Below are 72,089 nucleotides of genomic sequence, written 5' to 3'. Positions count from 1 at the left end.
CAACATTCGCAGAAATGTTTTGATACACTTTGAATGTTGGCAGGAGACGAAGGTGCCCAGAGTTCAATTACTAGGGGAATTTGGCTTTTTTCATGTGTGACCAGATATAGTTTCAGTTTGACATCCAGAGCAAAATAGAAAAAGGCAAAGGTGGGGAGCGTATGTTTCAGGGAGGATGGAAAAGGCTCTGTGTCAAAAGTGACAAGAGTCACTCTTAGGAAATGGGAATAATTTTCAAGAGGATAAACGTTTCTCTTATTTTATTATCTGCTTTGTGTCGGTTGCCATTCCTTGTAAAATGTCTGGGCATTTCAACACTGAAAAGGATGAAATCATAAGACAAATGATAAAAGAAAACTGTTTGCTTCTGTAGATGAAACCAGCATTTGCCTTCAGAGGGTCTCTTTGCAACAGCACCCAAAATGTCTAGATGTTTAGATGTCATATCGCATAAAGTCATGGATATAACCCATTGACAGTGGAGACTGGTGCATTAAGGGAAATGGGGCACTGTCCCACCAAGCTTTGTCTGTCCTCAGCCAGTTCCCACCTGCCTGGCTCCTTACTTACTAGTCCAGTGGGTGATTTTGGCTGTGTCACCTGCCTCCCCCATAGTCTCAGTGTTGCCTTTGCAGAATTCAGCAGGAAGGAGGATGGGACAAAACCAGAACTAATTAGCTCCATCTATCATTGCTTGCCATTGGCTCTGCCACCACCTGTTGTGAGCCTCCCTACGCCGCTCTCAGTCTCAATGGCCTTCACTCTTCCTTTTAATGCTGCTTCAAGTCATTCCATGCTTGTGGTTATGTAGCAAAAGGGAGAGATCAGTAGGCTCAATAGTGCAGAATGGTGAGAGACACAGAGGGGGGAAATTGTCAGCAGTTGAGAGAGGTGAATGAAATGGGAGGGATGGGAAGAGACCACACAGAGATTAAAATAAATAAAGAGAACCATCTCATTGTCTGGAAATGTAATCTCCTGTTTCACTCTCAAAATGTCCCCAGGTGAGAGTGGCTTATAGAAATCAGTGGAGCAATCTGAGGCATTTATGTTGCAGGTTGGGTACAACTTTGCAATGTTACTCATTGCTCTTCTCCCCCATTGAATGTTGAATGTTGGCCTGAGAGAGCAGTATGCAACCATCTGCTGCGTAGTTCACTATTACAGTGGTACCTCTGGTTATGAACTTAATTCATTCTGGAGGTCCGTTCTTAACCTGAAACCGTTCTTAACATGAGGTACCACTTTAGCTAATGGGGCCTCCTGCTGATGCCGCGCCGCCACCGTGTGATTTCTGTTCTCATCCTGAGGTAAAGTTATTAACCCGAGGTACTACTTCTGGGTTAGCAGAGTCTGTAACCCAAAGTGTTTGTAACCTGAGGTGTTTGTAACCCGAGGTACCACTGTATAACTGTATTACAGCTTGGAGGACAGTGCTGGGGGAGGGAGTACAGCAGTCCTGCAATGTCATCTCTTTTCAATAACCTCTAGGTGGGCCTGAGGGGTTTGGTTTTTTATTATTATTATTCCCAGGCAAAAATCACCCATATTCTCAGCAGTAACAGACAGCATGGTGGGGTGGAAGCACACCAGCACCAGCATTGGATTGGCTCTGCCAGCACATTTGCACCTCACCAAACTCGTCGTTGCCTGAGCCCTCCACCACTCCATCCTGGTGTGGAGCAGGGACTCAGTCAGAGGGAGGTCAGGCGAGTGGTGCAGCCCCATCATACTGCCTGCTGCTGCCTCTCAGGTTGAAGCAAAAGTCAACCTACTTCATTTGCCTCCTGACTGTGTGCCTAATTTGACCTGGGAGGAGGTCTGAGCAAGCAGTAGAAGCTCCTTTGGGTAGGGGCAATTGGAAGCAGAGTGATAGTGTGGGGAGGTGGCAGCCCAACCCTGTCCCTACCGTTTCCTCACTCCAAATCACCTGCCCATCCGGCAGCTTTTCTCCCCATGGTCTTTCAAAGGCATTGCCTAGAGCAAAAACAACAGCGCTACCATATTCTTTTAACACAGGGCCACCTAGCAACCTTCAATCTGTGAGGTGTTTTTGCTTCTCCTTACATAGAAAGAGCAGAGAGAAAACTCTCTCGCTTTCTTTTCTCCCTCCTCTCCTTTTTTGTGCTGACAAATCCAAAGTGCACCAGCAATTGTAAAGGCTGAATAGCAATCCAATTAATATGCTGGTCAGGACTGCCATTTCGATACACATTATAGAGGGTGACTTAAGAGAAAGTTTGAAGAATGGACTAGGGTGGGATTTTTTGTGTGTGTGTGTCGTTGTTTTCATTCTGGGCTTTTAAAAGCAATCAAACTTCACTTGTGCAAATACACTTTTTCCTCAACCAAATCTTGCGTGGAGCTGTTGACAAATCGCCGGACGCCGCAGCAGCTCGCTCACTGTTTTCTGCCAATACAGCAACATATTGCAGATAAAACCTAATGAGCTGAATTTAACAACAACAACAGAAAAAAAAATGCCATGTGGCTTTCTTACAGTGATGCCCATCTGTTGGCTTCGGCAGCGTGTGCTGCAGCTGTACAGCTTTCTCTCCCTCTCTCTTGAGCCAATCGTAAACAAAGCCGTGCACCCAAGAGTCAGGTATGATGAACAGGCCAGCAAATTGCCTTACATGGGTATCATGCAGCTCCTTATCTATCTCACTTTGCAGAGCTACGTAACCAGATGGCTTTTTAACAGTGGGTGAAAATCGTTCCATTTCTGCCCTTTTTATTTATTTATTTATTTAGGCGCCGAGGTGGAGGGGGCGGGATTCAGGGAGCCGGCTAGCCCTAAACGAGAGCCATTTGAAAATTGAGCCCTGGCAGAGACCGCGGCCCCCAAATGGGACTTTGATAACATGGGAGAAGGAAATGACCATTGTTGACCAGGCTGTGGTGTAATGGAAAAGGTAGATATCCTCCGTGTCACCCCCTCCCACCATCCTCTCGAAAAAAAATAAAAAGGTTTTGTGAACGGCCTTTTTCCCCACACCCAAGAATACTCAGGCTGGCGCAGCGCCAACCCCCCTGCTGCTTAGCAAAGCACAACAGCTTCCCTTTCCCTCTCCACAACAGAGTTGTTATTGCTGGACACACAACAGTGGCTCTGAGGGGCTCAGACTCTTGGCTCTCTGCATATTCACCTTCAAATGCGAATGTATCCAATGACGGAAGGAAAACAATGCTGCACTTTGAAAGGGAGGCTGTTAAGATGGTCTGGCTATTCAGGTCAGCTTGAGTGGCACTCTGTGTGTGTGTGTGTGTTATGTGAGATGTTGCTACTAGGAAACCAAATGGAAGGCCTCAATTTCCTTGGGTAGCCTATTGTAAGCGTCAGTGCTTCTTTCTGATCTTTGTATTCCAGCCCAAGAACACTGCTTTATTTAGCGCTACTGAAGAATGCCATTTACTAAGAAATAAAATAAAAATGCATTAAGATGGTATGGGTGGTGGAGAAGAGGAGGGCCTACACTCAATGCAGAGTGGCACAGGGCTAGCCCAAGAGACATTTTGCTGCATGCAGCAGAGCAGCAAATCCTCTGCCTCAAGGTCAGCACCGGCCCACCCATGAGGCAAAAAAAGCGACTGCCTCAGGCAGCAGGATCCACAGGGGCAGCAGATCTAAGCTCCACATCACCCATGGCTGCTGCTCTGCCATAGTGGCAGGCATGGCCACAGCATACTCCTCGGCAGTCCCTCCCAATGCCACCTCTATAGCAGGCTCTTGGCAAATAGGAAGCACGGCTGTTCTTCTCCACCCCAGGGAGGAAATGGTGGGAGATGCCCTCTGGGTTCTCCTGGGGTCTGCACCTGTTTGGTGTGATTCAGAATGAGTCCCTTCCCCCCACACAATGGCCTCTGATTCCAACCACTGAGAAAGGTTGATTTGATGCCCTCCTCCCTTGTTGCCAATGTAGATCTTCACTCACCCCTTCTTCCTTGGCAGTGGTGGTGTGGGCACCATTTTGTGGTTTGCAAATGTCTTGGGCCAGCCCTGATGAAAGTGCACAGACCCCCTTTCCCCAAGGCTGGCCAATTTGTTTGGGCCCTGAGAAAACCATTCCTAGCAGTAAAGAAAGTAAAACCTCAATTTGCTACCCTTTCATGGCACCCAAAACCAGCTGCCTGAGGCCTGCCTAATGATAGGGTTGGCCTAAGGGTGGAGGGAGGGTGATGGTGGGGCAGTCGCCATATGGCTGCCTATTGCACTGGGCTTTGCAAGATTCCAGCCCTACCTGGAGCTGCCAAGTATTGAATTTGGGGCCTTCTGAATGCAAAACACATGCTCTACTGTTGAGCTACAGTAAGAGGAGGAAGTTCCAAATTTAGGTGCAGCCCCAGGCTATGAATCTGCTCCTTCAGGGGGAGTGTGACCAATTAGGTGGACTCGGGAATTGCTCGCCCTCAGTGCTTCCATCTTGCCAGGACACAGACAATATGATTAGCACGTGCCACTTCCTCAGCCAAGACCCTGCTGAAACTTTCAGTAAACTCCTGTGAAGACGATCCAAGAGATGAGGCAGCAAGTATAATCAACGTGTCGATTGAGTGTCGGTTGGCTGCTGTTTCCGCTGTGTAATTTCTTCAGATAACACAGATGCAATCATATGCCAGTCTGGTGAGATAAAGGCCCCCATAAGTAAAACGTAACACTTCTTGACAGCAGCATATGAGGTAAAACTCATCTCGGAAAGGCAAGGAAATGATTCTAACTGCAGAAATCATCTTTTGATAAGCCACTAATGCTTTTATGGTCACACGTTCTTATCAAAATCACTCTAGGTGTCAGCAAGGCCACAATATTTTGACAGGAATGTGTTGTAGTGATAAACCGTCCAATAGCACGTAGCTTCTGGCGTCCAAAGTGAGATAAACATTCCCCAGTTACAAGGGAAAAGATGTCTCTATGAAAGAGCTGACAAACATGCTGTCCTAATAAATATTTTCATTCACTTAAAGCCTTTTTGGTTTGGTGTATAAATGACAAGTTTGCTAATACAAGCTATCATTTAGATAGCCTTTGAACTGGCCTCTGGCATATACTATTTCAGCAACAGGGCAAAACCATTGCCTCATAAACAGTTTGGAACATTCAGCTGACAGTGGGAGGAAGGGAACGAAGGAATTGGGGATGGGTTTGACAATCCCAGGAAGAGAAGAAGTTCAGGGGGGAATCTCATTTGCTGCCAAGAGTATAATATCCCAAACCGTGATTCCAGGGACTGCCTACAAAACTGTAGCACCCTGCTTGTGGTTAACGCTTAGCTGGAATGAAATATTCAACGCAGCAATAGAGAAATTAAAATATTAATTTATTTGTCAGACAAATAAATGATTGGCACAGTGGTATATTTACCAAAAGCTCTGCACACCCCAGCCCTGGTGGCCAGCACTTATATTCCCTCAGCCCAGCCTCCTTACTCCTCCTTTGGCTGCCTCTGTCCAATCAGCCTGGTTGAAATTCCTATTGGCTGTTTGCTAGAACCAATCATAAAAGATACACCCATTTCCTATTACCTTTTATGGGAGACAAAGAGCTATATTTCCTTCTATCATATATCTTACATTTGCCTTGACAAGGCATCTTAATTATCAGATCACCCTATGCCCTTTGCTCTTCTGCTCTTGGCTCTTCTGCCCTTGGCAACAGGGACAGATGGCTAAAACAGATGGCTCATGGTTTTAAATTTTGTCATATAAACAGAGGTCTTGGGTTCACCTTCTCACACACCATCAATGAAATAAGAATCTAACATAAGAATCTAACATTTCTTACGTTCTAGATTTTGCATAATTACACTAAAATCAATACATTTCATATATATAACACATAGATTTTTAGAAGAAAAAGAACTTAATAAAAAAACAGTTTCTAAAGCAACCTCAGAGCAGTCTCTTTTTTCTCAACCAGCTGCTGTAGCTGTTGTTTTTAGCTCTTTGCCCTTTAACCTTCTCAGGATATCTTAAACCTTGAGAAGATATGGCTGAGTCTGAGTAATTACCAACTCTAATTAATGTTTTTGCAGCTTGGATTGTATTCTGTAATTTGTATGACCTTTGTTCCCAGCTTTTGCTCCTTTTTACAACTTTGAAGTACTGCAACAAATCAATGAGGGGCCCTGTTCAGAAAAATAAACATCTGCCAAGGCTAAACTTCTGAAGCAAGCATCTACAGATATATTTTTAAGCTTATTTTAAAATACAGATCTTTGATCAGATGCCTCAAAACAACAACTGAACCCCAATGGGGAAGAGGAAGCAGAGGAGGAGCTGGAGGTGCAGATGCGGCGCTTGTTGAGGGAGCTGCTATTGGTAACAAAGACAGGGAACTGGAGCGGGGAAGCCCCAGCTGGCTCCCACAGGAGCATGGCACCGCAAGATGCGTGTCCTGATTTTAATCAGTGGAATGTTGGAGGGTATGTTTAAGATGCAAAACTGCATCTTAAAACTACATAATATGCTAAAGCATAATTTGACCTTGTGTACTCAGCTGGGCACTCTGGGCTGTGGTGGTTGTAGGTATGCACAAATCTGCAGGCTTTGATTTACCTCACTTTCTCATTTTTTCCACCCTGAAGTTCAAATTCACTGCTGTTCAACATCAGCTTGAAACTTTTTTTAAGTCCACATGAAGATTTGTATGCATTTTAATGTGCATTTCTCCTAATATGCATATTTTGGAAACAATTTCCCCTAATATAATTGTATGCTGTTTTCAATCATATTCATATTTGTATGCTCCTTTTCTCTAATATACCATATTTTGCGCTCTATAACACGCACCCAACCATAACACGCACATAGTTTTTAGAGGAGGAAAACAAGATAAAAATATTCTAAACAAAACAGTGGATGTATGATTTTTGTGGTTCATGCTGTGGCCACAGACATGTGATCTGACAGTGAGTTTGGAGTAGTCCAATGCAAAAATCCTGAGGATCCATGTGGATCTGTGCTTTGTAACCACGTTTTTGCACCACTGCGGCCCCAGGCAACAGTGGGTGCGTGATTTTTTTGGTGCAAGATGTAGCCATGGACATGCTATGTGATCTGATGGTGAATTTGGGGTGACCCAGTGCAAAAATCCTGAGGATCCATGTGGATCCGTGCTTTGTAACCACGTTTTAAGTGGGGAGGGAAGGAAAAGCACTCAAGGGACAAGGAGCACGCCTGGGGTGTGTGGAGAAGGATGCTGCTAATAATGCAGAAGAGGGTTTTAAGGGGAGAAGGCTCCTCTCCTCTCCCACTTTGCTCCTTTAAAGCAAGCAGGCTCTGCTTTTCTCACTCCTCCCCGCTCCTCCCTGGCTTAGCGAGCTGAAAAACTTTGCTGCTATTTAGCGAGCTGAGTAGGGAGGAAAGAGGGACAGAGAGCCTGCTTGCTTTAAAGGAACCAACCAGACAGGAGCTGCTTACACTCGTGTAAGCGGCTCCTCTCCTCTCCCGCTTTGCTCCTTTAAAGAAGCAGGCTCGCTGTCCCTCTCTCCTCCCCACTCAGCGGCTCTTCTCCTGCTTTGCTGTTTCAAAGCGAGCCACGGAGGAGGGAAGGAAGGGGAACCATGGATCCTCTGCTCACAACTGCAGCAGATCCCCCCCGCCACCCGTAGGCATTCCCTCCATAACACACACAGACATTTCCCCTTACTTTCTAGGAGGAAAAAATGAGTGTTATGGTGCAAAAAATACGGTATGTTTTTTTGGTTGGAGAGCTGCACTGGAAATTTGTTTGGAGATGTGCACTTGAAGGACAGCTGCATTTCAGCTTATGTCTTGGTCTGGGAAGTGCAAATTAGGTAGGTTCACATTAAAATGCAAATGGAACTAATGTCTCCTCCATTCCTAGCTGGTGGCAGTGAAAGTGGATGGAGATATGTTGCAGCAAAGTTTGGCATTCACCTGCGTATGTATGCTGACAGTCTCAATTGAATTTTGTTCATGTCTGAATATATATTTCCCCACTTTCCAAACATGCAGCAGTGACTGTAGACAATTACATTTTGATTACTGTCAACATTCGCTGCAGTATATGTTTGAACTTTCAGACATTCGCAAAATTTGCTTGGCATTCTGTCAACATTTCACATGCGAACGTTGACATCCACCAAATTTGTGACATTTGTTTTAGCAGAAAAAATGTGTTGAGGAGAACAAACTTGTCTGGGTTGAAGAAAAAGAACTAGAGAATAACATAAAAGGAATGAGAACATTACATAATCCATCTAGCAGTTGTCTCCAATGATAAATTGACACTCCTCAAGTTCTAAACAACTATTATTATTATTATTATTATTATTATTATTATTATTATTATTATTATACCAGATTCCATTCTATTTAGCTTGTTTGCTTGAATCAGTTATCTGGAGCTGTTGCTTGTTGTGGCATGTCTCCTATCTGCTTGTGGAATCCTGAAACTGAGATTCCAGCAGCTGATGTGGAATTTGGAGTGATGGCCCAGTGCTGTGTTGGGAAGAGGAGAGTTAGACAACATACACTCACTGCATGAATCTACAGAATGGATGCCATGCAATGCAGCTGGCAACATGGCTGCATGTGAACTTAGACAAAAATATCCTCTTCTTCATATGGCTGTGCAGAACAAAGCTGTGCATGTCTACTCAGAAGTAAGTCCCATTCAGTTCAATGGGGTTTACTTCCAAATGAGTGGGTATTAGGAATGTAACCCTAACTAGAACAGAAGAGGGCTTTAGGGCATGATCTAAGGTCATATGGTGGAGTCACCTTCCTGAAGCTAAGCAGGTCTAGGTGTGGATGGGAGACCAGCTATGAGAAACGTCATGCATACTGGTGAAGTAAAGGCAGAATATAAATGTGCTAACCAGCACAGTTGTTGGGGGAAGGGCCACATTCTATGCTACATCCATAATGTTATGTTAATGTTTCATATTCCATTTCTGAAACTGTGCAGTGGCATGGAAACCCTTTTGAAATATTGAAGGACCTCTTGCAAATCAGGCTCTTTATGTATATAATTTGCTTAAAAGCTGGTTGAACAATTTGACTTCCCTTGTGGTATTTTATTCATGACTGCAATTCTGACCCACAGCCTCTTTTAGTCAGACCAGAGTTAGGAAAGTAGAAGACTGTGTTAAATATAGTACTTAGACTGAGCGATAATAGACTGGCCTGGGCTCATGTCATAAAAGCGACAAGAAATTGCTTCTGTGAGGATTAAGTGCTTTCTCAAAACAAGGAAGCTGTTTGAACAGCAGGGTGGTTTTTTGTGTGTGTTTTTAAGCACACACACATATCCTCACCATATAGAGCTGACCAAGTAAATTAATTTGGTGGCTCAGCATCTAGTCTTCAATATGAAGACAGATTCAGAATTACTGGGGAGTGAGAGACAGTTGTTTGAACAGTAAAAGGTTTTTGTACCAACATTTCTCTGTGGCTCCAGTTCCTTCCAAAAGTCACTGTGTGCATAAAGTCACCAACCCTGCTTGTGGCTGGAACATGGTCCAGATTCCATGACTGGCAGGGCAAAACATGTGGCTCCTACAACTTGCACATAGACATACTATGAATTACTTTGAGCAGAGTCTCCGGATTAATTGCTTTGGCAGTGGGGGTTGGCCTGTGGTGCAGACGTATTAGGGTTCATTCATGGGTCAAGAGTCAGTCCTTCATGAATAAGTTTGTCCACAGACAGCTTCTGGGTCATGTGGCCAGCATGACTAAGCTGCTTCTGGAGAATCAGAGCAGTGCACGGAAACACTGTTTACCTTCCTGCCGGAGCGGTACCTATATATCTACTTGCACTTTGCCGTGCTTTCGAACTGCTAGGTTGGCAGGAGCAGGGACCCAGCAACGGGAGCTCAACCCGTCGCGGGGATTTGAACCGCCGACCTTCTGATTGGCAAGTCCTAGACTCTGTGGTTTAACCCACAGCGCCACCTGCGTCCCTAAATTCCATTACCTAATTGATAGTCTATGCTCGCCATCCAGAGCTTATCACTTAAGAACACAAGAAGAGCTGAGGTGGATTAGGCCAGTGGCCCATTTAGTCCAGTATCCTGTTCTCGCAGTGGCCAACCAGATGCCCATGGGAAGCCTTTGAGCAGGATCTGAGTGTGGGAGCACTCTGTCCTCCTCTGTTTCCAGCAACTGGTATTCAGATGCATACTCTGACTGTGAGAGTAGAACATATCTATCCATGTCAGTAGTCATATCCTCCAAGTCCCCCCCCCCCAATCCTCTTTTAAAGCCATCCAAATTCACTGCCACCTGTAGGAGCGAGTTCCATGCTTTAGCTATGAGCTACGTGAAGAAGTACTTTATTTTATCTGTCTTGAATCTTTCAACATTCAGCTACATAGGATGTCCATTGAGTTCTGTTATTATGAGAGAGGGAGAAAAGCTTTTCCCTGTTCACTTTCATCAAATTCGTGGGTTTTGTTTTCTGTTTTCATTTCAAGGGCTGGGAGTGGAATCGGTGCTGCCAACCAGAAGTGGAAGTGTTTCGGAACTGCAACGCAAAACAGAAAAGAGAAAGTTGTGATTTGCAGGTGGTGTTGAAAGAGATGGATGAGACTGCCCACATTGGAAAACCTAGAGACTGATGTCCACGGGTGGTTTGAAAAGCCCTTTTAAAACCAGAACAGATTCCCTTTTAGATTTCCTCAGCATCAGCTCTACTGAGAAAAAAATGTGCGAAAGAAGGACACATGGAAAATGGGAGATTAAAGGACACACAAGAGGTAAGCAATCTACATTTCACTGAGGTGTGGACAGGCCCGAAGTTTAGCCACCCCAGCTTTAGAAGACTGTAAAGCTGTCTGTGGTGGCTTGTTTAACAACAAGAGTAGCAACAACAAAAAACTTCAGTGCCATGCAAGGAAAGTCTGAGAGAGGATGGAATGTCAGGACATGGATTATTCCTGGTCAGGGCATTGTAGAAAAGGCAGGACCAGAAGGTTAGGTGTGAGGGAATATTAAATGCACCTGTACTTCAGTACCTTTCTGAGAAAAATGACTTCCTTTAATTATTCCATCTTAGTTTTTATTTAGCTGTGCTCAAAGTATTCTCCTGTTTTAGAATACTTTATGCATAGACCTGGCTAAATGAACTATTAAAAATCATACAGATTACGTAAAACCTTTGTGAGGCTTGGGTCTCAAGCTAAGGGCCAAATTAGATGTAACTTTAATTGTGTGAATGCAACTGATGTGCACATTTTAAATACAAAATGTCAGTATTAGCCACAGGGGGTCTGATCAGTAGCATAAACGCAGGACAGTGGAGAGTTTAACCTTTCCCTCTCCGCCATGTTCTTGATGAAGTTTCCCCTCAAATTCATGCAATTATTACTTTTGCCCTGAGCTTCGCTCTCTCCAGCAACAGCGAAAGTACTCCTATAGACTTCTGCTGATCCATTCTTGCTCACTTTGAACCACATGCAAATATCATGACAAGATCTTCACAGAGAATGCCTAACACCCATTGCCTTTGATCTTTGGCTTACATAGTTAATAGTTTAATTCATCTGCTCTGATCCTTCCGGCAAATGCACCAAAAGCAAATGTGCCGCAGATTTGTGTTAGTAGATTAACACCAGCAAACAAAATCAGGCATATGGCAACATTCTAGTAAAATATTCTATGGCCCTAAAACTTCCCTTTGAATTATGAGCACAAAGAAATGCACGTTTCCAGTCTTTGCCACACAAGTATTTATGAGAAGGCGACTTGTCATGTACACTAGAACGTATTTTGAATGCCCACAATTAAATGTGTGAGTTTTGCTAGCAAAGGGTTCCTTCAGTCTGGTATGAACATGACCTATATAGTTATTACAATGAAGGAAATCCACTGGGCTTGTGGCTTTCTTTCTTTCTTTCTTTCTTTCTTTCTTTCTTTCTTGTGCTGTGAAGAAGAAAGGATGTCAGAGCCGTATTAAGAGAGAGAGCTCTATTACGGTGGAGGATTACAGTAGGCAAGATAGAGAAGGACAGGAGACAGAAAGAAGTGTTGTTTATTCATAGAATTTATATCACATCCCGAACTGCTCTCTGCCCCAGCCTCTTCCTGTTCACCAAACCCTGTTTCCTCTTCAGCTTCTGACACCTGCTCCTCCCAGTCTGCTCCCTTCTCTTCCTCTGACCACCCATCACTCCCCTAACTCTGACCCTTCTTCCCCTGGGGGTTTCCCAGCTGCTGCCTCCCATCACACCTCAGCACCCAGCCTGTCCCTGAAAGCTGACCATGTTCAGGTCAGAACTACAGTTTAGAGGGTTTGCTTTATCCACACTTCTGCTTTGCAAAGGGACCAGAATGTTAGTAGCTCAAGGGGTAAACTGCTAAAGACTAAAGATTGGCTGTTGGAATCCTTCCAGCATGCTGTCCGGGATCACTGACAGTCAAGTTGATGTCATAAGTGTTCCCTGAAGGGACAAAGTGTTAAAAAAATAATAACCCTGAATGAGCTCAATAAACTGCTTTGGCCACAATGACTTCCAGACATGTGGGCACTGGTTTGAGCACCATGAACATGGTGAAGCCAAGCCAGTGATGTGAAGTGATTTTAATGCTGCTTGATTCCCCCCCACCCCCCTTTTAAATCAATCTTGAAAAGAATTCCTTTTGTCCACAGGACAAAAGTATAATCCAAAAGGTTTGTTCTGACATTTCAGGTAGGCTTACTTTTGCCAACTATCAAATATTCATGTAACAATCTTGCTTCTCTTCCTGCTGGGATGGCAGTAGACACTGGCCACTGAGGACCTTTTGCCATAGCTGCTAATTGTCCTCACAGAACCTTGCTTTGCATTTCAATATCCTTTCCCCAGAGCAGCTTTTCACACCTAACTGGACCTGTATTTTACCCTCATTATACCTGTTTGGCAGCCTGCAGCTTTTGAACTCTTATCGGTCTTGCATTGTGTGAGTGTTTTGAAACACAGTGCATATTCCCAGCAGAGCGAGCCACTCACATGCTAACAATTTCCACAAGGGCACACATTAACACATTGTGTCATTTTCTGTAAGACTGATGAGTGTGGTTGTTTCTGGTGTGTGTGTGTGTTTGTATGTATGTGTATATGTACATATATTAAATAATGTGTCACATTAATGCACTTCTGCTATTTTGCTATCATTGTTTCTCTAACACAAGCTCTAAGAATGGGCTTGAACATCCCTCCTCAACTATAGTCATATTTTTATACATCTGTGGTGACTAAATTGATGACAGCCCTTGAATTTTGTTTGGTATCAATCAACTCCATATGCAAGAAGATTAATTGTAGCTGTCACTTTCTCAGTTACATAATGAATGGATACCAATCCACAATGGCAGATGCAAACACTTACATTGTTAAACAAAGCACTGGTCAGCTTCTGTTGCTTTGTCAGGACTGCAAAAGCTCTACATAAAAGGTGAATCACTCAGAAAATCAAAACTGATTTGGGGGTTTGGGCTGCTGAGTTTCTTTTGGCAGGGCCCTTGCATCTTTAAGACTTGCCCAGCAGACAAAAATCTAGCTCATGAACCTTTCCCTATATCGCCATGCCAGGAAAAGCATCAACTGTTGAATGCCTACCCAGCATGTGACTGTTGAAGACATTGGCTTCGATCCTAAGATAAGTTAAGAATCCACAGTGGGAATTTTTTTCACCCACTCTTTTTGCTTGCAGTCACCAGTGGACCCTGACAAGGTCCACTGGAAGACTGAGTGACCCTCTTGAACAATGTGGAGTGAAGCACAGGAGACATCTAGAGGAAGAGAATCTTCATCCATTTTTGGTGAACCTCCTTTTACAGTCTCTTCCTACATGGTTCTGGAGGACTCTTCAGCTCCCTGAATTTGGGGGGTGTGTGTGTGTGTGTGTGTGTGTGTATGTATGAGGGAGCTGAAGTGGGAAGGATGGACAAAAATATCACCTTCTGTGAACTTCCTCAAGTTAACTAATCTTAGGATCAAAACCATAGGATCCCTGTTAGTAGGCAACACTATTTGGGGTTTATGTTCCCAAGCTTACTTACATCTCTATGCATTTGAAGAGCTAAAAACATTAAATTTGGGTATTATTTCTCCTTTCCCATCTATGGAAATAAATTCTTCCAATCAAAAGAAACACGGGTGATAATTTATTAAATGATGGGATTGATTTACTGGGGGAAGTTCATAATAATTTCAGTAACACATCTGCATCCTTTTAAATTTGGAAACCAGACATTTGCCTGCAATTCATGGTCTTATTCATAAACTAACATTTTCATCTTTCAGCAACAGGAACTGTCAAAATAATCAAACCTTTTAGCACAGCTCACACTTCAAATATAGTGTTTTCATTTACAATAGATGTCAGGCTACTATACTGAGGAATATAAAATGTATTTGAAGCCACTTAGAAACCACATATAGCTGAAATTTGAAGGTATTTAAGCATGAGAACCGAGATTCAATTCCAGGTGCTCGTTGGTTACTTTGATGATACAGCCTCACATGAACTGGGAAAATAATTTGGAGAGATTTGATCATAGTAATTCTATCTAGAAATATTTGGAAAATGCGATTAAGCTCATCATATTATTCAAATAACTATGGATGAGCCCCAAACTCGGGTGCTTTTTGTGAACACATTCTCCCCTTGCATAAAGCATCCCTACTTTGGGTGATTGTTTGATTGTTCAGAGGGAAGACTAAGAACAGAGTGGAAAACATTTTACTATTTAAATTCTAAACTTCAGAGTGAAGGTTGGAAGCATTGGCTCCGTGATGTCATTGTAGGAGCGCTTTACCAGTCTTTTAAGTCAAGCCATATTAGGCCTGTGTCTCATGTTACCCAACCTTGCTGAATTCAATGAGTAAGAGGAAAAGGAGATGTATTTTGTTAGTTTGAATGTGGATGCAGACCATGGCAGAGTTAAAATTAGCAAGAAAACTGGAGTGAAGCTTTTGGTGGTAGGCTGCAGCCTAAGCTTCCTGGGAATCTGAAGCAGGATCAGTGGTTGTGCTGCCTGCTTGAGGAGTCTATTTGCTTCAGCTGTGCTCTGCCTGTCTATTTGTACACAAACCAATGCTACAAAAAAACATAAGCCTGCAATCCTTTTTCTTTCAGCCACATGAAACTAAACTGCTTAGAGCTGCCCATGAACACTGCTGCTCTTAGAGAAATGGGTAGCACATAACAATATTCATTTAATCCTTCAGGACCTGTTATTTAAGCTGCCAAACTGACATTTGTAGTGAAAGGAAAAGGTAGTAGAGGGAAGAGAAAGTAATCTTTCCAAACCACCTGACAAAAGAACACATTGACTGATAGTAGTCTCGAAAATGTTAGATCACATACATGCCTGTTCATCAGTCAGTGAAAGTAACTTTGAGGGATGTCTAGAATGAGCGAAACAGCCACCATAGGCAAACCTCCCAGAGAGACCATTCATATCACCTCAAAAATTCCATGTGACATAACTGGTATGGTAGGGGTATAATACTGTTTCTTAATAAATAAATCTCACAACAGCTTGAGATATACGCAGCTCATATTTTTACTGAATTGCAAGATTTTGTAAAGTGTACCTGAATGTATATGACAGACTTGGTCGACGTGGGAGGCTATGAACCAGTTCCCATTTGTACAGAAATTCCTGGCTGCCCAAATAGCTGTTGGCTCGCAGTTGCTACAGATTCCCAGAGATCTTTAGACTGTTCCTCTTACCAGCATAGTTGTTTTTGAAACATCAGCCCTAAATGCAGACACTTTGCTGCCTGAATCAGGTGTGTGGTACCTAAGGCTGGCCAAGTTGTTTTGGAACCTGAGGCAGAAAATTCCACAAGTGTAACCATGGCATGAAATTACTACTGCTACTACTACTAAAGATTGCTGGTCTGTCATGAACACCCCAGACCAGCTGTCTGAGGTGGCTGGCCCACTGTGACTCTGGAAGGTTGCCCACAAGGGAATGTGGCCCTTAGGCTGAGAAAAAGATTCCCTGCCTCTGCCTTTGCCTTGCTGTAGCTTCCTCCCTCTTCTTTTGTTCTGCCCAGAGAAGGTGAGCTTTAACAACTGCAGTGACATCAGTGGGGTGAGGATGAGTAGACAGGAATAGGGCTCTCTGGGTGAATGAGCCCAAAGAAAACGAGAGTGTGTTTTCACAATCCTTCGGGAATATGGCTTTCAGTGACCAAATGCCACCATCAGACCATGGTAGCACTGGTTATGTACATGCTGAAGTCAGTTCAGTCCAGCTTTTGGCACATTCATGTAAAAGTTCAAAGGCTACTCCTGCAACAAGGCACCCAAATCTGATCCATGTGACTTTAGCATGCCTGCTGACATCTCTGTAAGTACTTGAATCCATGAACACTAAGGCTGGGAGTCAGCACAGCTCCTGGATCCCATGAGGTTTGTGAGAATAGGTCCTGAGGGACCTTCCTTTCTTTATTTCAAAAGGAATAAGCCCCCTGAGTTTATTGGAAGCTGTCGGTTCTGCTGCACATATGCAACAAAATGAACGTTGTCAGTTGTGGGGAATGCGGGTATGTAAAGCAGAACAGGAATGAGAAATACATAAACCACAATCCATTCATAGCCCCCAAGGTATTCTTGTGCTCCCAGGGTTTATTGCTAAACAAAGTTTGTGTGTGTGTGTGCATGCGCATGCATAGTTTTCGATCTGATTCAACCGATTCAAATAAGCAACCATTTGAAAACAGTTTCAAAAATGCATTGGCCTTTATTTTGGATGTACAGAAACCAAATCATTCTGGGATGAATGCCGACAAAGAGAGAAGATAAAGTAGACGCCATTGTACTAGCTCTCCCTTTGACGTGGCGGCTTGCATGGTCTTTCAATGTCCTGGAGACTGTCCAAGCCTCATCTTCCTATGCCTGTGTAAGCAATCAATAGGGACAGTGCCATGCCAATTCTGTCCCCAGTCCTGGTCCATTGTTCTCCCCAGTGAGAGCAGGCCCTACCATTAGGCAGAGTAAGGCAGCTGCCTTTGAATTATGGTGATGGAGGAGACTCTTGAGAGTCCCATGGACTGCAAGAAGATCAAACACATCCATTTTTAAGGAAATCAGCCCTGAGTGCTCACTGGAAGGACAGATCCTGAAGCTGAGGCTCCAATACTTTGGCCACCTCATGAGAAGAGAAGACTCAATGGAAAAGACCCTGATGTTGGGAAAGATGGAGGGCACAAGGAGAAGGGGACGACAGAGGATGAGATGGTTGGACAGTGTTCTCGAAGCCACAAACATGAGTCTGACCAAACTGCGGGAGGCAGTGGAAGACAGGAGTGCCTGGCGTGCTCTGATCCATGAGATCACGAAGAGTCGGACACGACTAAACGACTAAACAACAAAAGGCAGCTGCCTCAGGCAGCTGATTTTGGATGTCATGAAAAAGCAGAAAATTGCTAGTTGTTTCTTATTATTGCGTCATCATTATTTTTACAGCCAGGGAGGAGGAGAGGAATTTGTGAGATTTTCTGTTACAATGGCAAATATATATTGGTCGGCTTTGGAATCTTGAAGCACCATTTATCTATTCTACCTCAGGCAGAAAAATGTCTGTTATCCCTGCAGCTCTATTATCTACAGTGGTACCTTGGTTCTCAAATGGCTTGGTACCCAAAAGCCTTGGTTCCCAAATGGCGAAAACCCGGAAATAAGTGTTCCGGTTTTCAGACATATTTTGGAAGCCAAATGTCCAATGTGGTTGTTGGCTATTGTTTCTGGGGCCCCTGCACCAATCAGAAGCTGTGCCTTGGTTTTCGAATATTTCGGAACTTCCAGAACAGATTAAGTTTGGTGCTTTTGTGTTTGAGGTTTTTCCGGTTAATTTGTTTTTGTGACTGTGTGGAACCAGTTCAGCTACTGACTGATTGACTGTGTGACTGCGGAAATGGATAAAAGCCCACCATCCAAACAACGACTGTCATCAGTGCAGGTAAGATTATTATTTTTTATCATCTACAATACTGTCTTATTTATTTTATAGTACAGTACATTGATTATTGCTTTCATTTTATGGATCAATGGTCTCATTAGGTAATAAAATTCATGTTAAATTGTTGTTTTAGGGGTTGTTTTTTAAAGTCTGGAACAGATTTATCCCTTTTGCATTACTTTCTACGAACACTTTGGTTTTGGAATGGACTTCCGGAACAGATTAAGTTTGAGAACCAAGGTACCGCTGTATATGCCTGGTCAGCTATCTCTGACCACTTTGAGTAAGGGATTACCAGCAAGTCCCATTGGCACAACCATGGGTTGTTCCTTTCTGCTTCTGGGTTGCCAATGGGTGAGGGTGAGAAAGGCAGCTCCCACTCAGGCTGGACTAGAATCATAGAATCATAGAGTTGGAATAGACCACAAGGGCCATCGAGTCCAACCCCCTGCCAAGCAGGAAACACCATCAGAGCACTCCTGACATATGGTTGTCAAGCCTCTGCTTAAAGACCTCCAAAGAAGGAGACTCCACCACACTCCTTGGCAGAAAATTCCACTGTCGAACAGCTCTTACTGTCAGGAAGTTCTTCCTAATGTTTAGGTGGAATCTTCTTTCTTGTAGTTTGGATCCATTGCTCCATGTCCGCTTCTCTGGAGCAGCAGAAAACAACCTTTCTCCCTCCTCTATGTGACATCCTTTTATATATTTGAAAATGGCTATCATATCACCCCTTAACCTCCTCTTCTCCAGGCTAAACATGCCCAGCTCCCTTAGCCGTTTCTCATAAGGCATCGTTTCCAGGCCTTTGACCATTTTGGTTGCCCTCCTCTGGACACGTTCCAGTTTGTCAGTGGAACTGTGGTGAACTGTTCTTGAACTGTGGTGCCCAGAACTGGACACAGTACTCCAGGTGATGTCTGACCAGAGCAGAATACAGTGGCACTATTACTTCCCTTGAACTAGTCCTGGGGTTTTTAGTTCCTGAACTGTGATCCAGAGCTTTGGTGCAGATGCCTGGGATCTAGTGACAATGATGGGACGAGCAAGGCTGCTTGTGCAAGTGAGGAACATTGCCCTTGTTTGATGTCATATTTTCCTATTGGAGGAGATAAAGTTAGAAGAGTGCTAGAGAACAACAGAGGATTTTTTTATGGTTAGTGATGTCAACAGGCTTTTCTTAAAACCAGAATGTCACTCTATGTAATTCCTAACAACAATTTGTGGGGTGAGTTACATAACTATTCTCCTGGGGTAGAGAAATAATTCTTTCCTCGTGTGTGCATTTTCAAGCTCTCTCATACTGGCATAGCTTTTAAAAAGTTCATTGTAGAATGGTTTATTCCCCATATATTTGAACATAGCATGATGTAGCCATTTTTAAAGCAGCTGGAATCAAAGCTAGTTCCCTTTTTTGTTTAATTTACTTTCAGTAAACCAGAGGTAACTATTTTTAGCTTCTGGCTTAGTTTCTGGAATATCCACTTTTCATCTCTTCCTTCCTTAGATCTAGCTAATGCTTTACCTAATTTAGATCAGTAGGGGAGAGGCGAAAAAAACACCACAGGTTCTTTTTAAATAAAACAAAAAAGAGAAATGGGTCACTTGTTTTTCTTGCTAGGCTGCTGGCCTCTGAAATGGGCTTTTTGATTTAACTCTCTCCTTTCTAAACTGCTCTGCTCTTTGAAGCTGTACACCAGCCTCCTCACAGCAGGATTTCTTTTTGCCAACTTTTCAAAATGAAGCTAATTGTAAGACAATTGTTAATTGAATTAGAGAAGGAGAAGCCAGAGCCACAAATATTAGTCTCCGCTCTCTGCCACTCACCTTCTTGGGGAAATAAAACCCAAACCCATATTTATCAATATTTATATTGATAATATTCATATTTATATATGCATTTTTTTGCAATGATTTAATGCTTATTGGAAGGGAAGCCCAACATAATGTTGTTGTTGTTGTTTTGTTTTTTGCTTCTTTTTGAGTGCTGTGAGCTGAAGCTTTCTCCAGTATAATGGGATCTGGAGAGAAGGACCAATTCCCACCGGCTGGAAGCATTGTGCTTGGACTGAACAAGTAAAACAGACCTGATCTCAAGCTTTGTGTGCATGTATCTTTCTACATGCATGAATGTCCTATGAGCAAAATATCCCTTATTCATTTTCACAGATCAAGAGTAGCTCCACATGCCAGCCAGATCCACACAGAACACATGGCATGTCCCTCCACTGTTGGAAGTGAATGGCAAATCACTTGGGTAGGCAGGCTCTCCATAATGTACACTGAAGCTTCCTCATGTGAGTTTCAGATTTCTTATCTTGTGGAAGATACCCTGTGGTATGTCATTTCTCTTCTAACTGGACACAGGGGAGGTGAACAAGGAGGGAAGGCAGAAGGCAGCAATTCTCGATTTTTGTAAGGCAAAATAGGTAGCGATTGTTCTATTGGTTGTGTCAAGGCTGATTATACAGTGTTTGGATGAACTGTGTGAAGCAAATTACGGTAAACTCATAATAGCAATTTATGCATGACAGTTATCTTATAAAGCAGCAGGTAGAAGCTCACTCACACTGTATGATACTTCACATTTCACCTCTGCAGAAAACAATTTAAGAAAAACATATTAGAGGTAATTAGATTTGATTTAGATTTCCCGCTGCAATGGTAGCTGACTGGTATACTTTATCTTTGTATCTGCTTCATCGGCTTCATAAGAGTTTGCACTGAATGCATCGCCATACATCTTGTCCAAATAGATTATTAAAGTCAGATTTTCAAACAAACAAATAAAAAATGGCAGATGGGTGCTAGTGTCCGTTAGTGTCTTTGTTTGTTAAACATTCCAAAATTAAATGCTTTAAGGTCGGCTAACAGCCATGTTTTCAAAATATGCATCAATTTAGCTAAATTTATCAGAATCACAGCACAACAGATGATGAATTGACTTTGACTTTCTGGAACAGGTACATCCTAGTCAATGACATTTATGAAGGGACCAATAGGGGGAGAGTGACTTACTTAATTCTTTTGGACAATTCAATGGAATATCCTTCAGGAACTTATTGTCAATGTGAGATAGAGGGAAACCATTCTGGAGTGGCTTCCTGGAGTGAATCTCTCAGAATATGGTACTAAAAGATTGATGCTTCACCTTGTGGTCATTGGCCTACAATGTGCTGTAAGATTATATATTTTCTGCCAGACTATTTAACATCTACATAGAACCTGGTCACCTGCAGATCTGGAGTATAGTATCAACATATGCATATGGAACACAGCTGTGTTTCTCTTTATGGTAAAATCCTAGGAAGGCAATTGAGATCCCTGAACTGGTGTCTGAGATCGTTGATTTGCTGCACATGGACCACAAAATGAATTTTAATTCAGACAAGATTAGGGAATTGGCTGATCTAGGGATATGTCCATGATCTGTATTGGTCTGGGGTCTTGCATTATTCAGAACATCAAAGATATAAAATTTCAAATAAATTTTAGTAGCAAATAAGATGTACTCCCTTTTGTTATTCAGCATTTACTCTATTCTGTTAATTTGCAAGCCAACTATTCTCAAAATTTAAGCATTCTAAAATACAGGAGGGGGTCCTCTTTTGTATGTTTCAGTGTTATACTGTCAGTCGGTGAGAGATTTAATGGGATAGCCTATTTTAATAGGGTATGCCCCTGTGATTCAGATGAAATTGAAACAGTAAGCCATATTTTTATTATTTTGTAACTTTTATCAAGCTCCCCAGAAAGAGGTGGTTAATCCACTAATCTCTTTGTATCCTAGAATACTGTCTGAGTATTGTTTTTCTTCTTTTCTCTGTTACAAATAAGATTATTACACAAACTGTAGCTAAATTCCTGTTGAGAGTGAAGATAAGAGTAAAATGTTGTCCAAACAAATGTAACTATATTTTTCTATCCATTAATAGATATATTAAATACTTTTTTGTGGGATAACTAGCCTTATATAACCAACATGCTTAAGTCTAATTAATGCATGAAGGGGTTAAAACCATAGAGTAAGCTGTCCTGCTAGGCTTAGCTCACATTGGAAGGGACTAGGTTCAGGGGTCAGCAAACTTTTTCAGCAGGGGGCCGGTCCACTATCCCCAGACCTTGTGGGGGGCTGGACTATATTTTGGAAGAAGAAAAAAAGAATGAATTCCTATGCCCCACAAATAACCCAGAGATGCACTTTAAATAAAAGCACACATTCTACTCATGTAAGAACACATTGATTCCCGGACCGCCCGCGGGCCGGATTTAGAAGGTGATTGGGCCGGATCCAGCCCCCGGGCCTTAGGTTGCCTACCCATGGACTAGGTAATCAAGCCTTTGTTCCCCCCTCCGTTTATCTGAGAAACTCAGCGTTTGAGGAGGTCTCAACTGGTTGTTCCAGTTCAGACTGCATGGCTCTCACAAGCCGCTCTTCAGTCCCTATATCAATAAACCACTGTGACATATATTTATGATGCAGCAGTATAATTTTTTTATATATCAATAAATAAAATGTAAAAAGAGGAAGAAGCTCTCCAGCCTAGCAGCCCATGATTCTGGAAAGTGTGTGGGAGGCAAGGTTTGGAGTAATATAAAAACAAGCAAACCTACAATTCGAAGAAAAAAGAACCTGAAACACACAAGATTCTAGTCACAAAAACATCCAGAACATGGTTAAAGCAAATTTTTGATATAATCACACCAAACAAGGCCACAGATTTAAATGGATGGCAGAGACTCAACCATTTGTTATAGGGAGAAGTCCATCTAATTAAAATCTAGTTGTCTGTGTTATGATTGATATGCAGCATTATTATTATTATTATTATTATTATTATATAGGATATTTTTGTGGGTTTTTCCAGGCAGGCTGTGCTTAGAATGCACTAAATTGCACTGTCAGTCATGGAAAGTGAGATGAAGTTATCTAATTTATGTAATTATCACAGATCATTTCTCTTGACACAGGAAATTAAATGGAAGAAAGAAGCTCATAATAGTCTGCCAGACTGGGTTTACTTACAAAAACAGTCACTGCCAACACCGAAATGTTTTTTACTATGGGCTCCAATACAATGAGAGTTACTTATGACTAAAGCTGCAATCCTATGTACCTTTACTTGCTGAGAGTAAGCCCCATTCAAGTTAATGGGACTTACTTTTGAGTGGACATGTACAGGACTGCACTGTTAACCCCGTTGAAAGTAATGGGAGTTAAGCCAACCATGATTAACTTGTTTCTTTTGTGTCTGGGTGACTAATAACTAACTTCGACTGAATTTGGGCCATGGTTATTATCTTTCCCCCCTCACACTCAAACAAGAATCCCCTATTCTTATGCATTGTTCCTTAAAGTACTTTCTTTTTAAATATAACAGCTTAGAGCCAAAGAAACATAAGCAAAAATGAAATAGCCCAAAATGGGCCTTGAACCCATGACCATGAGATTTAGAGTCTCTTGCTCTACTGACTGAACTGTCCATCATGAGCTGTCTTATATAACTAATTCATAGCTATGATCAGCGCTGAGCTGTTGAGGAAGAGGAAACTGCACACAGCTTGAAAAAGTGGATGTAATACAGCATTTATGCTATTTATTTACATTCAACATGGAAAATAAAACTGGATTAGTCAATTTCATTCCCTGTGGTTCAAGCTCCAGAACAATTGTGTTTTGCTCAATAGCAGGGAAGATGTCGAAATGGAGATCAATAAGAACAGTAATTCTTTTTGAAATAACAAAATGTGTTGAAATTGGTTTTCCCTGTTGCTGTTTCGAACACGTTTCCTCTTAAAAACAAACCAGACCAAACAAACAATTATTCTACTGTAAGTAATGGCTTATAACAGATGAGCGGACCCTCCCAATCTTATTGTTAAACCAAGAAAGGCACATGAACTACCTGGCTATCTTTTGAAATCTGAAAATTAGTATGGTTTCTTCCAGACCAATTATTTCATTCCAAAAGTAAAGCTCAGTGCCGTTTGATTCTGCATTGCTCTCCAGTGTATCCATTAGTAAATGGATAGATAACAGTCCTATCACAGGGAGTGGAACCCACAACATACTATACCATACCAAGATTGCAACCACCACTACTTTCTTCATTCCGCTGGGGTATGTGTGGGGCGGAATTGACGTGGATAAGCTAATCAATGCAGTGATTTTCAAATGTGCATTGTGAAAACTCATTGACACTTGTGGATGGCAGGATCTAGAATTGATCTAGGTTGAAAGCAGAATTGCTGAGGACCAGCACCCATGACCCTGTCTTGAGGAAAACATCTTTGCACTACAGATGAGTAGGTGTGCACACAGTCAGCAAGGCCAGTGTTCAGGGATGATGGGAGTTGTAGTCTAACAACAGTAACAAGCATAAGTTCCTCACAGCAGGCCTACAGCCCTTGGGATAGACTCAAAATAAATCCAGCTGTTTGCAGGACAGTATGGAATCTGAACATTCCGCCCAGTCTCCAAGACAAAATCTGGTATCTGGACCACCACTGTTCTGAAGTTTGGCGCCAACTCTAGCCCCTATAAACACATTTTAAATAAATAAAACCAAATTGAATTACAGAGGTTTATTCCCTTTTGTGGGCATAATTTCAGTTACTGTGCTGTTTCCAAAGAATGCAATTGTAGGTTTTGGTTCTTTTTTTTTAAAGCCCTGTTGGCAGATTGTTATAAGAAACACAAAATTTCATTGACATGTGATTAAAGATTATTTCTCCCGCACTGGAATTTTTTGGCTGGGATGGTTTTGTTCTCTCCCATCCTTTATTATATGAAATAAACCAAGAAAACAAGGAAGGATTCAAAGATTATAAAGGGAGGGGAGGACTACTTCCCTTCCCTGAGAAAGTTTCAGTTCCCTTTTATGCTTTTAATCAAGAAAGACTTGCATGAGATGGAGGAGGTTTTGAAAGTTTTCAATGGTCCGGCCACATAAATGCAGAGTTAGTGAGATGGTAAGAAAGATTGCCAGGAAATAAAGGAGCACAACCAAGCAGCAGGAATTGTGCATATTGTTGTGGTTGCCCTTCTTTCTCAGGCATAAAATAGCTGCCACTACCATCATGGCTTCCAAATCCTGCAATAGAATAAAAGCCTGGTGCTATTTTTTCACATGGTCATGATTCCACCCAGGACTGAGCCAACAATACTCACTATTCTTTGCAAATATTTCAAGCCATGCTAAAAATACAACCTGCGGTGTTAAGGGAATCCAGTGTGTGCTTTACATGTTTGAGTTCTCAAGCATCTTGAGCAATTCCAGTTCAGGATTGACACAAAGCTCAAGAGTTCTTGAGAAGAAGCCCTAAGACAGTTGAAGAGAGAGATTTATGGTGGGCTTTGCCCATGCCCAATGCTGGTTAGAGTTTGCTGTAAACAAAACAAGGTACACCTCTCTCTTACTTATTGCAATTTCCCCCACGTCTTTGTTTAATTTGCTTCCACCTGCCCTCACTCTCAGTTGCCCTCAGAGATGTCAACATGTATCCAAATCTGATTGGCTATGTAGCATTATGCCATCATTCCAATCATGGCATGGTACTGGTTGGGGGGGATCACATATGTCATGAGTCTAGAAAGGAACATCAGCAATAAGGGTAAAAAGCTTCAGGAGTAGGGTGCCTAGATAGTATTCCCTCCTCTACATAACTGTCACAGGTTAGAGGATCCACCCTGATCCAATGGGTTGAAGGGGGCTTTGATAGGGTTGAGATGTCCCTCCTTCCAACCTTGCCTGACTCTTCTGGTAGTGGGGAGATCCACTGGCAGTGGGGAAGTCTTGCAGGTGGGCAGAAGCTAGTGCAGGCTAAGATGGGATGCTGGCTCCTGTGCTGAGCATCCTGTTGTCATGCAATAGCAATGGCCCTGATCTGGTCCTCTTCACTGTACCAGCCTGGGATCTGAAACTGTGAAGGGGCATTTCCCCCCCTGCCCACATTCTGTTCTCGTTGGTGTGAGCATAGAGACAGTGGGTGCAGTGCTAGTTGCATTGCTCCATTAAGCTGCACTGCAGCTGGCCAGGGGTAAAGTTTGTGCCCTAAGACTTCTTTCAGATAGGAACTTTGAAATAGTTTGTTGAGCTATTCCAAGCTGCATTTTTAAAACTTATTTGATTTCCCCCTAAAAGGATAAATTTGGATTAAATGGGGAAAAACCATGGGCTGGCATTTTAATGCCAACAATGTTGGTGAGATGCTGCAAAAAAGAAAGGGTGGGGGGGAAACGTGAGAAGCATTGACCTAACAATAAAAGCATCCATCCAGTGGATTTTCAGGATAAATTTCTACTGCATTTCTGCATTAGTTCTGATACCCCTGCCCAATTTCTTTTTTTAAAAAATGGTGAATATTGAATGCATTCCTAGTGTCTACATCAGGAGACAACTCAGCTATTGCTCTAGTGATGGATGTTTGCCTAACATAATGGCGTAACTAAGAACTATTTGGGATTTTTGAATTTGCATTACCGCCGCAAACCTGCCAAGCTCTCATGAACTTGTGATGCAAGGGCTGAAATGACAGATAGATGTAGGTAAGCCTCAATGAAAACAAATGGATGCCAGTTCTTTCCTCCAGAACACAGGTGGTGTGCATTATGCAGGGAAAGCCAGCCAACTCATTTTGTTCAGGCAGGAGTGTGTCTAAGCCAAGCTTCTGACAGGCAGCTAGCTAGCCTTGTAGAGTGGAAATCTAAATGAGAAACTTACAGCAGGCTGGGTTTTAGAACCACTGATTAAAATTGAGTGTCAGTGCAAGCAGCATAATATAACCACTTTAATGTTGGATAAAAATGCTTGCAAAATAAAGGCCTAGTGTAAAGCAGCCAATGCAACGTATATCGTGAGTCTCTTTCTTATCTCCCAGTGTCTCTGAATTCGCTGATTTACAGAAATGTTTGATTTGCTCATTTTCAGCACGTTAAGCCATATTTAAACTGTCATGATAAAGGTCTGTCATGGGGTGACAGGCAGTAAGAGGTGACAGTTGCAACAGCTGGGCCACTCTCAAAAAGTTTTGCTTTACAAGGACAATAAGCAGCAGCACAATCCTACACATGTCTACTAAGAAATCAGTCCCATTGCGTTCAAAGGGGCTTACTGTCAGAAAAGCGGGCATAGAATTCTTTCTCTCATAGTAATCTTTTTTAGATATTAAAGCAGCAGGGTGGGAGTTATTTTTGTGTGGGTTCATCTCATTTGTTGATCTGGACTTGAGCTTCTGTGACCTTTAGATTGCATTGGCAATGCAGCCTTTCCCCAAACTTTGGAGCTAGAAATTGGATGGGATTTGCCATGTAATTTCAGGAGTGATTCCCACCCCTTCTGCAGCTCCAAGGCTGGGACTTGTTGCACTTACCAGAGGACAATAGCCCATTAACTGTGGCGAGTGACAATGTGGAACCTTGTTTATAGTGCAGGGGGACATATCTGACCTGCCTTCCTATATAGGGAGGTTTTTAATGTTTGATGTTTTATTATGTTTTTATATTTGTTGGAAGTCACCCAGTCAGATGGGCAGGGTACAAATAAAATCATCATCATCACCACCACCATCATCATATTTGTATCAAATGCTAACCATGTTAGCGCATGATACTGTGTGTGTGCTGACACAGCTACACAGATCTTTAATGAAATGCTGTGAATCCTTTGGAAGCAGATGTAGACCTATCTTTTCTTTTTTTTAAAAAAATGAAAATGTAATCTTATATCTAAGTAACTAATTTTGGATGTCTTAGTGTGACTGGATACTCGTCTTACCCATGGGTAGGCAAACTAAAGCCCGGGGGCCGGATCCAGCCCAATGCTGAAAAACTTTGCTGACTCCTCCTTACCCATTAAAACAAATCCTATTACAGTCACCTTGTTCTTAGTTGCTGAAGTCATTGCAAGACAGCTTCTTCAATAGTTCATCCTTTTTAGGTTAATCTCTGCATGTTTCCAAGGTGAGAAGAGCTGTCCATGGTTCTGATTCCTTTAGCAATGTAACCAAACACCTTCAAAACCAGGTATTGTATGTTGGAATTCAAGTGACTCCAAGCCCCTCTGATTGATGAGTAGCAGCAAACCTCACTACTCTTGATCAAGTCCTGTTGTCTTCTGTCCCCTCTCTGCTCTTTGTCTATATTGCATTGTGAACAGGACTTATCTACATCATGTAACACATGGACACCCAGTATATATGCAGCAATTCTTGTAACGTTCTGTGAATTTATTTAACAGGATTTATATACCTTTAGTGATGTGGGTGGTGCTGTGGTCTAAACCACAGAGCCTAGGGCTTGCCGATCAGAAGGTTGGCGGTTCGAATCTCCGCGATGGGGTGAGCTCCCGTTGCTCGGTCCCTCTCCTGCCAACCTAGCAGTTCGAAAGCACATCAAAGTGCAAGTAGGTAAATAGGTACTGCTCCGGCGGGAAGCTAAATGGCATTTCCGTGCACTGCTCTGGTTCACCAGAAACAGCTTAGTCATGCTGGCCACATGACCCGGAAGCTGTCTGCGGAGAAACACCGGCTCTCTCAGCCTGTAGAGTGAGATGAGCACCGCAACTCCAGAGTCGTCTGCGACTGGACCTAACAGTCAGGGGTACCTTTACCTTTACCTACCGTAATATACCTTTAATTGTCAAAGCCTCAAAGAGGTATCCATAAAATATATTATTAGTAAGCAGTAACCTTTTAACTGATAAAGTTTATCATCTTTAAAAAATAATAATAATGGATGGCTCTGTCTTGGAGCAATGTGATATGAACAGTAGTTCATGAAATGAGCATAATTTTAATAGGATGTGGATATGTATATGGTCCATATGGTGGAGTGCAGGGCTTCCTCAAGCTCCACTGGCAAGTGGAAGCAGATACCACATTTAGCTCCAATTATGTGCTTTAAAACCAAGTACTAAATGGCTGCTGTGCTTTTATGCCTTTTCTCTCCCCCCCCCCCTTTCCCCACTAACAGTGTCTGGAGAGACACTTTTGCTGATAGCAATTCTTGAGGCAGCCGCTCCCAGGACTGCTCCTATAATTCTTATTTGTTAAGTTTCCTTTTCTGACTACTTCTTATCGCCTTCTCTCTGCTGAATAGAAAGCTGACATTCTGATCATGGAAAGAAGCACTGAGCGGAAAAGCACATGAAAAGGAATATCAAATTGAAAGTACTCCCCCGAGTGGATGCATGTATAAATTGTAAGAAAAAAATAATCTCTAAATGCAGCCCTTGGGACTTGAATTATTTACACTCTTTTAATCCTCTTAACTTCAAATCAAGATCACTCATATTGCTTTACAGCCAGGCTTTCAATTGTATTATGCGTTCAGGAACAATTTCATTGTCAATCATCACATTTAACAAATTCATAATCCGCTCGTGTTTTCTGCATGTATTTTGGGGGCCTCACACTTCTCGTCTTCATCCTGGCTTACTTTTATCAAAATCATATTTTCAGGTTCTCCACACAGTGGGCAAAGTAACAGGAATACAGCTGTCAGCAGCAAACAGGAAAGAGAATACGTTTCCCCCTGTTATAAGCCTCTTTGGATGTGAATCAGCCAACCTTCAGGGAACCCGTGCATTTAGACTTGAAACTTTGTCTTCAATCAGACAAAAAGGTTAGACATTTGCACTCCTTAATTCCTGCTATCTGACAAAGCCCCTGAAGTAATATAACCTATTTGATGTATTTAAACTAAGGGTAGAGAACTGCCAGGCTGTGATTGGCTGCAGCCCATGTTGTTTTTGAACCTGGACCATGTTCTCTATTCCCTTGACCCTATCTATTCCCTTGATCCTGCACAGAATTGAAGTCTAGACCTTCCCCCCCCCCCCATCATTTGCTTGAATTAGAGCTTTCCCTCATAAGCCTAATTACCACATACGGGAGTGGATGTTTTTAAGGAGGTGCCAGCTGGGAAGAAAAGGCCAACTCTTCTGGGCATTCTGAACCCCTTTCCTTCCATGAAACAATCAATTTTAGGATTAAGGATCCGGCAGCATGTGTGTGTGTGTGTGGATAATTTTTGTGAGTGGCATAGAACGAACACCACATTCCAGGCAACTTGCAGCTCCGTCCTGCATAGCTACTCTTGTATAAGCAATGACTTCCCCACTACTTACCTGGAAGTAAGTCCCACTGAATTCAGGGAGCTTGTTGTTGTTTCGTCGTTCAGTCGTGTCTGACTCTTCGTGACCCCATGGACCAGAGCACTCATAGGGAGCTTACCTATGAGCAAATAAGAACAGGATCAGAAGGCATATCATATTTCTCTGCCCTTGTTAGAATCCAGCAAAATGCATTTTTCATTTTTAGCAAGCCTCCAGTTCAAGGGTAGTCAACCTAGTGTTCCCCAAATATTGCTGGACTCGAATGTTGGCTACCCCTGCTCTAGCTACTCCTGTTCTCGCAGTGAACAATGTCAGGATAGAGTACTATATATCCCTACCAGGGGAAATGTACAGAGATAATGTATTGTTTTTTCTAAACTACATTGTTTTCCAGGTCCTTTTTTCAAGAATCTCAGCGGTTCAGTGTGTATTTGAGGGCTGCAAATGAAACCATTTCCTAAAAAACAGGATGCGAGAGGGAGAAAAAAAATACCTCTGCGGTGCTCCTTATGTCTACCAATTCTAAATGCCTGACAATTGTATAACTGAGACTGACAGCCAGGTCTGCAGGACGGTGATCGTTTTTCCCTGCTGGTGAATAATATAAAATGCTTCTCAATAGCTATCGAGAATGATGTGCAGATTCACATATGGAGCTGTGCAGGGACCAGAAATTATGTTAGAAATGGCTTCTTGACCGAGGTTCCAGAGTTTTATATCCATCCTAATAGGCTCCAGTGATGCTAAAAACAGCAAACCACCTGGTGTACCAAGAGAGCAGCGATATGAAGCTAATACCAGACAAAGGCAATAAATTAACCCTCTGTTTCTTTTCCCCCATGTGCAAGCCAGGGATAGCAGGACATCAATAAAAACTAGCCATAGCAGAGACAGCAAATTATTGTGCCATGCTGAGGTAATCTTTTGTGTGAAAAGATGTAGCAGAATGTGATGTCCCTGCTTTTATTCATTCATACTTTGCAAGACTTTGTGGTCACATTGGTTAACTCTACCTCCCTCCAGACTTTCCAGTGCTGTGCACTAGTATGTGTGCCTCCACAGAAATGAGTGGCACATTATGGGTGATATGATTAGGAAGCAGTCGGAGTGGCTTTTATCGCTTGGCTTGCATCTGGAGGTATGATATCAAGGGACCACACTATAACTATATAATGACTTGAATATGCTTAGCATAATTTGCCTATCTTTTTCTTTTTCATAAAAACGAATAGAGCAGATTCCAAATTATAGTTGGTAGAAATAAACAGCCTATATTTTAAGTGTATTCTTAACCTACTTTTGCAATTTGTAAGTAAACTTGAACTTTGAATGTACTTAGAAATTCTGAAAATTGAAGAACTGTCCCCAGTAACTTTACAAGTTGAGAGGCAGGTTACAACTGTTACAGACTGCTTGAAACGAATTGCTATGATTCTAAATTGATGAGGACCATTTGATACTTCATGTGACTCATCAGAATCTTGCACCACTAGATGTTCCCCCAAAAGGTTACTTTCTTTGTTTCTTTCAAATGACTGGAGATATATTAATTGTCTTGAGGAAAAACATGACTTGGGGACAGGCTTCCCCTACACTTATGAGTATACAAGTGCACTGAATCTGGACTTTTATTTGTAAGCAGGGAAAGCCAGACTTTGTCAAGCTGCAGCAGAGAAGGGAAGCAGGGCTATTCCATCTCTGCTGAGAGACAAGATCCCTTGGGCTCTCCCTAACTATCTCCAAACACCAGCCCTTCCAGCAGGCTACAGATCAAAGGGAGGTAAAGGAAATTGGCTATTCTGTCACTGTAGTGGGAGACTAGTTGCTTTTGGCTTTTCCCCAATTTTCACCGAGAAGCACCCATTCCATCAGGCTACCACCCCAAACTATTTCCATCCAAATTATAACAACCATATTATGAGAAATGTAACATTAAGAGCTGGTGCCTTTTCTCTCTTGTCTTTTATAGTGGAAATCCAAGGGCAGGGATTATCTTGTTTTTTAAAAATTGAACTGTAAGCTGCTCTGAACCTTTTTGTTTCAAGACTGTGATAAAACAATGCTTTACACAAATACATGCATACATATTTAGGTATAGAAGTTTGTATGCTTGCAAATTAAAAGGAAATGGTATTATAAATAAATCCCCATTGGCCTAATAGGGACCTTTTAGCTGTATATGTGAAAGCTCTCTCGCTATCAGATTTTGACAGAATACCTGAATGGTTTGCCTAAATAGGGCTTGTGTGATCTATCAGCTAAGCCTATGGTAGAGACTGCGAGTTTTGATCCATGGCCCCATGACAGGGCATTCTCTACGGCAGCCCTTAAATCACAGAACTCCTTTTGTACAGAGGTGCATCTGACACCTTCACTGTATAGCTTCTCATGAATGTAGAAGATACATCTCTGTGCTCTGGCCTTTGAAACCTGAGAGGCGTGTTTGCAGGCCTCCCCCCCTCCCTGAAACTGTGACTGTAATTTGTTTTAACTGTTTTTAATATGAGTTTCTAAATTGCTATAACCTGCCCTGGGACCTGCTGTTGGAGAATGGGCAATAAATTTAACAACTGAACACAGCCACCAGGGCTGCTTAGCATACTTAGGCAGTGCCAACAGGGCCCACAGCTGATGTCAACCCTGAGACCCCCTTTATTTTTAATTTTTTTTAAGACTAACACACTGAGCAATGAAAGGCAGCTGCACCTAATCACCCTTTGATTGTCCACAGACTGATCTAGTGCCACTGTGGGAAATGTGTAAGTAGGAAGATGTCCAACATGGCTTGGAGATAAGCCTGCTAGCGGGGGATGGTATTTGGTTTTTTTTTTGCCCCAGGTGAAGCCTCCAGAGGGGCGCCATTGAGGCTCCCAGTCTGTGTACACAAATGTGTGTGGGGTGCGTGTGCCAAACTGGGTCTTTGACCCAGGAGAAATAAAGCCTAGTTTTGCCCCTGTCTGCTAGGAAAGGAAGCCCACCACCTGCCCAGGGTGCCCTCAAATATGGACAGCAACCAAGGAAAGTAAAATGGAGGAGGGGAGCCGACCCACTGGAGTCTGTAGCAGGTAGTGAGCATCTAGGGCAAGCATAGGCAAACTCGGCCCTCCAGATGTTTTTGGACTCCAACTCCCATTATCCCTGACCACTGGTCCTGTTAGCTAGGATGATGGGAGTTGTATTCCCAAAACATCTGGAGGGCCGAGTTTGTCTGTGCTTGATGTAGGGGTAACGAGAGACCACCTGCTTTGTGTGTGTTTTTTAAAGAACTCTGCTCCCTGCACTGTAAAGGGATGAGTTAGACAGAGACTGCTTTCCTCACTCTTCAGAATTGCTCTCCTCCAACAAAACATTCAGTTCGGGGCTTGGAAACATCTAGCACCCCATAACATAGCAGGAAAGCAGGAGGCGGGGAAAGAAGACGAATGCTTCTTCTACCACTTCCGCCCCTGCCTCGCCCCCAGCACTACAGCAGCTTCGAGGTTTCCTGGAATCCTTTGCCTCTCGTGCCATGGCGGGGAGGCCGATCATTAAACGACATTTCCCAGCATGCCCCGCGACAGCAAACTGGGCCGGCCTGTGCCGCAAACTACTGCTTAGGCGTGGGGAGAGCCGTCGGAAAGAGCGGTGCGCGTGCGACGGTCGCTTTACGACTGCCAGGGTCGGATCCGCTTCCGGAGTGAGCCACCCCGAAGGCAGCCGTTGCCGCCGCTCGCCGTTCCGCGTAACCTGGAGACGCGACAGCGCCGTTCGGCGATGGGCGGGAGGCGATTGTGACAGGCGGCGCTCTCCGTGCCCGCCCCCTCCTCCCTGCCCGGGCAGAGCGGGCCCCTCCAGGCCTGTCGGGATGGAGGAGGAGAGCATGGAGGAGGAGGGGGGCGGCGGAGGAGCGGGAGGAGGCGGCGGCGGAGGAGGAGGAGGCGGAAGCGTCAGTAGCAGCAGCAGCAGCTACGAGGCCTTAATGGACGACCAGAACCACAACAACTGGGAAGCTGCGGCCGAAGCCGCGGCAGCAGCAGCAGGAGGAGGAGGGAGCTACGGGCAGACGCGGCGCCGGCCGGGCTCTCCGTCCCCCGGGGAGCCCCACAAGGCCTCCCTGTCGCCCCACGAGGAGCTGGAGATCCACATGATGTCCGAGGCCGCCAACGGGCCAGGGAAGGGCTGCGAAGCCACGCCGGTCAAGGGGGGCTCCAGCATCAACCTCAACATCAACCCCTCGGCCTCCAAGTTCTGTGAGTGAGAGAGAGGCCGAAAAGGGCCGCCCTCCTGGCCAAGGGAGGCCGTGGCCCAAGCGGCCGTGTTTTGCGCCACCTCCATCCCGCCCCCACTCCGGTCGATCTGTTGGGGAGCTGGGCTGAGCAGAGGAGGCCAGATTGGTTCGTGCTCCCCCTTGCACGGAGCAACCCGGCCCATTGGCCCTTTTTTCAGGTCGTCAGAAAAGCCCTGCTGCATCTGGCCAGGGGCCCAGCTAGTCCAACATCCTGTTCACACCGTGGCCACCCAAAGATGTCCCAGGGTGCCCACATGCAGGGACCTCCGCAAATAGCGGCTCGCAGAAACCGACATTCAGTTTACAGCCTGTAAATCCTGTGGCATTGCTCTGTCCTTGCATCTTAGTGAAAGGATGGGGTTTTTTTTGTTTTTTTTTGCGGGGATGGGTGGGTAATAACCACAGTTGCTCCCTGGGGTACTACTACTACTACTACTACTAATAATAATAAATTTTATTTATACCCCACCCTCCCCAGCCAAGGCTGGGCTCAGGGCAGCTAACAACCAATTATGAAACAAATTGAATGAATACAACTTAAAAGCAAGATTAAAATACATTAAAATGCAGCCTCATCACAGGAGGAGAAAGGAAAAAAGAAAGAGGGGGAGGGAATCAAATTGCCTCCAAGCCAAAGGCCAGGTGGAACACCTCTGTCTTACAGGCCCTGTGGAAAGAAATCAGCTCCTGCATGGCCCTTGTCTTATGAGACAGAGCGTTCCACCAGGCCGGAGCCAGTGTTGAAAAATCCCTGGCTCTGGTTGAGGCTAATCTAACTTCCTTAGGGCCCGGGACCTCTAGGGTGTTGCTATTTATGGACCTTAAGGTCCTCCGTGGGGCATACTGGGAGAGGCGGTCCCGTAAGTATCAGGGTCCTAGGATGATGGGATTCTGGTTGTACCTTCCTTAACAGATAAGGGGCTGGTGCTCTCTTCAGTTGTGGGTTTATGATTATTGTCCAAGTTGCTCCACAGTTAAAAAGTGCTACACATGGAAATGTTGAGAGATAACTAACTATGGGACATCTGTCTGATCTCTGGTGACATGAATTTGCGTGCTTATACACGCTAGAGACTGCTCTCATATGCCTGTCACCATATGTTCTCCAGCTGAGGATGGCGCCTCTTACTGCTTAAACTGTTTCCTTGACATCATCACAGTGTGTGCATGAATTGCTGCCCTCCGTAGTTTGGCTACATATGTGGGTATCGTTTTGGCTGTACAGTTCTTCTGAACACCAACAGTCAGATTTATGAAGAATAAGATAGTCCTTCAAATAACCTGATCCCCAAACCATTTTGTTATGTTTAGCACTGCATATGGCTTATTTTACAGGGTAGTTGGAAGGATTGTTTTAATCAAGTGTGCAAGGCACTTCGAGCACTTGGAAAACTGGGTTATATAAAATGATAGCTTGCTCTTGTACCAGTAGGTTTCCAGAGAAGCGTACGATAAAACATAATCAACAAAAACAATTCAACAACATAAAAGTACAAAAAGTTACCCAATGTGCATTTACTTTTGCATGCGTGCACACACATGCTTATGGAAGTGCATGTTGTTTGCCCTATTGTTTTACTAAGAAAAGTATAAATATTTGAGTTGGGAAAATTGCTATGTAAACATCTGTGTGTTTCAGGAGGCAATTGAATGCAAACATCTATCAGCTTCTTTGCCCGTGTCCTCATGTGCCACACTGTTCAGAGCCATGCCATAGATTCCCTTACTGTTACATCTGAATTTTCCCCACTGCACAAACAATGAGCAGTAAGCCAAGAACAAACCTTGGTTATAGCTCATGATTTGTCTGGAGCAAAAAGGACCATAAACGTGGGTTAAGATGTAATGCTAAGCCAAACCATGGCTCTGTTCCAGGTAGCAGCAGGGCCAGAGTAGGGCAAAATGACTGCAAATGTTTCTTTTGAGTACCCACATGCTTGTTCACATTTCACCATGGTTTGGCTTGGGGTTAGGTGTAAATGTATAATGTCTTGTCTTTAAACATGCTTTGTGTTGAAATAAACATATTGATGTCTCTAGCACACTGATGAGAACAAATTCTTGTTCTTGTATCACAGTGAAAAATGCGTTTTTTGCATCTCAAAAAATACGTTTTTTGCATCTCAAAAAATACGTTTTTTGCATTATAGAGATGATTTACATTTAAGACAGCTTTACAGATGTTGCTAAGAATGTTGGTGCAATTATTTTATCATTCTTCTCATTGTGTTCCATAAGTGCATTAAGATGATTTATTTTCTCTTATAGTAATGAATGTTATAACAATAGAAGACTATAAGAGCACATACTGGCCAAAGTTGGATAGTGCCATAGATCAGCTTTTAACTCAGTGTCCTGGTGACTACATCCCCATCTCCTATGAACAAATATACAGGTAAGAAAATTTTACAAGCTTTGTATGGTTCTGGAATAAATTATTTTGCATTTAAGGTTTGCTGTATATCAATTGTGTGCATAGAAGCTACTTTTAATGCACTAGTATTGCATTCTTGGGTAACAATTTTCATTTTAATATTAGATTTTAAGACTTAAGGTTGAAAGACAGGGTAAAAGTATGATAAAAAAATGAACCAGGTAACACATTTTTGAAGTTTTCATTTATTGGAAAGTAAGGTGAATAATTTCAATTAATCTTGGGTTATGCATACAAAAGGAGGAAAAAGCTTCTAGCTGCTTTTTCCAGAATATGCATATGCTATAACCTCTACCTTGTTCTCCCTTATTCACCTTTTCTCTAAACAAAAAACCCCAACTATTGTTACCTTTCTTTATAAGGGATTTGCACCACCCCCTTAATGATTTTGGTTGCCTTTTTTTTTTTTTTGGCATCTTTTCCAGCTCTACAATAAACTGCATGCAGAATTACAAGGATTTGTATAACAGTGTTATGATATTGGCAGGTTTATTTTAAGTCCTTTTTCCTAATGATCCTTAGCACAGAATTCTCCTTTTTTTACAGCTGCTTGCTTTACACTAGGTCAGCATTTTCATTGAGCTATCCACATTGACCCCAAAATTTCTTTCCTGGCCAGTCACCACTAATTCCTGAAATGCTATATACATTCTAGCTGAGCTAGATAACTCCCAAGCATTTTGAAGAGTTTTTACTTTCTTGACTTTCCCTTTCAACTTCCCTTTTTACACTTCTGTTGAATTTTGAGAAGGTTCCTCTTTTGAAGTATATGTGTGACTGCTTTCAGTTTCCTTGACAATTCCCCACTTCCATATATGTTGAACTTGATAGCCGTGTCATACGGCATTTGGTTCAACAGCACTTTACATCCCCTCTTTACCACTTAAATTTAAGTCTTGAGTCTCTTCCCATCTGATCAGTTCCATTAGGGCAAACGTTTTAGGGCACCCTGAAATCTTACATCCCTAACTGCAATCACCCAGTTAATGTGTGGGTAATTTGTCTCCTATTACTACCGCACTTCCTCCTTAGAATGCCTCCTTGATTTGGATTCACAATCGCAAGTTCACCATTTTAGTTAGGGTGGTGGGAGATGACAGTATGTCCCTAACAATTAAGTTACTAGTGTCAGCCACAGTGGTTCTATAAAGGAGCCTGTCTCTTTAGGGAATTCTAGCTTTTTTGACTGTGTCCTCTTTGACTTACAGTCATCCCTAGTATGCACTTCCTGTACTTTCTGTAGGCTTTGAATCTAGTGATGACTGTGCTGCTGGTTCTCTTTGTTCCACCAGGTTTCCATTATGCCCGGTATATCTATGCTGTTCTTTAAAACCAAACACTTCAGCTCTCCCATCTTGTCTTGAAATCTTCTAGTATTGGCATATAAACACTTATAAATGGTGTCTCTCTCCAAATGTCTCTGGCATAATGTTTTCCACTATGGTGCTTTCAGCTCTTAGAATAGCTATCATGTACCCCTACACCTCTGTTACCTAGTTCTTCCCTCTCCCATTGGGACAGATCTATAGATATGTTCAACCCATCACTTAGGGATGATTTGTCCCAGGGGTTCTTTGTTTGTATTGCTGGGTGGTTTTTAATGTTCCAAGGACTGCATTAAGGTTATTTAGAATTCTGTTTCGGTGAAACTCTTGCCGGTTTATTTCCTTGGCTCAGAATCTCTGAGTGTGTTGATGTCTTAGGTATAGTTCCTGGATCATCTATGATTGTGAAAATTTATGGAATATTCAAGGGCCAGCCAAATACAGTATGGATTACAATAATTCCTCAAGAGATATGAAGTAGCCTTTTTTAGTTAAAAGGAGCTCGGTGATTTTGGGCAGGGATTGGGTTGTTGGTACCTTCAACTCTGATTCAAATAGCAAATACAGGTTTAATGGCAACACTAGCTTGGCACTGGGGGTGTTGAGAACCCTCAATAAAATGGGCTGAGAATCATGGGTTTCTTGAGGACCCCATGGAAATGAACAGAAGCTGTAATGCTGGCAGAATACCACTGGCGCTTAAACTTCAATTCTTTGTTATCCTCTGCTTTCCTCATCTGCAATCACTTGCTATGTGTACACACATTGCTTTGCAGTGCTTATCTCATAGAGCTTTGCAATGACTCCATGAAATAGGTGAGGCCGAGAGATGTTTGGGTCTTGTCCATGACCAACCAATTTTCTTTATTGCTCACCTAAATATTTGTCTAAAAGCAGCCCAGTGTCTAAAAGCAGCATTCTGTTTGCTGTAAGCTGACACCATCTGACTTGTGCTTTATCTGCCCCACTGTAAAATTATCTTTCTGAGAAGGACAGCGGAGGTGACCACTCACTTTTTGAAAATATGAACCAGGGTACTGTCATGTACCAAATGTCAAAGAAATTGAATGCATGTGCTTCCATTTCCTTTGTTGTCCTGGGAATTCTAACATGGGGCTGAAGAGAGGGAGATATACAGAGTTATACACAGTCAATATAAAGTTAGTTGTGGTGTACAGTAGTCCCATTTATTTTGGTGAAGCTGTTTCATTCTGTTGCTTTATCCTGTTAAGATAGGCTCACTAATTAAAATGTTGCCATCCATTCCAATGCAAGTTGCTGTTTTTGTTTTTTTCCTGTTAAAGACAGGCACACTCACGTAGACTTAATTCCTAAATGCTTTGGTTTCATTCACAAGAAACTTGTTAGCATTTTTTTATCTGAAAGTAAAAAAAATGCATTTTTTTCTTAGTGATTCAGAAACGTCATATTGCATACAGTGGCCAAAACAGCACCATTGACCATATTACACACATGGGAAACAAAAGAGCTTTGACCATATCATTGCAGAAGTGTTTTGCACAATAAAATGAACAAGGGTTCCAAGACGTATGGTGTTTTTTTATTAATTAATAAAACTTAATTTTAAAATATTTTATTACCACCAAATAAACACCCTTCTGATTTTTAAAACATAACAAGTTCATGGTTAGCCCATTCTACAAAAAACGTATGGTACATGTGTTAGTTGTGGTTTATGTGCTGTGGCTTATTGAACCTACCAAGGTACAAAATGACTAAAATTCACTTTGAATGGTCAGTGAACCTTTTCTGTGGCACGTAGTACCATTTTTATACCTTCTTTTGAAAGAGACAAAAATTAGCTTTATTTTGATACCAAAATAAGCCCAATTGGTTGAAAAATAAGCAAAACAGCAGGTTTTTTCTAAACTGATGCAGAAATTGCATTAGTTTATATCGTATGAAAATCAAAATTTAAAAAAAAATTCTCCTGTGCCTAATTTTGGACCAAATTTTTTTACAAAAATTAATTTGAGATTATCTCATAATTTATTAAAAAAGAAAATCTGAGTCATGAGAGCACATTCGAGTATTAAAATCAGGTGATATGGCGTGGAAGGACTAGTAGAAAAATGGTTATGGCCTTGTATCTGAGAATTGTGGTAGTTGTGTTTCTGAAATTAATACAGTGGTACCTTGGTTTTCGAACATCTCTGTTGATGAATGTTTTGGAACTCGGAACGCCGAAAACCCAGAAGTAAATGCTTCCGTTTTCGAACGTGCATCGGAAGTCTTCTGCTGAGGTACCACTGTATTTTTTTCAATTTTCTCTGTAAATTTGCAGACTGCCCTTTGTGCCTTGGTTTTCGAATGTTTCGAAAGTTGACCAGTCTTCCGGAACAGATTATGTTCGAAAACGGAGGTTCCACTGTACTTAAAAGTTCAAATGAAGCATTTTGGAGTCCCACATGTTATAATTGTTATTTAAATATAATTTTCTTTTCATTTTACTATTTTACTTTTGATCTGAGAACACTGCATGCATTGTCAGATATACTCCCTGTGTATAGTTTTGCTGCTGTTGCAATCTTGGAAAGTTCTTAAACGCAGTAGTATTTGGCAATAAAGGCTTTAGATGTTAAGACTTACGTAGATAATAACTTTTAATGGATTTCTCTTTTGAGCCCGATTAAATTGATGCGATATGTAGTAGAGATCTGGAGACACACACAAATTGCTTCAGAAGCAACTTCTGTACTTTGGGTTCACCTTGTACTCAGGATACAGCCTTGATTTTGATTTTCTGAGTAATTTGATGTCCACCTGCTGTCTACATGACAGCCACTGTCAATGTGAGCAGGAGTTTCTCTGCTGGTGCACATTGGGGCAGAAAATAAATATTGCATCCCCCCAAAAAGCTGGTAACAGTGAAGAAGTCCACACCCAGCATGGATCCTCTTGTCTCCATTGACTTGCATATGAATAATCATGGTAGCTGTCAGAGCCCCAATGCATGCCTTCAGAGCAGTTCCTGCCGTCAATGACAGTGTGAGCAGGGATTGTGATGAAGGTGCTATCCTATATAGCTCCAAAGTGGATACAAAGGATCATAGACAGCCTTGTTTTTGTTTCAGGCCACATTGGTGAAGGTCTGAATACTTCTAAAACAACATTCTTTGGTTTGTTACTTGGGCTTGATCTGAAGTGGCTTCATGCCCCTTGATCTGTGGCATTTTCTAGGTCAAGATGAAGGAACAGCTTTATGCTGCTTAAGGTTTTGTGGCTTTGATGGAATTTCAGCCATACTTTAGATAGGTGCTCAGAACAGAACCACTTCCAATGTTGGCAGTCTTAGGTGGGATCTATACCAGTAGCTTTTGGTGCAAGTTATTCTGAGTTCAGTGGGACTTGCTTATATTTTCACACCATTTGTTTTGTTGTGCAAAATTTGTTTCATCAAGAGGCAGAGGAAGCTTGGAAATAGGCAGGAAAGCAGGGCGGATAAAATCAATGATTATTTTTTAAAAATTGATTTAAATCAGATTTCTTTAAAATTTAAATTGGATTTTTAAAATAAAATGCTTTTGGAGGAAAAAATCTTTCTAAAGATAGTTTTCTATTTAAGTTACATTATAGTCCAAAGGCTATTCAGGAAAAAGGATTTGTTTAAACATGGATACATATGCTATAATGTTATTGTTTTAGTTAAATAAATTGTTTAAATTGTTATTAAGGAAATGATTATTTTTCTCCTTCCAATAAAGTACAGCAGAAAAGTTATCCAAAAATAAACAGTTCACTTACTAAACCTCACAATAATTTCATAATTACCAGTCTATGTACTTCTAATAGTATAACCAAATCAGTAATTTTTGATATAACTGAGAGAACTACTCTGAAAATTTATTATTCCAAAAATGAAACCTTCGTCTGGTTGTAAATATTAAGATTAAACCAGCAGGAATAAGTCTTTCGGGGGGGGGGGGAATGATTTAAATCAAGTCTTTCTGACTAGTGTTTTAAAATTGAGATTTAAATTGATTTGATTTAAATCAAATCCACCCTGCAGAAAAGTAGAGAAAAGCACTAGTCTGGACACCCCTTCATTGTCTTTCACTTTAAGCAAGTCGTGGAACACTGATCACAGATGATTGCTGAAATGTGGCTACTACTAATTGCAGAACTGTCAGTTTCCATTCAGAAATAGCATCTTAAAATCCTTGTAATGGGCAGGTATTTCTGTGCTACTTATTTTGTTTGTGGTTTGTAGCTTGCATTGCTGGGAAAGCCAACAGATATTAGCTTAGCTGAATCTAAGCCTCATTTATTTTGATTTTTAGAATCTCCGTCTATGGAACAGTTCAAGGTGATGTCGAAATGTCAAAATATACATTATAAACAATATCACATACAAAACCAACAGTTTAAACACTGTAAAAGAACTCACTACAACAATGATTGCTCTTTAAGCAATCAAGCAATGAAACCTCTTCATCCCAACGAACGTTTGGGAAAATTCAATTCTTTAAAATTCAATCAGCCCCCAAGAAGTAGCAGTAAAATATCTGCACTTAAGTGCCTAGGAGTAAAGTAAAGGAGTAAAGATTACTTACTTAAAGTGAAAGACACTGAAGGGGTGTCCAGACTAGTACTTTTCTCTACTTTCCTGCCTATTTTCAAGCTTCCTCTGCCTCTTGATGACACACACTTTTGCCTGGCACCAAAATAATATCAAAGTCTATGCAAAGTAAGCCTCCTTAGGGAGAGCATCCATTGGCATGGGGGCCAGCACTGAAAAGCCCTTCTTCTTTTGTAACTATTCTCCAGACTTCTGCTGGTGGGGCACAGAGAGGAAGGCCTGTAATGACCTTGGGGGCTGGGTAGGTTCATATGAGAGAACTGGGTATAGGGGTCCTGCGCTGTGTGGGGCTTTGTAGGTTTAAACCAGCATTCTGTGCCTAACAGGGAAAGTGTAAATTAGTTGACAGGAATACCTTTATGTTCAGAAGTAAAGACTCTGAAGGAATTAGATGAAGCTGTGGTTAAAGTGCATAAAGCTTGAGAAAGTGGCCCATGTTAATACAGACTCCAGTCATGTGAATAATTATTTGATGGCTTTCCATAACAATTTGATACAATCAAGCTATTCTATTAAAATCCCAAACATTATATATGAGGCAGCCTTAACTTTTCAATGTTTGCAAGGATGTCTGTAGGGAGCACAGGTTGTAGGCTGCTACAAAACTTGTTGGATAAATAGGGTCTTTGTTTAGGATGCGTATTGCTGAAGTTTCCTTTTAATTTTAAGCAGAATTTCTACTGGCTTGACATTTCTTGTTTTTCCCCCCCTGTGCTGCAAACTGTTGTCAATTCATCACTGTTCCTGTATTTATTTCTGCAGTTGTGTGTATAAATGTGTGTGCCAGCAGCATTCGGAACAGATGTATAGTGACCTAATAAAAAAGATAACTAACCACTTAGAGAGAGTCTCAAAGGAGCTGCAGGTAAGAAGCTGCACAATTTTGTTTTCCTGGGATTTGACATTTTACTGGGAGTAGTGTGCCACCGATCATTTGAAATGATTGTTATCACAGCTGTTACCTTTGTAGAACTCAACTAAACCTTATGTGTAATGTGTGAGTGTAGAGCACTAACCTTTGAATGATTCCTCTAGGAAAATGAGGTTTCACTGTGTTTACTTAGGTCCTGTATTTTATAAAAGTGTCATGAACCAAAAGTTGAAATAGATGCAATGGAATATTCTTCACTCTTAGACCTCTAGACTTCTCTGGGATAACATAAAAGTGAGCCAAAACCAGAGGAATTATTAATGTATATTTAAATTTTCTAAAAACATTTCCTTAGTGGTTCATTATGGCACATCGTAACCTACCCCGGGTCAGCACAAAAGTGCATTGTTTCCTCCCAAAGGAGCAGGCATTACTATATTTTTGCCTGGGTAAATTCCTTTGTGTTTTAGGATTGACCACAAATCCATCGCAGAACTTCAGCTTTCATTGAGTCTTGCTTAAACTGCTGATACACATTTGTTTTTACCTAGCCAATGTCACTTGTGGGTGACATTGACATCTTAAGAGGAGCTCCCCTTTCTCTTAGAGTATAAAAGTTTCTTTTTGTTCATTCTTGCTTGCCGTCGATGATGGGGGCAAGCATTTAGTTCTACCCTCAGTACTGAGCTACAAATATCCTAATACCTCTATGCTATACATTAAAACATGTAGAGCTGTTTACACTTGTGGTTCAAAGTTGGGCAACAAGGTGCAAAGGAAAGGAGAAGTACATTAAGAGAACAAGTATAAAAGTGAGTGGTAATAAGAAAAATTGTTAAGTCAATTTCTCACTCAGGGCTTGTAGAAAGATGAGAGAAGTGGTTAGAAGTTCCTATCCCCATGCATGTTTACTGGTTCTTTACTGGAATGTAGGGCTTTAATGGAGGAGGACTCCTGAGAGCAGCTGCTGCAACTACTGTTCCCTTTAATCCACCACTATCTTTTGTTTGCTTGTACTGGCTGAGCGGGGAAAGGCATATGCTTACAGACCCCACCATAACGGAAGTCTAACCTGGTTCAGGGTAGACATGGCCCACTATACCCCTCTGCTTCTACAGTCACCTCTTCTTGGTCTCTGCCTGCTCTTCCTCCTAGCTTTGAATGTCCTTTGTATAAATGGCTTTGTTTTTCAAAAAAATCTCCAAAAAATCAAATCCCTTTAAAAAATCTGTGTTGCTTTGTTTTTACTTTTGCCTTTGTTGTTGTTGCTGCTGCTGCCGCCAGTTATCTTCTGCGAATCTGCATTTTCTGCTGTGAACATCATCCAAGGAGCCAGTGGTGGTGTAGTGGTTAAGAGTCTCGTAATCTGGGGAACCGGGTTCGCTTCCCCGCTCCTCCACATGCAGCTGCTGGGTGACCTTGGGCCAGTCACACTTCTTTGAAGTCTCTCAGCCCCACTCACCTCACAGAGTGTTTGTTGTGGGGGAGGAAGGGAAAGGAGAATTTTAGCTGCTTTGAGACTCCTTAAAGGGAGTGAAAGGCGGGATATCAAATCCAAACTCTTCTTCTTCTTCAAATACTACTCTGTTATTGCAGATAGATGCTTGGATTAATCTTTGAATTTAACTGTTATTAGATTTCATTAAACTATTCAGTCCTTAGTGATGCAATGCAGTGCAAGAGTTCTGCATCAGCATTGAATTTAGGCTTCCTTCCTGTTGGGAACAGGGTTTTTAGGTCTTTGTTTTCTTTTCTGCGAGCCTGTCAAGGCAGAGGTTGATATGAATAAATTTCAGAGGTGGATGCTGGGATTGATAGGCATATAAAGTTTGTATTATGTTAAATGCACAAGCCTTGATACATTTAATCACCGTACCTACAGTAGGTCTTTATGTAGTTTTTGTGTAGAATTTTTGGGGTCAGGTGTAGTGCCTCTTACAGTCATCCTGATGTCTGGCTTGTGGTATCCAGCATGCAGTTGCAGTTACCTGGCCTCTCCCAGGCTTTTGCTTTGTGACTGGCTTTACTGTTACACCTTAACATTCTGGCTAAATAAATGAATAAAAACTTTACACTTGGATCCCACCTTTGTACCCTCGTGTTCAAGGTGATGAATATGTGATTCTCAGGCAGGTACCAGCCAAACCAATACCTGCTTTATTTCAGCAAGGTAGTGGTCTTAAGTGCCTTCAGATGATGGATCTTGCAGCCCTGAAGCCTGCTCACCCCCAAAATATGTTGATCCACACATCAGATTTTATTGTATCTCAATTTGTCAATCTTTGGAATGAATATTCTCATAATGAGAGGAACAGAAAAGTGTGCGGCAAGCCGCTTTAAGAAAATGCAGGCATTTACTAGGGGAAAGGCTAGCTTTTCTCTGGCCTCTTCCAGTCTTCTCCCTGCTCCTCTGTCCTGATAGAGATGGGAAAGTAAACATGATTCACTCCCAACTTCTAAGCTTCTTTAAGAAGATGCCATAATGTACATGTAATCTGATGCTTTTTCATGAATTATTTAGACACTCTCTCTATAATCTGTAAATCTTATTTTTAGCATCACACAATTTTATTGGCAATGATTCCACTGGTGTGAAGTGTCAATGTATAAAGGTTGTTTGCTAAAAAGAAAACTTGCCGCTGGATAGCACATTGTGCCTCTGAAGCATTATTCCCTAGTAAATTCAAATGTTCTGATACTTGCGTGTTGCTTTCCTATGGAATAAGGCTGAACATCGTGATTAGTTATTAAAAGTAGTGCTTCCTTATACTTGTTAAAGACTTCATTGCAAAATGTCAACATTGGTAGCTGAATGTTTTGAGGCAGCCGCAGCAAGTGTCCGCTTGTAAGTATTTATAAGTTAAATAATCATCCATTTCTAAACAAGATGTTTCTTGGATCTACAATGAGATACACTTGGTAACCAGAAAAACCTGCGTGTATGTATGGTTTCCCAACTGTACTTATTTTTACTTAAGAGATTTATACCCTTTCCTTCAGCAGATATCCGATGCAGGTTGGCAGGAACATGAGACAGCACCTGTTTCATTGTGGTGCCCAGAAAGCACAACTCCTTCTGTCATGTGATTTGCTTAATAATATTAATAGCAGAGAGTGGCTAACATATCTCTGCTATTCTGATTCTGATTCTTATTATTAATTATTAGCCTGCCCTTCACCTTAAGGTCCCAGAATACATTTTTTATTCGTAAAACTTTTGACCTTCCCTTTTGTTTAACTATTTTTTGTTTTTATGGCACAAATTGGGATCCTGTGAGACTCCTCATTGGAACTGGAGTTCAGTTTCCATCAGTGCCAGTTAGCAAAGTCAGTGGTCAGACAATGGGAGTTGCAGTCCAACCTGTGGAATAGGGCCACAGGTTCTCATTCACTGCCCTTCTTGTCATCCTGTTTTTATTTCTCTTGACTAGATAGAAGCTGCCTTGATTGCTCTGTTCTAGACTGGAAAAGTGAGCTAAAGATCTCACCACATAACTAACTGCATATTGCCCAGGCCTGAGCAAACGGGAGAACGTTTGTGTGTAAAATGTTCACAATGCTAGGATTTCTGTAGCTCATTCCTTTCCTCTGTTTGTGTTAGGATTTTGGTGATTCCTCTTCCTAGTTCCCAGCGCTGGTGAAGGTGCTTGAATTCTGAAGGGTCTGCTCAATCATAGGAGGAGCTGATCAGTATCCAAGATGAGGCCAGAGTTGTTGCTGGTGCAATCTTGCACTGGTGAAACTGTAGCAAGGTTTGGCTTGAAAGGGAGGGTAGGGATAAGATAAGCAGGTTAAAGCTGAATGTGTTTGCCTTTCATAGGTTGGCACAAGCTTATGCTTGGTCTGTGACAGCCACAGAGGAATGTTCTGTCTTTCTGCAGGATGTAACATATCCTTCAGAGAGTCCTTGCCTATCTCTCATCTAACATTAAATATTGTCATTATTTTAGCACTCGATGGATTTCTTTGTAATATTCAGCTCTTATCCCATTCCTCTATATAGTGCAGTGAAGTACTAATTTTGCTTTTTGTGTGACTAGTGACAAGTGAGCTTAACTTGCAGTGAGCAACCTGAATAGATGATGTCTTCTGTGGACTCTTCACCAGCTAAGGGGGCGGGGGGAAAGGGTTTTCCATTTTGTAAATTGTACTGTAGGTGGCAGCAGAATGCTTTCACTGTCTGAATACTGTTTAAACTGCAGAAAAGACAAGATAGATTTTCTCTTTTGAAAACCTCGTAGCTTTCCTGTGCATTAGATTGTCTCATAGATTTACAGAACCTGAAGCTTTGTTCCATACTGACTGTTCCCTGTATCACTTACAACCTCCCTATTATCCTCCACATGCACTACACTAAATACAGCTTATGCCTGATATATTACCTCCCCCCTTTATGTCACATAGTAACTGCTAGGTTTGGTCTAGCATAGTAACAATTCTGTAATTAGCCTTCCTTCATTATGCATCTGTAAGCATTCAACAAGTCTTGGAGATAGATGCGGATGACAATCAGTTGTCTAAATATCATAGAGAGGTTGCATAAGTCTACTTGGCATATTGTATTGTAATGGATGTTAATGGAACTTGAAGCACAGCCTGAGAAAAACGCTTCAGGGGTTTGTATGTACAGTACATCCAAGACCCAGTGCAGTTCTGCCAAAACTGATCTTATGTACTCGGACCATCTTGTCCTAGTGAGCAACCTGGCTTCCAAATTCTGCACCTGCTGCAGTTCCTGAACTGTCTTCAAAGGCAGCCCCAATGCATTGCAGTTGTCTAGCCCAGAGGTTACCAGAGTTTAGACCAGAGCTTTCCAAACTTTCCATGTTGGTGACCCGCTTTATAGACGTCCTTCAGTTTTACTAGAAAACCGAAACTAACCCCTTTCCAGCCCCGGGAGGAGCGCGAGTAGTGTTTGTGCGACACACCTACACACTGCTGCGACAGACGTGTCGTGACACACAGTTTGGAAAGCTCTGGTTTAGACAACAGCAGTTAGGTTGTCTATGAGTCACTTGCTAAGAACTGGAAATAATTAAAAATACATGAATTGCTATTTTACAGAAACTTTAAACACTGAAAGTGTTGAACACACACTGCAGAATTTATACTTAGGCTTATCTGTTGTTGTTTTTTTTACATTAAATTTAGGAATAGTGGAACTACTGTGAGTGATTTTTTTCCCTTTTTTGGTCTTCCATTGAGCTATGTCAGAATACTGTGGCTTTAGTTTGAGCCCTGGGTGGCTATATATGAACATTCATGATAAACTCATATTACTGATTAGTTGGTAACTAACTTTAACTCTTTGCATATATCCACGTGGCATGTAGTTTGGTTTTACTGTATTACCAAGAGGTAGGGGGAATCTTGCAATTTCTCTTTTTTCTTGATTTTTTTTTATCAGGCAAAGAAGTATCATGTCCTTCAGGCACAATGTGGTGACATTCAATAATGGCTAACCAAATGGTTATATATGCATATGATAAGATACTCCTTGGTAAATGGCTGTCTACACTGCTCACTTTTTTTAATCAGAAAGGTAGTGCAGTGAACAAAACTATATATTGGCTTTTCTGTCAAAGAGAACATGCTAGGTTTTCGTTTTGCTGCTGCTTCAGATAGAAGGACTGCTTTATTCAGCATTTTATAAAGAATGGAAATGAGGGTGGTTTCTTGAATTTACTTTGCATATATGTCTGCAGTATAAATAAATTTCCCTTTTGGGATCCTTTCTCTAAGGGAAAAAGAAAATGAAACAAACATTTTGTCAAAATATATACATAAGCAGCTGCAGGGCTCAATCTTGGTTTCCATAGTGACTGCCTAGCCATCTTCAGGCAAGTGTAACAAAATCTGAGAGTCCTCCAAATCATGGAACTGCAGGGGCAGAGATTATTCTTTTCCCCTTTTCCCAGCCCCAGAGATGAGCAGATTTGCTTTGGCTCCACCCTTGCTGGATGTAAGTAGAGGGCCAAAATAAGGCACAACTCTGCCGTTCCTGCCTAACTCTAAATTGTGGAGGGGAAGATGGAGATAGGTTGTCTTTGTCTTTCTGCTTTTCAGGGGCAGGGGGTCCTTGGCAAGCCCCTCTCTGTCAGGAGCTCATCCTACTCTCGAGTAGGACCCTGGTAGAAACACATGCCTGACTGGCATGTTCTCTCCCTCCTGGTCGATCGTTCGGGAGCTTCAAAAGCTTTCTTCAGCCCGAACATCACAGCGACCGATGCCAACAGACACCGGCACACTTAGGGATCTGCAGAGTGTTTGCGGTTTGCGTAACAGACCTCAGCAACTCAGCATTTTGGTTAATCTACTTTATTTACATATAAACAAACACGGAGCGCTGCAACATGGCTCCCTTTCTCTCTAGTATCAGACAGCAAAGAGAAAGAGCAAAGGACAATAGTCCCACTTCACGGAACACAGTAACACAAATATCCTGTCTCCGTCACTTCCCACTCTGTGGAATGAAAACATACACCATCATGTGATAGACAACAATCCCATGACTGTAATCATGGAGCAGGAATTTTAACACACTCTATCCACTCACCAGCTCTGCATGCAGTGGCTTGGAAGGAAGAGGAGCACATACTTTTACTAGAGGTGTGCAGCACCTTTGCTACGGCTGAATAGCAAGTGATTTGGGATGTCTTTACCCCTCACTATGGTGAAACAAAATGTCAGCCGAGTGCCCTAAGTTGGCCAAATGGTATTCTCTCTCTGTACTTTTCTGCAAACTGTATCTCTGGTTTCTTAATGTTTCTTTAGGTTCGTGGAATTTGAAATGCTGCCTGTGCAACACTGGAAATCAACGGATGGTTATTCTTATTGTTGTTAGATCAGAACAGTGGATGGGTTGGAAGGGTGGGTTGGAAACTTCCTTTAACTTTTCCAAAAATTCTCTGCTGCTCTGCTTGAAAATAATTTGTCCAAAACTTCTCCAGCACTCTGCAGACAGCCTTGCACACAGCCATCATCACCTCGTAAGGCTTGCTGGAAGGCAGTCCCCTCCCTCCCAAGCACAAGCAGACACTCAAAAGTCAAGGCATTCAATATGAAGCTTCTAGCATGTTAAATAATGTACAAGCAAAAATACCCACCATCGCCACCTCTTAAATTATTTTATGGTAAGAAGCAGCATAAGGCAAACCTTCATTCTCCCCTGAAAATATGAAAGTAATCACAGAATTGTAGAGTTGAAGGGACCTGAAGGGTCATCTAGTCCAACCGCCTGCAATCCAGGAATCTCAGCTAAACCATCCAGGACAGATAGCCATCCAACCTCTGTATAAAAACCTCCAAGGAAGGAGAGTCCACAAGCTCCTGAGGAAGTCTGCTCTTGTGCCTTGCAAAACTCTTAATATTACCTGCTGAATTGAACCTCGGTTAAGCAAAATCTTAAAAGACACAGGTGGTGCTGTGGGTTAAACCACAGAGCCTAGGACTTGCCAATCAGAAGGTCTGCAGTTCGAATCCCCGCAACAGGGTGATCTCCCATTGCTCGGTCCCAGCTCCTGCCAACCTAGCAGTTCGAAAGCATACCAAAGTGCAAGTAGATAAATAGGTACTGCTCTGGCGGGAAGGTAAATGGCATTTCCGTGCGCTGCTCTGGTTCGCCAGAAGCGGCTTAGTCATGCTGGCCACATGACCTGGAAGCTGTATGCCGGCTCCCTCGGCCAGTAAATTGAGATGAGCACCGCAACCCCAGAGTCGGTCAAGACTGGACCTAATGGTCAGGGGTCCCTTTACCTTTACCTTTAAGCAAAATCTTAAGCAAAAATGTTTATTGGAGCAAGATGTTCTTAGCAGCAGTGTTAGTAGAGGTTTGCAGGTTTTTAGATACAGTCATATTTCAGGTTACGAATGCTGTGGGTTGTGCGTTTCCAGGTTATGGACCGCACTGAACCCAGAAGTACTAGAACGGGTTACTTCCAGGTTTCGGTGCTCATGCATGTGCAGAAACGCTAAATTGTGCTTTGTGCATGCGCAGAAGTGCTGGATCGCATCATGCGCGTGCGCAGACGCGGCGCTGTGGGTTGCGAACGCTGCGAGTTGCAAATGTGCCTCCCGCACACATCACGTTCGCAACCCGAGGTCCCACTGTATTTCTGTAGTCCTTCATATGGAAAAAATGTGCCTCCCCCGTCCTCAATTTCTTTCTTTTCTGAGTGGTACTAATCTTTTTTTTATATAAATGAAATGTTAGCTAATCATCACTTTTTCTGGTTGACCTTATGTTGCGGTGTTTTTCTCCATTTCCAACCATTCAAATGGTTGAATGCATTTCAGTATTTCATTTTGAGTTTAGCATGGAGCAATTTCATCCTGAAGGGGTAATTTTAACTTGTTAAGACTTGAAACTGAAAGGTAGGACTTAGGTTTGGTTTCCAGCATCAGTGCAAAACCATCCTTTGTACCCTAATCATAGTGCTGGAAATAATCCTCCCGTATAGTAGCTTGTAGAAGTGAAGCATAACTTTTTAAAAAGAATAATGATAATTCATACAGAGAAATTTCAAGCAAACAGATTGGCAATTCTTAAATACTGTTGCTGGAAAAGAAAAGGAATATAATGAAGAAAAAGGAACATGCTTCAATAAGAAAGTATCAGCTGAAAAAGTTTGTGCTTAAAAATAAGTATAATGCTGGAAGACCTGTTGCCCTTGCAAGTCTGTTTGAAAGTTGTTACAGTATGCACTTGATCTAATAATGAATTTAATTATGCATACAAGAACTCCCTAGGTATCTTTTGAACTTCTTCACAGTTTATATGAATTTTTAATTTAGCAGTCTCGGAAAATCACTTTTCATTCTATACTAAGGAAAACTGACAGAAATACTGTGAGAATCACATTTTCTTTATGCCAAAAGATTGTCTCTATTATACATTAGGTTTTGGAAATCTTTTCTACAACATGGGATAAACATTTTTGCGGGCAGAGGGTATGTGTGAAGCAAAGGGTTCTGGTTTTTGCAGATGTGATTCAAAATTAAACTAAATTGAAAAAAAAAATTAAACTAACTCTCAGTTGTATTTTCAGAGGGGTAACATAGCTGTGTTAACCTGTTGCAACATTTTGCACCAATTCATTGTGCAGCTTGTTTAAAAAACTTTAAGTGTCAGCAATTAACTTATTAGGGAGTTCTTCAGATAGTTGTATAGGTTTGTATTTAGCATAGCACTGCATCAGGGTTGCGTCTGCACAAGAATTTCTGCTTGCAAAGTGGGACTTCCCCCCTCTTCTTCCCCTATACACTCTCGGCATTATTTAGGGGTTCTCCCAACCCTCTGGAACAGATTTGAGGAGAGCGCACACAGGGGCAGGACTGGAGGGATGGAAGTCCTGTTGCACAAGGGGAAATCAGTTTGTGCTAGACAAGCTTCCCTCCATGAATTGCATATGCAACTTGGGATTTGTTTTAAAGAGAATTACGGTTGAATTTTGATGTCTATTCAGCATATTCAGTTACAAGTGGAAGAGCAAATGCTCCTCTTCAGAACATAAATAATTACATTAAATTGATGCCGATTTCTTGGAATATTCTGAAGTGTCCCTTTCAAGAAGAGATACTTCAACCCATAGCAACAAAGGAAGATTTTCTTTCTTTCTTTCTTTCTTTCTTTCTTTCTTTCTTTCTTTCCGGCCATCACTTGAATTTGTTCTTAAACCTTCCCACACTTGACGTCATCAAGACCCAATTATGATTGCTAAAAGCATTTTTTGGTCCGTAAGTGTTGCAGTAATTGTAATGTTAGTGCAGAATAGAGTACAGATATAATGATTCCTTCAACAATTGTTAGATGCTCTTTAGTAAAATTAGGATACAAACACACATTCTTTTGCTTGAATATAAATAATAATTTAACCGGATTTCCCCTCCCCCCTGAAAAGTCTAATAGAATGTGTGTGTACTGATGTTCTTCGTGCTTTATAAAACCTGGAGCAAGTAGAACCTGGACCACTATGGTGCAGTGCCTCAGTTCCAGGTTCCAGCCAGCCATGGCCTTTTCTGGGATATTCCATACCATCCCCCTGTCCCCTGCAACAGACATCTGACATTCTGTGGCTACTGAGCATGCTCAGTCCTCATTGGCTTGGTTTCAGGTCCTCTCCCTTCCTTAGTATTCCCTCCCCACCACATTTTTTACTTACAAACATTGGGGATTTGCCCAAGCCTGCTGATAACTTCCCATTTTGGTTACATAAGGTTACGCACTCATGGAGTGATTTCCCTGTTGGTATACAGCAGGTTTCTAAAAGTGGCACTCTACAGACCACTTGGAAAAGTGAGCGTAATCAACCACCTGCTAATCACCTGGCACTAGATAGTTGAAACTTCAACTCATAGCAGCAAAGGAAATCTTTTTTCTTTCTTTCCTGCCATGACTTGAATTCTTTCTTGAACTTTCCCACACTTGACATCATAGGACATCAAGCATGGAAAAGTGTCCTTGGTTCACTCAAAACATCCTGGCTGGCCTAATGAAGCTTGCAAGCCACAGGCTACCCATCACTGATTAATATGATATTATATTAGCAGATACAATGGTGCTCTTTTTGGCTCTCCCTGCACATTTTCTCTTTTTGAGCACGCTCTCTCCCCCGACTTAAGGACAAATTAGTAGTGCATTTAGCCAATATGACCCTAGGTATTGTATTACTTCACCTTATTTAGTCTTGTTTTTTACCTGCAAGTCCAACCTGGTTACTTCATTCTAGTAAGGCAGCTATGTTTTCTTTCTTGCAGGCCAGCCCTCCAGACATCTACATCGAAAGGTTTAACATAGCACTTGGACAGTATATGGGAGCATTACAGAGCATTGTGCCTCTTTTCATATATATGGTAAGTTTTTAGAATACTTTTTCAAATTGTGCATAGTCTGGAAGGAAGGAACTGATTAGGTGCGAGGTATAGCAGTGGTCAGCAATTAGATTCTCCTGAAGACTTACATTGGGAGTTAAGCGGGAAGATCTCCTGCTAGAAGCACAGATTTCCTCTCTCTGCTCATAGAATAGAATCATAGAATTGTAGAGTTGGAATGGACCACGAGGATCATCTAGTTCAACCCTCTGCAATGCAGGAATCTTTCACTCAAAGTGGGGCTCAAACCCACAAACCTGTGATTCAGAGTCTCATGCTCTACCAACTGAGCCATCCCTCGTGGGCTCACTTGGACTTATTCCACTAGTTTTATTAAAGCCCAGGCCTTCTGTGCTGCACCCTTTTATCCCCCAGCAGCACCTTCTGAAATTAACCTCTCAGTTAGGAACAGAGCCATCATAACACGGTGCATTCTGTTCTCAACCCAAACAGCCTGTCCAGAAGCATGCCATGGCTGATGGTATTGAAACCCAGCAGCATTGGTCAATCTGCAATGCAACCATGAGGTTTGGCTCGTACAAGCTGTCTGTACTTGTTTTTTCCCCGTTTTCCCCTTGGCTGCTTGGGAGGCGTTATAAGGGACTGCAGAAAGGTGCAGCAAAGAGGGCATGCTTGCATAACTCAGGTTACAGTTAACTTAATCTCATCTAAGAGTGCCTGGAGTTGCATGGCAACCACTCGGGTTGAGTATGGTTGTACTGCATCAAGCATTGCTCATGAGTGTTCTAAAATTGGTATAAGCACTCATTTGGAAGAATCAGTTTTGCCATTAGCTTGGTGTGTTAAGCTTAAGAGTGCATGTACATTTATTTTCTTGCAGAAGGGTTACCAGGCTTTCATATTTATAGACATTTTGTATCTTGCATAATCTTTCCTGGATCAGTAAGGTTTGCTTCTTGTTGTTGTTGTTTTTTTTTTTTTTACATATTCAGACTATTTAATTCAAAACATGCACTTACATTGCATATGTTAATGTGATTTACACGAGGAAGGGGTATTAGATGGGTTCTGCTCTAAAATGTCTTGCAGCTAAAACACTGCAAACCGATTTGAGAAACTTGATAACTGTGCATATCAAGAGAGTTCTGATCTACTTTGCTGGTCCCATGCCAAGAAGCAGAAGTTGTAATGCTTATTATTGCAAGAGCACTTCATTCATTTATTGAATTTTTGCTCTAGCTGTGTTTTTAATGTACCAAAATAAGCTTGTAATTAAAAACAACCCTCTGTCAACACACCATCTCAAAAATACGATTTGTTTATGCACAGTTATGATTTGGGTTTTGTCAAAACTCTCTTACCCACGTAGAACCAACTGTTACTAGATCTCAGATTTTAAAAAGAAGTGTATTGGCAGGTCACAGATAAGATTTACAAATATGTGCCATAATTTTATTGCTTAGTATTTGTTTGATTTAAATGACTGTACCACAGACACTATTTATAACGCTTTGACTTAAGCTCATGTTATCTGTAGTCCTAAAAGAACACTGGAACAATGCAAACTTGTGTTTCGTTAACAGCCTTTAAAGATACGTAACTTAAAATCTTTTCAGGTGCTTTTTATGTTTCTCTCCAGAAATCTCGGCTGACAAACCAAGCTAAGCTGTTAGAAAACTCTTGGTCCATGGAGGCCATTTGTAACTCCCATGACTGGATCTAGGCGCATCTCCAAACTGTCACCAGAAAACTGATTAGCTGGTATCCTTGGTACCATTGCTTTTAGAGAGCATCCCATTAGCTATCCTTCATAGTATTGAATAATGATACACACATTAGGAGGGTTATATTATTTGCCATGGCAACAACTAAAATGGATGTTGTAAAGATTATTGTGTTCTCCTTTAAAACTACCTGAGCTGGTCATTATGTAGCCTTTCTTTTGTGTTGTAATATTTCTTGATTTGATTTTTTAAAATGACTTTTGACTAAATGATAAAAATTCTGAACGGTACTGAAGGGTTTTAGTGTTATCAGAATATGTGCTAGTAGTTCACAATTGACCTTTTGTGAGGAACGTTTTGAAGTTGTTTTGAAGCATGTGTCTCTCTCAAGAGAAAATGAAGTGCTTGGAGGTGTCCTGTATTTGGCTGAAATCTCTGGGTGGTATGTTCAGGTCTGTAGTGATTCTAAATGGAGTATGAAGTGGGCAGTGTGTTAACTGTTGCTTTAGTCAGATTTAATGCCTTGGTTCTCGTTTTGCTCTGTCTCTGAATCAACTGTGTGTTTCTGCTGAATCCAATAGACTTCACTCGCTTAGATTCATATAATAATTTCTGTATTCTCGTCTCCCAATGGCACTCAAGCCTGAGGATCATTGGATCTGGACTATTTTCACACCCTAATACCACATCCTGTAGAATTCTATCAAATATATTTCATCTGTACACTTTGAATGAATTCAAGGAACCGAAATGCTTTTTCTGTGCAGCCTGAGCAGGAGCAGTCACCATTAAGAAAAAGAGGTCGGAATAGGCCAATATATATGTGGACTGTCCCTGGATCAAGTGATGTTTCTTCTTTAAGTCCTCAGAGTTTTTAACCCAGCTCAAGATTGTCATCTGAACTAGCCAGATGTTTAACAGGCAGTCCATCATTTGAAAAATAAGACTTTCGAGCTGATTTGCCCCAAAATGACAAGTAGACATTCCATTTAGGTAAATGTAACCTTGGTTTAAGGAGCCATTTGGATGGAGGATTCAAAACATGATGTGTTTTTCTCTTTGCTCTATGTTAAAAAATCATCATCACCTTAGAAGCCCCAGCACATTTTGTCTCCTGACATCTGCTAGGTTGCATTTGATAGTGGTAGACTATAGTGTGGCATAATGGTTAATGTTGGGCTATGACCTGGGAGACCAGGATTTGAATTACTACTCAGCTATGAAGCACACTGGGTGACCTTAGACCAGTCACTGTCTCTCAGTCTTGCCTACTTAACAGGGTTGTTGTGAGGATCAAATGAGGAGGAGAGCTATGTGAACCACCTTGAGCTCATTGGGGGAGAAGGTGGTATATAAATGCAATTAAATAAATAAGTAATAGTGGGGACAGCTGGGCAGATCTGGTGTTTGACAGGTATCATTAATATTCATTTTATATGCTTGCTATATGGAGGACCATAATGGCAACTGATGTGTGATGCTGAAGAACAGCAGTGATACAAGCAGGAAACGGCTCCTGTAGAAATATGTGATGCCTGCAGTACTGATAAGCAAGAAAGCTCTACTGTGGTTTTACATTGAACTGTTTTATCACTCTGTGAACGCTTTCTATGTACCATAATGGGGTAGCAAAAGTTGTTAGAATCACTTTCAAAGAAAGCTATGTTTACTTTATATCAGGTATGAGCAACATGCAGCCATCATTTTCATTTCAAGCACCCCTTGGCCTAATTTCATGCATGTGGCAAACAAGGGAAAAGGGAGTGGCAGAGAGAGAAAGAGAAAAGAATTCCTAGATCTTGGGGTGATCTAGTGGTTTTTAACTTCTGTATTGTTGATTTCCTCTCTCCCCTTGAAATGGGTATCATGCAGGAAAGCTGCCTATAAATACCTTGTAATAACAACAATGGATAATAATAGAAGTTGGGCCACTTGTGTCTCTAGTACAGCCCATGTCTACCACCACCATGTGGTCACCAATAGTTTATCCCTGAAGGAATGCAGTGCTCAAAAGCAACAACAACAAAGGTTCTAAGGAGTGATGATGAATGATGCTTTTCTGAAGATTTTCACAGGCCTTTTTTTTTGTGTGTGTTGCTGTAAACCCAAAACAGTTAACATGGTTTCTTCTGTTTTGTTTTTCAGAATAAGTTTTACATAGAAACCAAGCTTAATCGAGACTTAAAAAATGACCTTATAAAACTGTTTACGGAACATGTTGCAGAAAAGCACATTTACAGCCTAATGCGTAAGTAAAGTTCTTGGGCTTACGTTTTCTAAAATATTCAGTTAATTGGCTTCTTTCGTATTGTGGAGTTACAAAATGCTGAAGTTTCAGTATTAATGGGGAAATTGAACAGGTAAAAAGTCTAAGACCAAATATTATATCAAGGAACCTTTAATAGCTTATTTCAAAATAGGCTTTGAAGACCAGATGATGGATGTCATTTATTCCTGGCCTATATTAGAAAATGCAGTATGATTGATTATTTCAATAAATACAGCTATCTGCTGAAGAGGTTTGAAGCAGATGTCTTTGACGGTATTAAGTTGTACTAAAATACAGTCATAATGCATCACTGGGAAAAACTGGCTCCATCCACAGATTTTCTGGCTTTTTGTGGTTTTATTGTGAACAAGCAGCATGCCAAGTCACACCCACTGTACTCCATCCCTGATATGAGCAGGATATACTAACCAGAAAGCCTAGACTTCCTGTTCCATCTGAACAGGGGGTTGTGATTTGTTTCTCCCTAGCAAGCCTTGATCTTTAGCTAACCTTAAACCATGGGAGGTGAAGATTATTCATCAAGTTAGTTAAGGAGAAACAAGCCACGATCCACAGTTTAGATCTGGGCTTCTGAGTTTGCTTTTCCTGCTCATGCCTGGAAAGGAGTTCAGTGGGAACATTAGGAAGCATACAGTAGCATGCTGGTCATTCACAAAAAACCATTGTAAGCCAGGAAGTCTGCAGCCACAGAGTTCACTGTTGATTTGTTCTTACTACAAAATCCAGCTTTTTGTTACTTTTTTTACAAATCTTTTGCTATAAATGGAAACAGTCCTCTTCAGATGTCAATGTTGACATTGGCAAAACAGCAACTATCTCTGGATTCAAACCAACCCAGTAGGAAAATAAGAACACTTCAGTGATTACTTTGGCCTCCATTGAAATCGTTCATGGAAATTCTGTTCTCCAGACATTTTCATAAACTGTCACCAGGTTTCTGCATATAATGAGCTACATATTTCATTTTTTTGTATGTGTGGAAGCATGAAACATGCAATTTTCCATGCCTGTCTTTAGGAGAGCTGCACTACCTGCTTTTTGTGAACCTATACAGTCAAACCGCGGTTCCCAAGCGGCTCTGTTTTGGAATATTTCGGCTCCCAAATGCCAAAATCCCAGAAGTAAATGCTCCAGTTTTCGAACGGTTTTTGGAAGCCAAACGTCTGACCCGGCTTCCGCTTAAGTGCAGGAAGCTCTTGCAACCAGTTGGAAGCTGTGCCTTGGTTGCTGAATGTTTTGGAAGCAGAACGGGCTTCCTTAACAGATTACATTCAACAACCGAGGTTTGACTGTATCGGCTTTGATTAAGGTAAACTTGTTACTGTCAATGTATCAGCCCAACTGAGGTGCAGGTAAGAATTATTAGATACAACCTATAGCTTGCATCAAAGTCCCATAAGTATTGCATCTAAAGGCTTTCTGCTAGTAGTTTAATAGCACTTATTTAAAATCCCCTTATATCAAATCAAGGTAAACAACTGATCATAGTCAATAATAGGAAATGTCTGTTCTTCACTTCTTACATCCCAGTCCACAGCTAATAAACTCACAGCAATGCCATTTTGTAGTATTCTACATTTTTGCTGTCTAGTGCTTCAGCGTCAGTTCCATTTACAGTAGTGCCTCGGGTTAAGAACTTAATTCGTTCTGGAGGTCTGTTCTTAACCTGAAACTGTTCTTAAGTTCTTAACTGTCCTGAAGCAAAGTTCTTAACCCGAGGTACTATTTCTGGGTTAGCGGAGTCTGCAACCTGAAGCGTCTGTAACCCGAGGTACCACTGTACTTGCAACTGTTAATTTTTCTAAATCATTAACGTTATAATTTTAGTGAGACTGACTTATGCGTCTGACATATGAATGAACTGGCAGCAGTTTTTTATTTAGGTGTAAAGGTCAAGGCATTTAGATGTAAAGGCATTGTTAAAAGCCAAGAAGTAATTTCCTGCACTGCTATTGGGAGTAATCAATAGACATTAAAAGGCTGAGTCACCTCAGTAACTATAAGGGATTTTTTGGAACCATCAAAAGGTTGACGTGCTAGGTTTTCTAGTATGGAGAAAAGACAACCAAAACACGATAGCAGTCTATAAATGTATGCCTAGTGTGGAGAAAGTGCATGGGCCTGAAGGAGTGTCTCCACCCCCATCATTCTGCCCGGACACTGAGGTCCAGCGCCGAGGGCCTTCTGGTGGTTCCCTTACTGCGAGAAGCCAAGTTATAGGGAACCAGGCAGAGGGCCTTCTTGGTAGTGGCACCCGCCCTGTGGAACGCCCTCCCACCAGATGTCAAAGAAAAAAACAACTACCAGACTTTTAGAAGACATCTGAAGGCAGCCCTGTTTAGGGAAGCTTTTAATGTTTAACAGACTATTGTATTTTAATATTTTGTTGGAAGCCGCCCAGAGAGGCTGGGGAAACCCAGCCAGATGGCAGGGTATAAATAATAAATTATTATTATTATTATTATTAGCCAACTCCTCACCCATTTTCTCATAATAAAAGAACTCTTGGCCACCCAGTTATATTAATGGGTGAGTACATTTTCAATGCAGTTCATCATTAAGTTACAGCAGTGGTTCCCACTTGGTGGTCCATGGACACCAGGGGTCCCCATAACCCACCCAGGGTTACCTTCAAACTCTTCTGTTAACTTACCATTGCATACAGAGATTTTCCTCTGTTTTTTAATACAAACTGTTATTTTACTTGATTTTATTTTTAAGAGGCTTAAAATGTTTTCTTATCTTGGGAAGTTTTAACAGGCTTTAAAGTTCTTACTGTGTCATGTGGGGGTATCAATAGATATTGGAAGGATCCAGTATTTTCATACTGTTGTTAAGAAAGATGGTAAAGGCAGTTGTCTCTATATTCGGAAAAGGTTGTTGGAAAATATTAGAATATTCCTCATTTCTGAATTGATAATATTTTGAATTGATAATATTCTGAACTGATAATATTAGAATATTCCTCATTTGCAATTGATAATATGGTTCATTCAGTTTCTGAAAAGGTTATTTGGATGCCACCATTACCTGCTTAATTGGCATACAATTAATGTTTAAGTGAGTTTCTTTTATCATTTCAGCTTTACTCCTAGAAGCTCAGACCACGCCTTTTTGGATAGACCCTTCCACTATGGCAAACATTGTCAAAGGATTGTATATGCTTAGGCCAGGTAAATTACTATTGTTATTTTTATTATTATTTTAAATACTCTTTATTGATTTTGCACATTGTTTAGAAAACAATAAAACAATGGGGGAGAAATGGTGATCACATTTTGATGGATAGTAGATATAAAGAATATTGATACGTAGTGTATCTTATGCTTCACAGAAGGAATACAAACATAGGAAATGAGCTAAATCATTTTTCTTTTGAATAGTCTATAATTTACAGGACTGATGTCCCTGGAAAATCAAGCAGCAAGTTCCTTTGTCTCCATGGTGCTGATAATGCCACGGTTGAAGGTTTGGTCCCTGGATGGGATAGCTGCATTTTTCTGCATAGCAGGGGGTTGGGCTAGATGATCCTCAGGGTCCCTTCCAACAATTCCATGATTTTGTGACTTCTGCCCTGTTGACATGGCCTGGCTTATGTATGCATGGCAAAAAATGAAAGGGCTTGGCTTTGAAGCCTTCAAGAGCGGTATATTTTTGGCAAGTCTCAATAACCAGTGAGAGCCAGTGTGGTGTAGTGGTTAAGAGCGGTAGTTTCATAATCGGGGGAACCGGGTTCGCGTCTCCGCTCCTCCACCTGCAGCTGCTGGGTGACCTTGGGCCAGTCACACTTCTCCGAAGTCTCTCAGCTCCACTCACCTCACAGAGTGTTTGTTGTGGGGGAGGAAGGGAAAGGAGAATGTTAGCCGCTTTGAGACTCCTTAAAGGGAGTGAAAGGCGGGATATCAAATCCAAACTCTTCTTCTTCTAACCAGATCAACAAGGCGTATCTCTCTCTCTCTCTCTCTCTCTCTCTCTCTGTGTGTGTGTGTGTGTGTGTTATAGTCCTTTCTTATAATCTATTTTGGCCAGATTGTGGACTTGCAGGTGAAGTCCTAGATCAGAGCCATTAATGTCAAGGTGTGTAGTTAAACTGTGTGGCACATGGGAAATTGGATGCATTTGTGGTACGTTTGTGGTTATGATTGCTGTCGAAACACTGGGAACACCTACTCCACCAGGCTGCTCCCTGACAGACATCTTTCTCTTCTACAGCTAAGCAATCTGATGCCTTGTATATGCATTTAGCATGCAGCAAGATAATATTTAATCCTTTCATAGAATCATAGAGTTGTAGACTTGGAAGGGACCCTGAGGATCGTCTTGTCCAGCCCACTGCAGTATGCAAGAAAATACAGCTGTCTCATACTGGGATTGAACCTGCAATCTTGCCATTATCAGCACCACGCTCTAACCAACTGAGCTATCCTTTCTATGTCGTGTGAAAGCTCAGTGCTAGGGTGTTACAGGCCTGCCATATGAATTAATGTGTGTGCGTGCGAGTGATTTTGTTTCATTCACTATTACTTTCCATTTCTACACAGAATGGGTTCAGATGGCACCAGCTTTATTTTCTAAATTTATTCCAAACATCCTCCCTCCTGCTGTAGAATCTGAGCTTGAGGAATATGCTGCTCAAGACCAGAAACTCCAACAAGAACTTATTCAGGAAGGATTTTCCAGGTAATAACCCTGGCATTTAAAAATTAGTACCCAGTTTTTTTCAGCAAGTGTCTCGAATTGATGTTGTTGGGGTTTGGGAGTGGGGTCAGTCATGGCTATGACTATGAGCTGAAATAAAAGTGCAGCCACAGTCAGAATAATTGCTGCCAGCAGTCCTTGTACTTGCCCAGAAAAGTCAGAACAGCTTGTGTGTAAAGCAAACATTTTATGAACTGCCCTGAGAGTAGAGTTTAAAGTGCAATAATAACAACTGATTCCCTACCCCTGTACTGTTTGTTTCTTGTAAATGTTTTGCGGAAGGAGCACGTGTTTCTTTGTTCTCTTCCTTGGTGTTTCCATTGACCGTGGAGAATGTGTTCACTGAGGAGCTATCAGGGATAGGGACAGTTTTCAAGGACTGCGAACAGGACAAAACAAAGACATTGCCTTTTGAACAACTGCTACAAAAGCACCCAAAGCTGTCTGCTTAAAGCCACATGATAGCCTTGATAAACCAGCTACCAGAGTTTTGAATGTTGTGATGGCGGAGTGGATGGGAATTCTTACTGTTCTGCTTTGTTTGTTGTTATATGTCCTTCTTATGTATATGTGTGCACACTTTCAGCTTTTGCCAGGAAAAGCAGGAGTTCTCTCAACACTCTCCTTAAAAGGTTGTACAGTGGTACCTCTGGTTACGTACTTAATTCGTTCCGGAGGTCCGTTCTTAACCTGAAACTGTTCTTAACCTGAAGCACCACTTTAGTTAATGGGGCCTCCTGCTTCTGCCACGCCGCCACCGAGCGAGTTCTGTTCCCATCCTGAAGCAAAGTTCTTAACCCGAGGTATTATTTCTGGGTTAGCGGAGTCTGTAACCTGAAGCGTATGTAACCCGAGGTACCACTGTACTTGAACCCATGCAGAATGGCTGTAGGTTTCTTGCGTAGTTACACCTAATCACTTTAGCCTGGAAATCTGATCAAGTGCTTGTTTTATTTTCATTTTGAATTTTAAACTGCTGTTCCCCAGTGACTCTGGGTAAACTTAGCCTTGGGGCTGATATTTAGCACTAGCAATGTTCCAGGAGGATAAGTTATCTGTAGTGCTAGAGGTCACTTACTATACAAAATAGCTTAGCTATGAGTCATACATATGTTGGAGGAATGTTAACTCTTCTATTTTGTTCACTAAATGGAACAATGTTGGCTTGGAAGCATTTCTTTCAGTAGCTTATCAGTGTGGTTTCCAAGATGCTCAGTTCAAACCCCTTTGGAAAAATAGTAAATTTGAGAAATTTCATCAAAACACTAACTAGTCTGATGGCTGAGGCACAAATGCCAAATGAAACTCCCCATGTTAGTAATTGTTGCCCTTTCCCAGTTTCTAAATAAGCTGCTTAAATAAAGCTGCTTTCCTGTGACTAATGGCAGGGTTGCTCCTTGTGTCTCAGATCTTTTAGGTAAAATTAGATGGCTCATTAAATAAATGTATGTTTGCTAACATGCTTGGTTATTATAATTATTTTTTTAAGATAGCCCATTCTGGGCTGTTAGCAGCATGGATGGGAAAAGGTTATGGCATCCTAATGAAAACAGCCCCTCATTGAAGTTGCTGTTCACCTCCAAAAGGAAGTTGTCATAGGTGTCAATCTCATGTTATGTTTTTGGGTAGGATAGCTACTTCTGCATGGTTGGATCCGTCCCTGTAACATTTAGAAAGGTGGCCATTGTGTTGGATAGGTAGATTATGTGTCTGCTTCACATGCCAGTGTTACTAACCACAGAGCGGTATGCTGCCAGCATGGGAAGTAAGCACATCATTTGCTTATCCTCTGCAGCTGCTCATTTCAAATAACTGCTGGTGTTGAATAAGACCATACAGAAATAAAACCCTGACACACAGGTAATTCAAAACTTGGCCCTAAATATTAGGGATAATACTTGTCAGGCAGAATAAATTGATTCTGGTACATTCTGTTCTTTCTGTTATTGTTGCTCTTCTGGCATACATAAATATTATATTTTATTTGTATTGTTTTTGAACTCGTATGTTGATGTCATGCTTCATGCTAACTTTCTATAATTCCTTCCATTGCTACCTTTTTTTTTTAGAGGTGACCAGTCACGTAAAAGAGCTGGAGAAGAATTAACCTACAGTAAGTAATTTAGATTACCATTATAAATTATTTGATTAACAACAGACGCTTCGTTTGAGACAGTGAAGCAAACAACTCCTTTAAGTTAAGTTCCTGTGTATGGCAACTTGCAACACGGTCAAAGAGAAGGTGCCAGGGTGCAGAAGGTTTGGAATGTAACCTTGAGGAGTAAGAAAAACTGGCTCTCTGTAGTTCCACTTCCCTCTGCATCAGGCATAGGCAAACTCGCCCCTCCAGATGTTTTGGGACTACAACTCCCATCATCCCTAGCTAACAGGACCAGTGGTCAGGGATGATGGGAATTTTAGTCTCAAAACATCTGGAGGGCCGAGTTTGCCTATGCCTGCTCTACATCTCTAAAATATTGGTAATAATAAAGTTTGTACAGATGAGCAAAAAAAGATTCAAGAAGTTGTAAATTTAGTATTGGATCACTGAAGTGTGTGTGTGTGTGTGTAGGTTTACCTTCAGCATGCTATCATTGAATGGATACTACTTGAATTGGCAGGATCAGAAATACCCAGGCCTTATCTTGCAGGTCCGTTCTGCAGAACAGTGTCATTCTGCAGTCCTTGGTGCTCCAAACTGATGAAACTACTGTAGCGTGTTGTATAATATGGTGGTGTTTAGGGCTTTATGGCTTAACAGCCATCTATGTACTTTTCCGGCATATGTCCTTTAAGTTTCTTAGGGTATTTGTACGCATAGAAGAATGGGTGGGATGCTTGTCTTTTGAGATAATGGATCAGGTGGGAGGGCACCAGCAAAGATGCTACCTTGAATCATTTTTCTCTTTAAACTTTTTTTTTATTTTTACTGTTTTAGATGGTTCCGCTTCGTGTGCAAGCTCAAGAGGATGCAGATAGTGACTGCAACAAGTATTTTATTCTCAATACGAGCGGACACTGGAGTGACATTGGAAGGGAGGGTATCCAGAAGCCCCGTTGGGCTCTACTGATACTCAGGTTCTTTGATGCAAGCTATACCTACAAGAGGAGTTTGGACATATTTCTTGCCATGTAATAAAATATCTGTTTGCTGCTATTTGGGGGCTAACTTGGAACAATGTGACCAGTCTTGACAAGTTCTTCTTGGGCAATCCTGTGAGGAGCAGACCTTCCTGTTTCTGTTTTAAAAAGACCAGTGCATACTAAAACATGGTAGCCAAAAAAAAAAGCAGCTTCCTCTGAAAGAAACTTTGCACTTTCTAAATGTGTGGACATTGCTGAGCTTGTGCCCATTAGGTTTTGTCTGAAATGTTTTGCTTAGAAAGAATAAAAATTGATCACTTGGGAGTATTTCTTTTGTTCCACAAAAAGTTTGCATCCTAGAGTCAGTCTTACGTTATTGGCTCTTGACATTCCAGATTATAGTTCACCTATTCAGCCCCCTTCCCCCTATCCCCCCCCCCCTTGATATCCATTAATAGGTCCTTCTGTGCCCTCCGTCTCCTTGCTTTCAGCTTGGGTGCTTTGCAGCTTTGTCTCTCTTAAGCTGTGATTTGATTAAACATGCTGCAAATTTGCAAGATTTTCTTGCAACCTATCACTTAGGAAAACAAGAGTGAACGAAAATTGTAATTATGTTCCCTGTTTCCTTCCACATGAGAAGTATTAATGCAAGTCTCAGCATTTATTGTATTTTGTTGTTGGCTTCAGTAATGATTGCAAAAGCTTAAACCCCAGATAGAAAGCGGTTCCCACATGTGATTTCAATTCAGAGTTGAAACGCTGGTACATACAGATAGAAGGATTCAACAAGACATTGTGGGTCAGGTTATTGGCTCACATCTACCGTGTTGGGCTGTGACAGTACAGATAGATTTTTCTTTATGGTTTTAAGTAATCTGTTTATTTGATTACCTTGTTATTGGACTGCTATAATAGATTTAAAGAACGTAGCTGAAACTTTGATTGTAGCTTACCTCTGGGTAGCAAGGTAAGGTAAAGGTAAAGGTACCCCTGCCCGTACGGGCCAGTCTTGCCAGACTCTAGGGTTGTGCGCTCATCTCACTCTATAGGCTGGGAGCCAGCGCTGTCCGGAGACACTTCCGGGTCACGTTGCCAGCGTGACAAGCTGCATCTGGCGAGCCAGCGCAGCACACGGAACGCCGTTTACCTTCCCGCTGGTAAGCGGTCCCTATTTATCTACTTGCACCCAGGGGTGCTTTCGAACTGCTAGGTTGGCAGGCGCTGGGACCGAACGACAGGAGCGCACCCCGCCGCGGGGATTTGAACCGCCGACCATGCGATCGGCAAGTCCTAGGCGCTGAGGTTTTACCCACAGCGCCACCCGCGTCCCAATAGGGTAGCAAGGTACTCTAGGTCAATTTTACACACCCATGAAAAGCTTGTACCCTTTTCAGAAGGTAAGTGAATTGTGTACTTGATTTGCACGTAAAGGATTTTTCCCCTCTTGTTAAAGCTTGAACGTCCTGCAATAGATTGCACTGCATTGTGGGTATGAATATATATGCAGCAATCTGTACCTCATATGGGATGAATTTGGATCCCTGTATTCTACTTCTGGTCCCAGATCAGAGGCAAGTCACAAGGTGCTGTCCTGCCCACCCCGTGTTCTCTATGAAGAAGCACCATGCATGCATAGAGAACTAAGGGATCCCCTGTGTCTTATGTGTGGTAACCAGCTAGATCATACTCAGAGTAGATCTATAGAGCAGACTTGTTAGTCATGACTAAAGTCCATTGATTTCATCAGGTCCCTTCTGGGTAGGATTTAGTTGGATATCACACAATGAGGAGGTTTTTTTAATAGAAAGAGTAGATCGTTCCCTGCAATAAAAGGTAAGTGCAGATATTGATTGCCACTGAGACAGCAAAGCCAAACTGGATGCAGTTGTTCTGAGAAGTTAGTGCTCAGGGGAAGTTCATTGTGAACGAACCTTTAATATAAGTGTTGTGTCCGTGGAAGGCCATGGAGTGAAAGCATTTTGCATTTCCAGAAGTAATAAATGGCAGCTCTCTTTATTAGTAAAAAAATAATCTTATTACATGCCTTCCCCACTTCTGTGCACTGGTCACACTGGGCTTATCTGGTGCACAGAGTGCCCTGCACAGTTTTGAAATCTCATTGGGTAGGACTCTTGAGAGATATGCTTGTCAATTATAGTGTGAGAGCATTATCTTAAATAGCAAAATGGTACTTGGAAAAAGTGTTGGTTTGTTTTAAAAAGAACAACAAAACCCTTGCAATATCAAAAAATCTTTTAGACCTGATGGGAAAACTGGGCTCTTAGTTAATGGTCAAAAATTATGCATCACTTCAAAGAAGCCATGAGAGCAGATATGGCAAGAAAATTCCTTTCTACTTTTACATAGGCTGTCATCCTTTCTTTTGATATTCAAATGAAAGACACTAGGAAATTACAGGTTGTTAATTTTTGAAATGTTTTAAAAATTAATCCCTTGCATGTTCTTGGTTTGTTCAGTATTTTTCTTTGAAACAATTAATTAGATGAAAAGTACTAAGTGAGAGGCAGGTATAATTTTGTTAGAGCAGATTCTGCTGTGGAATGTTTTCCATTAGAAACAATGGACTACCTAGGACCTTTACCAGTGTAACATTTTTTGTGGTTTCATCTCCAGCAAATTGATACCATGAGCAGTATATTGTGACATCCCACTCAGTGTCCATAAGTTTGCATGCTGAGCTCCCAGTCATTGAATGTGATGAGCAAGTACATAGTCATGCCACTAGGATTACATTAGCCCAGTTGGCATCTGCTCCAGGTTGGCACCCCACCCACCAGACCTCAGTTGCCCTCAAGGACAGAGTTCACATAAGGCCTTCTGATGTTGAAAAGTTCGGGGGGGGGGTAATCTTTTGTAGGGAGGTCATATATATCCAATACTGTATTTAATGCAGAATGTATCTGCACAAATGCCACTCACACCAGTTGACTGAATATATCTTTGGATATGGAAAATGGGAGTGTGCAGAATGTCTGCACAACTTAGTAGTTTTAGCAACCAAACAAAGGCAGATTGAAGAAAATAAAACCAACATCCCTGATATAAAAGCTACTTGCTTCCGCAGTTATGAAAATAATTTTTATGATTTATTTATTTTTAAGGATGGGTACTTCGCTACATCCAGGTGATTCCTATTGTTGCAGCATTCTCCTCAGAATCCTCCCATTGAGGCTTTAGTTGTGTGGCAGAAGATGGCAGAGCTACAACTGCTAGAGCAGGAGTGAGGATCATCACCTGTAGTCTGAACAGCATCTGGAGGGTTATAGGTTCCTCATCCTGCTCTGGTTAGTGCATGAGGACTGGAGCCAAGCATATGGGACACCATGCCTACAGTCATTCCATGGCACTGGGTCTTCTCTAAAAGATGGAAACCTAAGAGTTGTATCCATTGAAGTCATCTCATTAATGCAAGGTTTTCCACAGTGGGACTTCCTTCCTTTCCCTTCTCCCCTTCAAATCTGTTCTGGCTTTCCCCTCCAACCCTACAGAAGAGATTTGAGGGGCACCGAGGAGAGAGACAGGAAGTTCCATTGCACAGGTGGAAGTCCTTGTGCTCATGGGGCAACTTAGTTGGGTGCAACCCATATTGTTCTGCCCTCCCCAGTTAATGTCGCCACTGCACTACAGATCACCCTGGTAAAGCACTACATTGCTTAGTATAACCCATCATATACTTCCTACCAATGGTCCTCTGCCGTTTGGTCCACTTTATCTTCATTTAGAGTGGTCAGAGGTAAAGTAATCTGAGGGATAGCCATCTGAAGCACAAGTGAAATATTTGGTACCACTGAAAGTGTGGGAGGTTGACGATCATGCCTGGGATTTGTGGTTCTTGTTTAACCAGAAAGGCCATGTAGTTAATCTTTCACCTTTCTGCCATTTTGCTTTGACCAATGAGATATACCCCTACAATAAGGAAACATAAGCAGAAAGTATTCATGGTGACTTATACCATTGCCATGGAATTCCCTTCATTTGGAGTGTTGGTACTGTTTGAGACTGAATATATTCCACATAGTCTATGTTGCTACGGATTAGAATGGGATTCTCATTTGATATTTTGTTGTTGGCAGAACTAGAGCTACCAGAATCAAGTGGATGAGAATGTTAATATAAAACACCCTTTTGATTTCCAAGAGTGTGCAGGTTTATTATGTATGTTGGGCTGCTTTTTTAAAAAAAACCTCTTAACTAATTTGTGATTTGTAAATAACCTGTAGAATTCAACTTTTGTTTCAGGTTATATAATTTTATTTGTGTCATTGAATGTTGAGTCTTAGGACATTACCTTTTTGAAACCAGTCCTTCTCTAAAAGTTAGGACAAAGCCTTCCTCTAATGTCAATATTCTACACATTCTTTGGGGAAAAAATGTTTTAGCCCTATGTAGCATCTTGCCTGACTAGGATACTGAAAACTTTTTGTAAAAATAAAAAAAAATGTTGTGTTATGTTGTAAATTAGTATTAAGATTTCTGTATGTTTTGGCATCTAATGCTGAAATCATTTGTTTCCTTATCTTCAAAGGGTTTTATCTTTGTGAGCTGAGCATGAAAGAACACGACAAAACATATGAAACAATGGTTACTCTGTAGACATTTTTCTTGGTCAGTCAGTGTGTCAGGTCTCTAAAGCCATGACTTAACCAAAGCAGCATGGTCTTAGCTATGGTGCTTCTGTGAATCAGACAACTTGCCACACGTGTGTATGTGTGTCTGAGTGTGTTTTGTTTCCCCCCTCAAATGAGACCTAAATAGCAAAATTTTATGCATCAGGTGTCATCTTATATATCAGATTTGTTTCTTGGGAAATTTGCTCTATTAAAATATTTTTAGACAAACATTTTGGTTTTGAAGTTTCCATTTTTAACTTGCATCCACTTATCCATACTGGTTTGCCCGGCTGAGAGAGACTTTGATGGCCAGTAACAGTGCTGGCATTACACAGTGAGTGCAGAAGTGTCCCAAGGAAAACTGCCTGCCTTTTGAAGGATGCTTCTGCAGTAATCAGCCAGAGAAGTAATGACATTATTTTCTCTGAGAATTCCATCTCGGATCTATTGTGCAAAGGTTCCTAATATTATACTGTTGAATATATTACTGTGCAGAGTGCACATAGGAGTTGCAGGCTGTTCGAACTCTTCACACGCCATTCACTGACATTAACAAATTTTCAGCATCCTAAAAAAAAGCACCTAGCTGCTTTTTTTAGGCTGCAGGAGAGCTGTGAAAAGTGCTTTGCATATATAGTGATCTTTTGATCTTCATTTCCTGAATCCCTATTTTGTCTGCCAGACATAATTATGCCAGTTTACATTTGCTGGTAATGGAACAGCAGTTCATATTTAAGACATCACAAAAAGTGTTGTGATTTAGCCACTTCACTGCTCAGTGGTTTGTTTGCTCGTGTATTTCCACCCTCTGGGTGAACCTTTCTAATTTCTAAAGCTGCCAGCCAGTTTTTTGTTGCTAGGGTAGGGTGATTGTGTGGCTAGAAACCCCTTATTCTGAAACAATTTTTAAATAAAAAAATTCATCTATCTAGGCTGATTAGGATGGCTTCCCCCTCTATCCTCCATATAATGTTAGTCATTGCGCTTTCTGTTGCTGATGGAATGAGATAACCTTGGAACTGTATTCTCTAGATCAGTAGCCTCCTATTATTTCTGAATCTGAGACCCACCTTTAACTCAAAGATAGATTTTGGTGGCCCATTTCTTAATCGTTTATCATATATTTGTTTTGTGGTAGTGCTTCTGTTGCGAACCACCTTGGATCATGCTGTGACCCAGAAGTGAGTCCTGACCCCTAAGAGCTGAAGGCCAATGCTCTTGAGGGATCTGTCATATAGTGGTGGGAGATTTTTTATCATCAAGCAGCAAAAAATATAATGTGTCCCCTTGGGGATA

At 41.6% G+C, this 72,089-nt stretch overlaps 1 protein-coding gene across 3 annotated transcripts; it reads left to right on the top strand.

The window, feature by feature from the left end:
• The first annotated feature begins 33,532 nt into the window (after positions 1-33,532).
• CACUL1 (CDK2 associated cullin domain 1) lies at positions 33,533-71,023 on the top strand. 3 transcript variants are annotated; one of them, XM_083441170.1, is made up of 10 exons: positions 33,533-34,268; positions 36,575-36,701; positions 43,428-43,530; positions 54,292-54,387; positions 58,236-58,338; positions 61,464-61,553; positions 62,988-63,060; positions 65,148-65,191; positions 66,017-67,129; positions 67,507-71,023. In XM_083441170.1, exons 1-9 carry the CDS (start codon positions 33,548-33,550, stop codon positions 66,055-66,057), a joined length of 1,398 nt encoding a protein of 465 aa, XP_083297296.1. In that variant the 5' UTR covers positions 33,533-33,547; the 3' UTR covers positions 66,058-67,129; positions 67,507-71,023. The 3 variants fall into 3 exon arrangements, with proteins under 3 accessions (XP_083297296.1, XP_083297294.1, XP_083297295.1); XM_083441168.1 differs by having other exon boundaries at positions 62,922-63,060; XM_083441169.1 differs by having other exon boundaries at positions 62,922-63,060; positions 66,017-67,211; positions 67,401-71,023.
• The last annotated feature ends 1,066 nt before the right edge of the window (positions 71,024-72,089 follow it).

The sequence above is a fragment of the Podarcis tiliguerta genome (assembly GCF_965153285.1).
Source record: "Podarcis tiliguerta genome assembly, chromosome: 5".
NCBI lineage: Eukaryota > Metazoa > Chordata > Lepidosauria > Squamata > Lacertidae > Podarcis > Podarcis tiliguerta.
This window is presented reverse-complemented; position numbering and strand designations above follow the sequence as displayed.

Bases quoted from the DNA above. Each gene is read 5' to 3' on its own strand.
- CACUL1 (XM_083441168.1), top strand. From the start codon at position 33,548: ATGGCGGGGAGGCCGATCATTAAACGACATTTCCCAGCATGCCCCGCG. The intron at 36,702-43,427 runs GTAAGAAAATTT...TTATTTCTGCAG, and splicing joins TCCTATGAACAAATATACAG to TTGTGTGTATAAATGTGTGT. The intron at 61,554-62,921 runs GTAAATTACTAT...ATTTCTACACAG, and splicing joins ATTGTATATGCTTAGGCCAG to AATGGGTTCAGATGGCACCA.